The sequence below is a fragment of the Podarcis melisellensis genome (genome assembly GCF_964234715.1).
Source record: "Podarcis melisellensis genome assembly, chromosome: 9".
Classification (NCBI taxonomy): Eukaryota; Metazoa; Chordata; class Lepidosauria; order Squamata; family Lacertidae; genus Podarcis; species Podarcis melisellensis.
The window spans coordinates 39,475,176-39,534,171 of record NC_138541.1 but is presented as its reverse complement, the minus strand read 5'-3'; the positions used below and the strand labels follow the sequence as shown (position 1 = coordinate 39,534,171).

General features: G+C 41.2%; 1 protein-coding gene across 6 annotated transcripts; it reads right to left on the bottom strand.

The window, feature by feature from the left end:
• Window positions 1-1,118: 1,118 nt before the first annotated feature.
• On the bottom strand, window positions 1,119-57,911 carry TRIM2 (tripartite motif containing 2). Of its 6 annotated transcripts, none has more exons than XM_081926030.1 (12): window positions 57,615-57,911; window positions 28,772-28,953; window positions 26,465-26,702; window positions 23,258-23,409; window positions 22,222-22,402; window positions 20,687-21,410; window positions 19,189-19,292; window positions 18,743-18,910; window positions 17,868-18,036; window positions 16,260-16,330; window positions 13,227-13,367; window positions 1,119-5,568 (listed from the first exon to the last, which is right to left on the bottom strand). In XM_081926030.1, the coding sequence occupies exons 2-12, from the start codon at window positions 28,903-28,905 to the stop codon at window positions 5,416-5,418; spliced, it is 2,235 nt and encodes a 744-aa protein (XP_081782156.1). In that variant the 5' UTR covers window positions 28,906-28,953; window positions 57,615-57,911; the 3' UTR covers window positions 1,119-5,415. The 6 variants fall into 6 exon arrangements, with proteins under 6 accessions (XP_081782156.1, XP_081782159.1, XP_081782155.1 ...); XM_081926033.1 differs by lacking the exon at window positions 57,615-57,911 and adding an exon at window positions 57,004-57,290; XM_081926029.1 differs by lacking the exon at window positions 57,615-57,911 and adding an exon at window positions 46,629-46,784.
• Window positions 57,912-58,996: the final 1,085 nt, after the last annotated feature.

Here is a 58,996-nt window from a genome sequence, read left to right as displayed (position 1 = left end):
GGGTTTTTTTCCGTTGTTGATTTGCTCTTTATTTGTTAGTACGTTTTTAATGACCGCTGTTGGAACACAGTATCTTCCAAACTCGCAGAGTGAGTGAGTAAGTGAGTGAGTGAGTGAGTGAGTGAGTGAGTGAGTTAGTTAGTTAGTTAGTTAGCTAGCTAGTTAAATAAAGTTATCAATAAGCCCACAATATAGACATCTGAAACAAGGAACAAACGCTCAGCAAGATAAAACAGTAGCGCGTTTTCAGTCTGGAAAATAAAAGGACCACGCTTCAGCCGGCTTCCGGGACTCTAATCTAACCTCCCCCCCCCCCAAGTCTATGTTCCGCAGCACTTTTTTGCACGGGGGTTTCTCCCTGCTGCTTACTCTACATCTGACAAGAGCGAGAAAACCTATCTGCAGTATTCTGCTATGCCTCCAATGCAATCCCACATAAGTAGTATGTCTACCTGCAAAGATTATGAAACACAGTTAATTCACACGAGAACCTTTGAAAGGATGTGGTGCTTCTTTTATTTAAAGATATTTGTATACCACTTCACTGTAAATAAAACCTCTAAAGAGCCGCAAACGCAGCTTGCGTCACTACCACAAATCATGCAATAGGTTTTTCTGCATTTGGAGAATCGAAGGGGTCGTTTAGTCAGAATTAGCAATAGTGCTATCTACAGCATAAAAGTCTGTTTGTTTCCACTACATGCTTCCTGTACATTGGTAATAAAGAAAACTGGACTCTTACAGAATTTTCGCTACTTGGGCAAACAGGACACATAAAAACACTATCAGCTACTTACTGTACTATAGACCTCCAGTAGGTGCACTGGTAGCAGAGTTTCTCAGCCAGTTCACAGCTCCTGTTTCAAATTTCATGCTGAACATGTGGATATCAGGGCCTGAAGTCGGGATTTTAGCACACCCTCTATGCCTTGGGTGTACGTATGTGTGGAGATGACCTAATGTTCATTAGAATGCCTTCCCCTCTGCTTCTTTGTATATGTGTTATAAAATTATGTTCTTCAGTATACTGTATATTCTTCTGCCCTATTAACAAGAAGTGCTCAACAAAACAATACAAACAAATCAATACAACATTGTAAAAAAAAAAAAGAAACACACATTATTCATTTATTTTTATTTCTGGGGTTTGTGCATGATAAAAGATACACATTTGACTGAATTTTCCTATTGTTCCAACACAAGGTATTTTCTTTTCAGCTTTCTCTGTTAGATAAAGCATAAAAATACCATGGCATACACAAAGCTAAACCTACACACAAACACTCTTCAATGAACACCTTTCATCCTCAGCCTTAACTAGACATAGTTTATATTTCTTCTCAACAAGAGAGGGTGCATGGCTGTGGTGGGAAAGAAAGAAAAATGGACTTATGATACTTCAGCATCGTTTTCAGAGAGTGCAAGACTTTATAGCATTCTTTAAACAAACCATATGAAACTGGCTTACAAAGCTGGAATGTACAAAAAAGGCGTTCACTCCAAGGACTGGAAAGGTACAACATATTGAACAATTCAGTTTCTAGCACAGGGAGATTACAATACACGATGCACATTATGGAACATTCCCATGTCATAAAGCAAGAAAGCAAACCACCAGGGTTAAGGCTGTGTTGCTCACAAACATCCACTTAAGCGTGGTACATTCATCGGAAACTACCACCATTTTGGAATCATCCTATGCTAAATACAAGCATCTCCCATACATTCTCCAAACACAGACCTTGAAAATCATTGCTCACAGTTCATCTTCAACAGCATTTTCAATGGACATTAACATTTTGTTTCTTACTGTCATCCATTAAAAGAAAATTAAAAAATTCATTTCCTCACACAACAAGCATAACTTAATGGGCACTTGTTTTCATTATGGCAACACTAGATCCTTAGTCATCAAAGAAAAAAAATCAGCTGTAAAGTTGAAAGCCCTGTAATGTTTACGAAGGACAACAACAATAGACAATATTTTTCTTGCTACTTTGCTGAAACTTTAAATCAGTGTAAAAACTTTACTAGTATTTATCAGTTTTCCTTTTTTACAGTTTAAAAAATCATTCAATGTACAGTTTGCGAGTTTATTGAAAAATGAACTGACAACATTTTTAGGCTTATTTTTAGCAAGTGTTTACCTTAATAAACACATGTATTTGCACTGCTCGTGATGCATTTACTACTTATTACTCTACCTTTGGGCACCACTTGACAGAAGATGGACACTGCAAACATAAACCAGAATCACCAAAAAAACACCATGGGGCAACCTTTTACTACCAATCCATTTTAAGTCTGTAGTGCAGATGTGTCCTAGGGCTGTGGGTTTGGCAGTGTAAGTGGGGATGGGTCATGCCTTAGATCAGGGATTGGGAATGTGTGGCCTTTCATATCTTGCAATACAGATTCCATCATCTCTGATCACTGGCCCATGGGGCTGATCAAAGTTAAGAGTCCAACAATATCAGCAGAGCCACAGGTGCCTTATCCCTGCCTTTGTAAACTCTGTAATTCTGGCAAATGTTTGCCCAGCCCCCCAAAAATGACTTTAAAAAAAGAAGTTACATTTGTACAATGGTTATTTTTTCATTTCTTCCATCAGCTAACCAGGTAAAGGGCAACAATTGTGAACAACTGGAAATTGGTGAGCAAGAAACATTTTGATTATTGCTGGCTAATTTTCAAACGCCCATTTTGCCCCCTGCTCAGTTAACTGATGTTGCTAAGCTTTCAAAATATCATCTGGCAAAAACATGAAATTCAACAATGCTCCAGACTAGCACCAGTTTGTAAATAGTGTGCATCACCAACAGATTATAAATCTTAACAATTCATCAAGGAAGAACCAGGATCTTTTTTTAAAAAAGTTAGATATTGAGGGAAAGGCCACATTACCCTTAACATATGTTAGCTTTGTTGTAAAGGAAATAAGCAATAATTAAAATTTGAGTTGGTAGTACATACAACATTACTAAGGTATTATTTACTAGGATTAAGAAACAATTACTTTAGGAAAGCATTTGAAGGACAATGTCCGCATGCATGAAATGGTCTCCAAGTGTGAATTTATAACAATTTAAGTTTGGATGCTTCCCTAATACAATTCACTGGGAAGGGCTCCTACAAAAATTCCATTGAGATGTGAGCACAGATCTTCACTTGAAGTGAGAAGTTATCATGATGGGCAGTTGTGCTCCTAGATCCAGTTTAAGAAATTGCCAAACTAAGAACAGTAACATTCAAGTGAATATTTCCTTTTGTCACAAGAACATGTTTATAAAAGCATAAGCATCTAAAATTTTAAGCCAGATTGGTTTGACAATATGTCGTGAATTACGTCTATAGTAATAACATACTTAACAGTTTGTGAGTTCCTTTATATTAAAAGTTCAATAACAATTACGAGACAGCTTAAGGTTTTTTTGTTTTGTTTTTGCTTGCATGGCTTAATAAATACATATAAAATTGTAAATAGGATATCCCTTTTCACAAAGAATTTAAATAGATTTCAAGGTGGTTCAGTGTCTGAGACTAACAGCATGTAGTGTCTGTCTAATGCCTTTGCAGACACTCAAAAATATTAATCCAGGAACCATAAATTTAGATTCTTAACATTACTCATTTAAGATGTTTATTTTATAACAGTAAGTGAGAAGGAGTAAAAGCCTTTAAACAGTGTTTATCTATTCCTTAGTTTAAAACAACCAACTTTTTAGCTACTGTATTGTGGGGAAAAGTAGGTAATAATCTTCATGTTTGCAAGTCTTCTCATTGTACTCATTATTTAAATGTTTTAAGGCTCTATCCACCCCAAAAGTGCAGGCTGGCTGATATTAAGATTCCACCCTGACAGGTCAAACTAAAGATCAAGAAGAAAAACGTAAAATTTGGGATTCACGAACCACACCATCAGGAATCTTCTTGCATAAGGCCGGAGGCAATTCGTGACCCCACACTGCTGTCAAATGTATTTTTCTTCTCACTTGATGTAACAACGTAGGCAAACGTGTATTTGATGGAAATAACTTAAGCAAAAGGAGAAAACACATTGCAAGCACTGAGGTGAATCTGATAATTATAAGTTGCAAGACTTGTATGTGGGAAGGGGAAGAGAGGGAAATAGACCCTTTCAGAACATTCTCTCATACACAGGGTTATGCACATTCCTGTTTGTTATCACCTACATTTATGCTCCTTGTTCTTTTGTTCCCCACACTACATGCGCATATGATGGAGGAACTCATGAACAGTTTTTGAAATCCCTCTGTAGAACACTCTCGCACTCTCATAAGGATCTTCCAAGACTTGTTCAATTAATTCTGGTGCTCAGTCTTTCTGGAATTCAAACAAATGCACACCTGCTTTGGTAACCCTTGGTTTTACCCAAAATGAAAGAAACAAACAAAATAAACTGTCGACCACCAAACTCTCCTTTGGTTGCACAAGGCAGGCCCTCAGATGTGGTACATGTGTGGCTTATTATCCTATGTGAAAACGGGCAATTGGAACAAAGCAGATTGCTTTCATAAACCATAGCAAGAACCTGTCTGAAACACGGGTGTCAGGTGTGAAGCTAGCGAGGTTGACATAATGGCAATTAACTTCCTAATGAATCAGTACAGCGCTAATAGGAAACTGATTTTATGAAGTGCCAGCAGTAATCTATCCCTATTGGAATATATTCCCATAGCTTTTTAGAAGTTTCAGGTTTCTGGAAAAATCCCTACAACACACACTGAGCAGTAGGAAAATTGATAAACATGTACATCAATCCCACAGAGGGCAAGAAGTTTGCATTGATTTTTGTAGTGCTAGAAGTTAAGCTGTGTTAGGTCTGACAGGAAGGGCTAACCATATCTCTTTACTAAAAGAAACTACTCATTACAGTTACTAAGACTGAAGTATGTTACAAGTGTAATACTTACTAGCGCTATGCGATCTAGAAGACTCCCAGACTTCCTGCTGGGTTAAATAATGCTCTACAGTAACAATTTCCAAAAATGGAAGCTTTAAACAAGTGCTCCCATTCACATGTTAAATAAACGCTTTAGATCATGTTGCTTTTAAAATTATTTTCCCTCCTTCAGAACCTCACCCCCCCAGTCAATTACATGAATGCCTGATCTACAAGCTGCAGTTCACATGTCTAGTATCCCATTGTCTCTAAATTCGGTGGGGAGGGAAGAGGGTCTTATTTAATAATCCTTATAATCAGTTCAGTGCGTAACGTATGAGGTGCAAGTCCTATGTAAACAAGGTAGGTTTGGAAATTAAAAAAAAACAAAAACTGGAGACTCCTTCAGTATTAAAATTGAAATATTTAAGAAGTAGACATCCTACACACAAAAAAGATCTATGTTGGCCCTCAGAGGCTAGTAACTTCTTGAGCAGGAGCCGCCGCAGTTGTTACTGTAAGTATCGATAGACTTTGAAGCAGTGATTGCCAGAGTCTGCAACTACAACATGACCATCTGAAGTAAGGGCCAAACCTTGCGGACCATAAAGTGGATCGGCAGATGTGTTAATATAGGATAAAAAGGATCCACTCCCATCAAAAACCTGTGAAAAAGGCAAAGAGAGAATGTCAGCCAAAGACAGTGAACTGTGGATACCTAGAAGCTAATATGCATAAATGCAGGCAGCCACGCAGATTCACATGAAGTAAATAGAATTGTAGAAGGTGGCAAAGTCACCAGCTATGACCCTATCTGCTGAAAGTCTGCCATGGTCACACCCAGACTAGACTGACATAATTTAATCTGCCTGAGGTTGTAATTAGAGATAGTTCACAGCCACCCAGAGTGGCTGGGGAAACCCAGTCAGATGGGCAGGTATAACAACAACAACAACAACAACAACAACAACAACAACAACAACAACAACAGGAATGCAGCTGCAAGGATGCTTGCTGGGACCTAGGCTCAAAGCATAGACACACCAATACTTTCTAATCATTTTCAGGCTTAATTTAAAGCACTGGCATTGCTCTTTAAAGCTCTAAACATTTTGGGAACAGGTTACCTGAAGGGCTGTCTGCACCCATAGAAAACTCTCAGACCTGCCTTTAAGAGCCACCAGACTGGTGGGCATCAGAGAAAGAGCCTTTTCAACAGTGGCCCAAATAACCTTGGAATTCTCTCTTAGTATGCATGGCCCATCTTTATATAAATTTTTAAAAACTGTTTTTAAACAGTTAAACATTCTCTTAAAAGTGCCCTGGGTTGGGTACTAAATTGCTTGAAACAGCTGCTGTTGTTCTTAAGTTTTTCTGTAATTGGGTTTTATAGGTATATGAGAATTGGTTTATGGAGTAATTATCTTTTGTAAATTGCCTTAGGAGGGTTTTGTCCTGAAACGCAAAACATCCAAGTATTTTAAATTGAATCAAACTATTATCTATGCTCTGCCCTATCTAGTTATCTGCTACCAGGAAACACTTCTTGCTGTTGCTGTGTTTAGAGGCTTGGGGTTCTTAGAAATAAGAACCTGGACTCAGGTTATGCTTGTTAAGACTTAAGAGGTTTATTTTAGAATTCTTTCCTAACATACAGGCTGGCATTCCCCTTACGTTAAATCATTCTTTAATTCAGATCTTGTGTGTGAGTCCTTTTATTGGGTACAAGGGGAGATAAAGGGTAATCATGCATTCAGACAATGCTTTGGGGTTTCCACTCCTCCCAGAAGGATGTGTTTAGATCCTAACATGGGCACACCTTTAATCCTGACATATGCTTCTTACCAGCTGAAGAGCCACAAGTTTCCCTTCCCTTAACTACACAGCTACTCCATTACTCATTGATATTTTATCTCCTGAGCACAATAATCTCAGAGGAAGACTGAGTTGGAAAGTCAACGGGACTCTTACTTCATTTGTAAATATGCAAGAGACTGTGTTGTAGTTGAACATTTTGGTTTTTTTTTTTTTAATATAATTTTTATTAGGTTTATAATATACAAAATTCAAATTCCAAATACATGTTTCCATAAATCTAATGGACTCCCCCCATCTTCCGGACACTGCATTCTCTGTAAAACCAAAACCTCAGCAATTTGTTGACTTATTTTAAACATAATAATATATCTTCCATTTTATCGTGATATCTGGTCTCTAAACATTTCAATCCAAATCCATTAATTTTTAGTTTCAACACAATAAAATTATTTCATTACACCACTTCTGTCTTGTTGTGCCTTATTTACCAATTCAAAGATTTACCGATACTGAAGCTATAATTTCCTAGAGAGAAGCATTTTTTAACATTCATACAACTTATAATGCTTTTTCAAATAGTCCTTAAATTTTTCCCAAACTTCCTCCGTTTCTTCTTCTCCCGAGTCTCGAATTCTGCCAGTCATTTCAGCCAGTTCCATATAATCCATCAGCTGCGTCTGCCATTCTTCCAATGTGGGTAGATTTTGTGTCTTCCAGTGCTTTGCCATCAAGATCCTTGCTGCTGTAGTAGCGTACATAAAGAAAGTTCTATCTTTCTTAGCCACCCTCTGGTCTACCATGCCCAGGAGGAAGGCCTCCGGTTTCTTGGGTAAGGTGAGTCTAAGCACCTTTTTTAGTTCATTATGTATCATCTCCCAGAAGACCTTCACCTTCGGGCAGGTCCACCAGAGGTGTAGAAATGTCCCTTCCTCCTCTTTACATTTCCAACATTTATTGTCAGACAGGTGATATATCTTTGCAAGCTTGACTGGGGTCATGTACCACCGGTATGTCATTTTCATAATATTTTCCTTCAAGGCACTACATGCCGTGAATTTCATTCCGGTGTTCCATAACCTTTCCCAGTCTTCCAACATAATGTTGTGCCCCAAGTCCTGCGCCCACTTTATCATGGAGGATTTAACAATCTCATCCTGTGTATTCCATTTAAGCAGCAAGTTGTACATTCTCGAAATTAACTTAGATTTTGGCTCAAGCAACTCTGTCTCTAGTTTCGATTTTTCCTCCTGGAAACCCACTTTTTTGTCCGCTTTAAAAACTTCCTGGATTTGAGCATAATGCAACCAATCTCGCACCTTGTTTTTTAACTTTTCCATACTCTGCAACCTCCATTTATCTCCAATTTTTTCAATTATTTCCCAATATTTAGGCCAATGGGCCTCCATATTGAGTCTTTTACGTGCTTTGGCCTCCATCGGTGAGAGCCACCTCGGAGTTTTACTCTCCAATAAGTCTTTATATTTTGACCAGACCATAAAAATTGCCCTTCTGACAATATGGTTTTTGAACGATTTATGAACTTTAACCTTGTCGTACCACAAATATGCATGCCACCCAAAAGCATTATCAAATCCCTCCAGGTCGAGGACATCGGTGTTCTCCAACAAAATCCAATCCTTCAACCAGCAGAGGGCTGCAGATTCATAATATAACTTCAAGTCCGGCAGGGCAAACCCCCCTCTTTCTTTCGCATCTGTTAGTATTTTAAACTTTATTCGGGGCTTTTTGCCCTGCCAGACAAATTTAGATATATCCCTCTGCCATTTTCCAAAACATTCCACCTTATCCACGATCTGGAGGGCCTGAAACAAAAATAGCATTTTCGGCAAAACATTCATCTTTATAGCAGCTATTCTGCCCAACAAGGAAAGTTTCAGTCTTGACCATGTTTCCAAGTCTCTTTTGATCTCTGACCAACATTTCTCATAATTATCCTTAAACAAATTCAAATTTTTGGAGGTCAGGTGCACCCCTAAGTACTTTACTTTTTTAACCACATTTAGTTCTGTTTCTTTTCTGAACTCCTCTAATTCGGTAGTTGTCAAGTTTTTTGCTAAAACTTTAGTTTTTTGTTTATTCAGCTTGAATCCCGCCACCCGACCAAAGTCAGAAATTAATTCTAACGCTCTTTTAGTACTAGAGGCTGGCTCCTGTAATGTTAATACCAAGTCATCTGCAAAAGCTTTCAGTTTATATTGTTTCTCTCCGACCACAATTCCCTGTGTCAACCGGTCATTTCTAATCATGTTCAATAGCACCTCCAGGACTGAAATAAACAACAGAGGAGATAGAGGGCACCCCTGTCGTGTCCCTTTTTCAATTTTGAACTCCTCTGTCACCACGTTGTTTACTATCAATTTAGCTTTTTGTTCTGAATAAATTGCTTCTATTACATTTTCAAACCCCCGCCCTACTCCCATCCTTTCCAAATTTTTCTTCATAAACATCCAAGAAATGTTGTCAAAGGCTTTCTCCGCATCAATAAAGATCAACACCGCTCTTGTATTTGAGTTAGTCTGTAAAAATTCCAAAATGTCAATGATGTTTCTTGTGTTGTCAAATAAATGTCTGCCAGGGAGAAAGCCTGCTTGGTCCTTATGAATCACTTCATTTAATACTTTCTTAAACCTGCTTGCCAGAATGTCTGCAAAGATTTTGTAATCCACATTTAGGAGTGAGATAGGACGGTAGTTTTTAAGTTGAGTTTTTTCAGTTTCTGATTTTGGTATCAACGTGATGAAAGCTTCTTTCCACGTTTCCGGTGCCTTCCTCCCCTCCATAATCTGGTTACAAACTTCCAACAATGGTTGTATCAATGAATCCTTCAATGCCTTATAATATTTGGAAGTAAGTCCATCAGGTCCCGGAGACTTGCCCAGTTGGAGGTTCTGAATGGCGCATTCAATTTCTTGGATTGTAATATTACAGTTCAGAGTTGCTCTCATTTCCTGGGGTATTTTTTGTAATCCATTAGTTGTGACAAATTGGTCCACCTCCGAGCCTTTTTGTGGCCTTTGTGAATAAAGTTCTTTGAAATATCTCTGGAAACACTTTCTAATTTCCTCGGGTTTCTGAACCATTCTCCCTTCAATCTCTAGATTTGTAACTGTATTAAGTTTTTGTCTCTTTTTCAACTGCCAAGCCAACAACTTCCCGCACTTATTAGCAGATTCAAAGGATCTTTGTTTCATTTGTTTAATTTTCCATTCCACCTCTTGATTTATCAGTTTCGAATATTGTGCCTGGAAAAACTTCACTTCTCTCAATACTTCCTTTGATTTAGGCCTGGATCTCAGTTTTTTCTCTCCTTCTCTTATTTTCTCCAAAATCTTCTCCTTCTTTTCATTCCAGAGCCTTTTTTTAATCGTGTTCTGCTGTATTAGAAACCCTCTCATAACTGCTTTACTTGCGTCCCAGATTGTTCTTTTTTCCACATTTGTCTTTAAGTTTATTTCAAAATAGTCCTTTAAAACTTTTTGGGCCTTCTTAACAATCTCCTGATCTCTTAACAAAGCGTCGTTCATTCTCCATCTGAAAGATCCGGTTGTATTTAATCTCAATTCCATTCTCAAAGCGTTGTGGTCGGAGCAGGTTTTTGGGCAGATTTCCACTTTTCTGGTCTTAGGTGCCAGCCCTCTAGTTATCCATATTTGGTCGATTCGCGTCCATGTCATGTGGGCCTCAGAAAAGAAAGTTCCTTCCTTCCCTAGAGGGTTCTTGATCCTCCATATGTCAATCAAATCCAAATTGTCAGTCATTTCGAAAAAGGTTTTTGGTAGTCTGCCGTCTTTCGTTATATTAGCACTTTGCGACTTATCCATATTCACTGAGGCGACTCCGTTCATATCTCCCAACATGATAATGTTGTTGTAATCCAAATAGTCCAGCATAGTCTCATGCAGCTTCTTGAAAAATTCCGATTTTCCATCATTTGGGGCGTATATTCCTAGAATTAAAAACTTTTCTCCTTGTGTCTGAATTTCAATTGCCAAAATTCTACCCTGTTCATCTTTAAATACGAATTTCGGTGACAAGTTCTCCTTTGCATATATCACCACTCCTCTTTTCTTAACTTTGTCCGATGAGATAAATTCTTGGCCTAGCCTTTTGTTAATTAACACTTTTCTGTGGAGTCTTGTCACATGTGTTTCTTGCAGGCAAATAATGTCCAATTGTTCTTTTTTCAAAATATGAAATACTTTTCTCCGTTTTTCTGGAGAATTCCCGCCATTTATGTTCCAACTAAGAAGCTGTAGAGACATCCTGGTCTACTTCTTAAATATCACAGTTGGGTATCTAATTTGTCCTCCGTTCCCGAAGGCTGTGGTGCCGGTCCGCCTCCAGATGGTACGGGTCTTGGTGGTGATCCCGGTGGTGGAGGCCAAGAATCTACAGCTCTCTTTTGGAGGTCCTCCTCGTTGTCGTGTAGGAACTTCTGGTGGTCTTCTGGTGTTTTAATTCTTACCTTCTTTCCTTTATAGGTGAATGATAAACCTTGAGGAAATTCCCACCTGTAAGGGATTGCGTTGTACCTTAACAATTTAGCCAAGTCTGTATATGAAGCTCTAAGGTCCAACAGATATTTAGGAATGTCTCTATAAATTTCTGCCCTTTTGCCTTCAACTTCCAGAGATTTTTTAAAATGTTGGCCTAGTATCTTGTCTCTTTCCTCTCTTGTTCTCAAACAAACCAAACAGTCTCTGGACTTGTCTTTCTTAACCGATCTTCCCAATCTGAAGGCCGTCACAATTTTGAAGTCTTTATCTTCCTCAACCCCCCAAAATTTAGAAAACAACTGTGTCAAAAATTCCTCTAGGTTGCCCTGCTCCAGCTCTGGGACGGCCCTCAGCCTAAGATTACATTCCTTACTTTTCAGTTCCACCATTGACAGGTAGGCTTGCTGTTCTCCTACCTGTCTTTTCAGAGGTCTTACTTCCCCTTTGATCTCCTCCGCCTTTTTGCACGCTTGCTCAGCTTTTTGATTGGCTTCCGCAGCTAATTTGTAGTTCTCCGCCGTAGCTCCTTGCAATTTCTCAATAGCCTGAGTATGCTGGGAAACCTGATCTGTTAACTTACTGATAGTAGATGTAGCTCTGTCAATTTTAGATGACTGATCGTCCACCTTCTTATTCAAAAGTGCCAGTTGTTCCAAAATTTGTTTCAAGACTGGATCAGTTCCTCCAGTTGCCATATCTTCTGTTGCAGGCGTTTCAACTTCTTCCTCCTGCGCTGTCAGCACAGTTGGTACCGAGGATCTGCGTTGATGAGTCAACGTTGTTTGAACAAGCTGCCCAGCTCTCTTATCTTTTTTCTTTTCTTTAGCTTCCTCAGCCAAGGCTTCCTTAGCTTTAGATGCTCTTGTTTTCCCTGGGCCACTCATTCCCCAGCTGCCTCTGTTCAAGGTCAAATAGTCTTTCAATCCATGAGAAAGGCAAGTCCAGAATGTAAACAATTAAACCACAAAAAATCCCAATAAGGTACAGTTCCCAGACCTCTATGCCTCCACAAATCCACTAGGGGGGGTTTTCAAAGGAAAGAAAGTTTCTTTTCCACCATCAAAGTTCCTATTTCAACTTTTATAGTCCCCAAGTTCGAAAAGGAGGCTTTCAGATAGTTCTGTTTCAAAATAGTGCCACAAGGTAGCAGAAAGGTTCCAATATCAGTATTAAAGCGATAGTGTATCCATCAATGCAACAATTTGTACTTAGGAAAAAGTTTCAGCAGCCTGACAGTACTCCTTTGCAACACTGGCAGTCCGATGGCTCGGTTATCCCTTCAATTCCACGTCACTTCACAATAGGAGGAAGATTCCTTAGCGCAGTAAACCAAAAGATTTAATCCTTCAATCTTTTTGATTTCTAAAAGAACACAGTCTGTTAATGCCCCTTCATACTAATTTCAAAGTCTCTTTTGAGCGCTTCAGCCCACATCGGGTTCTTTGCTTTGCTCTGATTAGCAGGACCGGGAGACGGACTTCCTGTTACTCGCCTCCCGTTTTCAGCCGAATTAAATAAATTTGAGTCAATCTTTAGTGCCCCTTACTCACGGGTAAATTGCAGCCAATTCCGATGATTTTCAAGAAGAAAGGTCGACGCTCATCAGCAACAGCAGCGCGGCTTCACTTCCGCGAAAAGAGCGATGAACTCACAGCGCCGCTCCCCCTTTCACGTTCCGGAGCCTCTTACGAGGTCCCTTCCTCGTTTCTGGGGGGGCTTCTGGCACCCGCCGAGTCCCACGGCCGCAGGCTCGCTCTGCCTACGGTTTGTCTTAATGGGTCTCCGCTTTGCCGCAGCGGACGACCCTTTTTCGCGGAGCCCCTCTTCAAACAGTAAAGAGGACCGCCATTGCCGTTTTGCGCCGCCTCCGGAAGTCCTGTAGTTGAACATTTTGGAGATGGGATGCTTGGCCCCGAAGATGAGGAAACATCCCCATCCAAACAACATACATCATACTGAGCCAACTGACTTAAAAATCACTTGCTCACCTGTATTCGACTGTTTCCCCAGTCTGCTACAATAATATTTCCATTAGAATCTACAGCTACTCCTGTTGGAGCGTTGAACTGTCCATTCCCTTCTCCATTAGATCCAAATTTCAACATGAATTCACCTTCCTGGTTAAATACCTGAATAAATTTAAAAATAAATAAATCAAGACACAAATTATATAGTACTTGATGATGAAGGTTAAGAGCCTAAAGCCAAAACTAAACAGTTATCATCCTCAGACGTATAAATCAAAACTTAATGGAAGACAAACATTCCCTTTCTGAGGCAACAGGAAGAAACCAAGTCATAGATAAAAGTATAGTTAAACCAACCAAAAATGACAGTACTGTCTGCAAAAGAAAATTATAGCAAACTGTGCAAGAAGGAACCAGCAAGTTGTTGTTTTGTAAAGCCTAAAATATTAAAGCCATCCTAAGCTGCTGACACACAATGGCTTAGCTGAACAAACAAGGGTCTTAAGTCTACTGTTGCTGTGCTACTGGGAGCTAAGCCATGGTGGCTTCTGAACCCAGACTCATTGCTTATCTCTCCCAAACAAAGCATGTGTGGTAAGCCACAAACAAACCCTGGTTACAGTTCATGATTTGCTTGCAAGAAGAAATTATTCTCTCACACACAAAAATCATTTTTTGTTTTTCTGTAACAGGATCCTATTGCAAACACATATAGGATTCCACTGCACATCTCTGGATCAGGTCATATGTAGCAGAAAGCCATTGTTTAAGTATTGCAGGCAGAAGCTGGAATAAGCCATAGTGACTCAAGCTCACGCATTCTCCCCTCCCCTCCTTCTGTGTGGCTGGGAGAGTGGGTTTCCATCAGAATTGACTCTCACTTTCTCCTAATCTTATCATTGCAAGCAAACCAATAATGGTGATTCAATGAGGGTGGGGAGCACCCAGGTTGATTTAAGAAGCCAGCTTCAAAGGAGGCAGAGTTTATAGCTGGCTTGTTTTGAAACAGGCCAGAATTAGATATCAACCACTATCTTTGGTTTGCATACAATGGCAACCCAATTTAGGGAAAGTAAAGCTGCCAAAGTCGTCCTCCCAACTGCATATGAAGAGGGTGGGCATACAAGCCACTCATGCTCACTCCAACTCATGTCCATAGTGCTAAACCATGGTTAGCATTACACAGTCATTTGTGCAATGCAGTCCCTTCTTATTCTCCTCTTCCCAACAGCCCTCTGTATGCTCCCAACATCTGTTCTGGAGGGTTGGGGAGGTGCTGGGGGGCCTGGAGGGTGGGAAGAGAAACTAGAAGTCCCATCATGCAAACATTTTTTTTTCAGTTCCAAAAATTGAAAGTGTGTGATGCCCAGTACTACAGAATTAATGTCATGTATGCCCATTTTTAAACAAGAGCCCCAAATCCAATTTCCTAGTGCATCCTCCCTCCCACGTGGGGGTTTCCTTTCACTGTAATCAGTAACAGTCCCACGCATGGAGAGCTGAAGGGGGGTGAGGATTTGCTTTCCTAGCAATTTTAAATTAAACTGTTTCTGTTAGCTAATTGTTTTACACACACACACACACACACACACACACACACATAAGTATGCTTGAAAGCTTGGCTTCATGACAACTTGATAATACAATCCATGCTTTTCAATAAAATTATATTTGCATGCTTCCATTTCCTTGTATTTTGGGCATGATACATAGTAGACTGTCCTGTGTAAACGAAATGTGGCAACGTTTACGTAGGAGTTAGCAGAAGGTCAAGGCTATTTTCTAGTTATACTACAAATCAGTGTGTCGAAAATATTCCCTGAGCTGCAAGGCCACAACAATTACAGAGAAATGTTTGGAAAGTTGCCCTTGCCCATTCCAGTATTGCTGGGGAAGCTAGAAGGAAGTGGGGATGTTAGCTACAATCCTGGCCACAGTGTATTTTGAAAACTGTGTGTTGGGCCATACTTTTGGAACCAGGAGCTTAATCCAGATCGGCTTTGAGTTCCCTTCCATTTTATTAGCAGGATGGCAATGAAATGTCTTCCCCATTTTCAGTCAAGATTTCTAACATATTTTATTTCCTTGTTTGCCAGAGCCTGGCCATAGAACTGAAAACCTCTGTTGCCATTAGGAAATCCTGCATTGCTGAACCATTGCTGCTTCTCAGGGTATATGTTTATTAAAATAGGAGCCCCCCCCCTGCTGCTAAACAATGCCAACAATCCACTTAGGGTCTCCCCTGTGGTCTTACTTCCTTAATTGTAATCCAAAACCACAAGAACAGTTATTTCCTGCCTAATTCCAGAAGCCTATGAAAAACAGTCTCAATTCAAAATTGCCCATTTAGCTCCAACTTAAGAGTTATACTTTTCGGCTGTATGTAGATTGAAAGAAGCCCTATAGTAGCCCAAGCCACATTTCACTTGCCCACGTGGGACTGTGCCTTCCTGCTGCTCTTAGCTATGTTCTACACATTACTTTTATCACAGAACCCACTTGGAAAAGTCTCTGTATGGCTTCTGTAGGGTGTAGCAATGGTCACTGAGCGCAGGGTGAGCAGAAGGCAGACTGAGATCTATTCGTAGATCTCTGGGTGATTTGCAGTAGATGGATCAGGGTCCATCAAATTCCTCATTCCAGCTTTGTATAATGTAACTTCCTATGCAGTCAATGGCACATATGTCTTACTTCTATGTAGTAATTTTGCAATTATGTTAAGTGACCCAGAGTATCCTGAATACTTGTCACAAGAGTAACTTTCTCCAGGGGACAACTAGCATTTCAAAATGATGGTGTGAAAGGACTCCAAGAGCTCCTTTCTAGAGATCCAACTTCGTACTTCTTGAATCAATTTAAAAGAAGATACACCGTTTTATTTTAAAAGGGCAAAGCAAGAGACTTAATCCAAGTATTTCCCCACCTCTAAATGTAAACAATTATTTCTTGTTGGCTGATGCACAACACCTGTGAATTTAACTACATATTGGAGTAACGGCTTCAATGCATTGTCAATGGGATTTTACAATTTATGAAGAAGTAACAGCATCGTACCTTGACTGAGTGGTTGTGGAAATCGGTAATAATAATTTCATTATTGTGGTTGACGGCTGCAAAATGAGGCCCTGTGATAAGGGAAGGAAGGAAGTTCAATGCAGGAAGAAAGATAAATCATGACAAGAATATTTCAATCCATGTGAAGTAGCAGTTTGCATGCGGATTCTGATCAAAATGGTTGATGTGGACCAATGCGCTAGCAGCAAGCCTGATTGGAGGTGGCTCTGGAAAAGGCAGCACCAGGTGGTGCTTCAAGGTTCCATTTTGAACTCTACATGTTGCTTCATTCACTGTCACATGTTAATGGCTGAAGAAGAACATAATCAGCTATGAACTCAATACAATTATGAACTTGGGCACAGTACAAGTACTCTAGAGAACAATAAATAAAAAGGTTTCTATCTGGCCAGCTTCAAAACCAGTTTGACTGGTTTCCACCCACTAAATGTTTAGTACAACTTTCAAGTTGAACAATAGACTACTTAAAATTTTGTTTAACATTTGCAAGTGAGCATGCTTCTTGTTCTTGGTCATGCTGGCTGGGGCTGATGGGAACTGGGGTCCAGCCAGATGTGGAGATCATCACATTGACTCCCTCCGTCTTAAAACGTGACATGATCAGCAAGCCACAGGAGTCAGACCAGAGGAGTTTTGTTGTTCCTGAAAGACTGCCTCCCCTCACCCCAAAGGCCTAAGGAACAACTAGAGTGAAAATTACACCCACATTTCAGGGTTTTCACTGATTTTATATCTACTGCTTTCTGTATTTTTACTGCTGCTATGATAATTGCTTTTGTTGCTGATGTTTTTGATCTGTTTTATATTTGTTTTATGGTTCTCCTTTGCAGGCTATCTTGAAAATCCAGATTAATAAAATTGGGGGGGAGGGAATTACGGTTCTCAAGACCCCCCCCACATAGCTACAATTCCCAGCATCCTTAATAAACTGCAGTTCCCATTATTAGTTAAGCAAAATAATGTACTTTAAATGTATGGTATGCACTCAACCCATGTGTTTACTGAGCCCCTGTAGTACCTTTTTTTTAAAAGAAAAAGCAATTGTATGTCTCCTGTTTAGAAAAGCAAATACAACAGTCTCATGACAAACAAATTTATATACTATTTTTGTACTGTGTATTTTGGGTCTATGGACCACAATAAAGCTGTGTGTGTTTATTACTACATAAATGTTCATGTACTAGAGCAGTGGTGTCCAAACTTTTTTCAAAGAGGGCCAGATGAAGTAATAGGCTGTGAGGGCCAACCAAAGTTGAAAGTTCAAGGGTTTTTTGGGATTTCACCCCAGGAAATAGACTGCCACAGGGGCCAGATTAAACTGACCGATGGGCTGGATTAGGACTTTGGACATGCCTGGACTAGAGGGTTGCCATATTTCAAAATGTTGTTGAGCTTTTCTTGGCAAAGCTGTCAAAGTTTTGGCAATGTCCAAGAAATTATGGACGTGTGACAGCACTTAGGGACTACAATCTACTTATTGTGTCTTACTTACTGTGGTGAAGTTAGAGTGATGCTTTTTCAGCATGCTCAAATACACACACACACAATCTGGATAAAAGAAAATGCATATTAGATAGCAACTGATACCTGCAAACTGCTTATCTCCATTGCCTCGGCTTCCAAACCTGGTTACTATTTTTCCATTTGGTTGGAAGATAAACACACAACATGCTTTGTTGTCCACCACAATGATGTGCCCATTGCGATCCACAGAAACACCTTTTGGTCCCATGAGCTTTCCAGATCCAATTTTTGTCTACAGGAGCAAAGAAAGAGATTAAAGTTGCTTTAAACATACACTCATTTGGACTGCTGTAATGTTCTCTGGGTTTTTAGCGTTGCCAATATTCATACTTGGGAGAAGATTCTGTAGTAAATTAGTGCAAGAGATTGGTAGTAATGACTTCCATTGTGATCTATATAAGGAGTGGGGATCCTCATGCCTCTCTGCTTGGCCCTCTGAAATCCCCTCAGGCCACAACACTCAATATCCCTGCTTTTGCACCCTGTTTTTTTGCCTGGCTAAAACACAACCGTGAACTCTGTTAATGACTCTTGTGGGCCTGGATGGAAGCAGAGAGGGGTGTGAGAGTGTTGTAGAAAGTGTCCTAGTGTACAAAGGTAAAAATGTATATTTGTTACATTATCCCTTTTTGTTTCTGGCACTCTGAAGGTTGCTCAGAACGGAACGAGATTCCCACCCTGTATGATTTTAAGTCAATACCAGAGCAAATGTTTAGAGTCTTCCCCCCACCCCACCCCACCCTTCCCTCCATCTCAGAACAAACAAAATAATTTCATCTGCATGAATTTGTCCATCCTTTCCCTCATCACCAACAGTTAGTTTTTCAATCAAGAAATACAGAACCAATTCCCCAAGCCTTCAGAAAAACAATTGGTTTACCAAACTATTAATTTTAAAATGGCAATGAGTTTCCTTGTATTTTTCTATTTGTACTTACCTTAAATTTTCCATCAGAGGAGAATATGCTAACCCACTTATTGTCATAGTCGGCAATAATGATGTCACCACAAGGATGGACAGCCACTCCCGTAGGCCGCTGCAACTGACCAGGGGACCTTCCCCGGATACCAAAACGACTCTTGAACTGGCCATCAGTGGAAAATATCTGTAATTTTCAAAAACAGTTTTTTCACATAAGGTGTATCCATGTATACACATCCATGAGATTAAAGGTGGGGTGCAGAATTAAATAAATGAATTTTTAACTGGAAAATGGCATTTGAGTCATTGTGTGAACTTAACGCAGAAGTAATTACGAATCCTTCACTATCAAGATCTTATAATCTTGACACTTCCGAGAATATGTTTCTTTTCTACATTTGATCAATACTGTGTCTTTCCAAAACAATCCATTATGGGTAAAGAGAAGAAAAACAAGCATACCTGCACACACTGATTATTGCTGTCCGCTATTAATATTTTTCCATTTGTAGATGCAGCTACTCCCTGAAGATTTGTAAACTCCCCTTTGTTTCTCCCTTTGGTACCTAAAAGGAGATGTACATATAAAAACAATTAGGAAAGAAGTCAAGTACATGGCTGCAAAAACTCATTTCAACTCTCTAGGTCCAATCAGCAGTTTCATCATTAGGAGTCTAGTTGTATTCAGTGGCGTAGTGTGGGGGGTGCAGGGGGGGCTGGCCACACCGGGCGCAACATCTGGGAGTTAGGGTTAGGGGGCGCAAATCCACGGGTTAGGGGGCACAAATTACTTGCCTTGCCCCTGGTGCTGACAACCCACGCTACGCCACTGATTGTATTGCATGGAAAGGGGCTTCCCAATGGTTGGGGTAGAGAAAATAAACCATTATCATGAATATACAATATAAGGACCAACAGATGAAGATCCACAGTCTCCAGAACAGGGGTGTCTGAGACTCTGGGGGAGCTGGGTGTGTTGCTCCCTCCTTTCTCCCCCACTATGGGCAGGGACTTCTGTGTGCATGAATGTCCAAGAGGGAATTCCAGCTGCCTTTCAAGATAATAAGGTTTTGGAATACGCCTTTAAGGGATGAGATAAACAAGCAGTCCCGTGACAGAAATACTGTTTTTGAATTATGAACTCCATAAGCAATATAAATGGGATGATTCCCCCACCCATTCTCAGAAGTGCATACAGCAATGACTAAATACAATACTTTTGGCACAGAAAATTAGAGGGAGAGCCATCTAGTTAGAAAAGTCCAACTACAGTATGACTAAGGCTCACTTACAACAAGCTTAACGATATTATGTGTATTTTAACCAATCAAATAGAGTGAGATTACGATTTTGGGGGAATGTGAAGAGTGTGTGTATGAACGTAACAATGCTTAGCTTACTTTTTGTTGCTATTTTTTAATCTTGTTAATATTGTTTTACAGATTACAAAAGCCATACTGATTTGTTAATTATATGAATTTTGCTGTAATTTTGCTGTTCAGCTTCTTTTTTAGTTGATGTTTTGTGAGTAGCGTTTTGTAGATTGCATCTGTTTTATTGATGATTTGTTAATTATTTTATATGATTCACACTGTATCTGTGGTGTGCTATTATGTTTTATCGTGTTGTTGTCATTTATTGTTTGTAGGCCACTATGCATATCTATGCCACTTTTCATTCAAATGAATATCCATTGATCAACCAACACCTCTGAGCTAGATAATGTCCTAGGGTGGGGATGGGAAACCAAGGACCCTCCAAAGGTTGCTGGACTACAGCTTCAATCATTTGGTCATGCTGGTTGCAGCTGATAGGAACCGGAGTCCAACAATTGCTTGAGCACCACAGGTTCTTCTCTCCTACTTAGTGTTGACACTTATCCTAAAACAATAGTTTCATGCACTCTGTTCGCAGCTGGACCTTGCAATCCAAATAATTTAGAAGGCAAAGCACCCCATACCTACTCTGAAGATCAGGTCATCTTCAATGGGGTTCTCTTTCCTTTTGCCAGTGCTATACATGCTAGCTGGTCTTTTCACAGCTTTCTGCTTCACATGTCCACTGCCAGGAGACTTCACACGCCTCTTAACTCCTTCGGTGGTAGGGGACACATCGGCCGACCTGATTACCTTGAGTTTGAACGGGCTGCCCCTGATATGCTGATCATAGAGTCTCAAGGAAAGGGTAAAGTCCCCTTCTTTCTGGACAGTATACAAAAATTCGTAAGTGCCATTTTTATTGTCAAGTATTTCTCCGTCCGCCACACTCCCATCAGGCGTGCTGAGCTCAGCCGTGAGGTAAGCATTCCCGGATTTACAGAGCTCACCATCCTTGTCCTTGGTAGTGATGGTGACCGACATAGGCTGTCCTATCACCGTCTGCTTCAGTCCTTCACCCGTGGCCACTGTTTCAGAAGCGACAGCATTTGTGGTTAAAATAGTACCAAGATTATGAATGGACTTCTTCAGCCCATCTGTTTCCACTATGAAGTCCAGTTGATCATTCTCACGAGGCTGCAGTGGGAAGTCGCGGACAGCCAGCTCGTTCAGCTTATCACTCATCTGCTTCTTAACAAGCAAGACTTCTGTCTCGGTTCCATGGTTGAGTGCTTGGGCTGTAAAGTTGCTACAACTCTTTATGTTTTCCTGTCCTTCCAATAGGCTATCAAGCTGAGTTTGCAGGACCTGGATAGACAGAATGCTGTGGTTATATAGATTTGAGTTTTAAACCAAGTAGCCCCAAAAATAAATGAATGAATTCCCATCTATCGTGGGAAATGTAGAGGTATGACCTTGAACGGAATAATGTTGCAGAAAATTTGTTGGACTCTATTAAAACAAAACAAAACACCTGAATAGCATTGATTAAATAAGTGCTAAGTTCTCTTGGATGATTTTTTTTTTTAAAGCTTCCAGTTTGGAGAGCTTTTGTTCATGACATTATTTTGACATAAAACTAAACTGTTGTTCTTTTTTTGTATTACATGAACAAGCCTTGGGCCAAACTGAAGACAGATAAACTTTTTCATATGAGGATATATGGAAAACACCCAGAACACTGTATTTCCTCCACTCCCCAAGATAGGGACACTTAGCTTTTATAAGATTTTTACAACTATTTGACTAATAATATCCAGAAAAGAAAAGTAAAAAATGAAAATACAACCAATAACTATGAAACAATGATGCAATATAAAGTTGTTGTTGCCATAGTTTTTGTTTTTTTAATTTAAAAAATCGTAACAATTAAAAATATATCTCTGACTCAAGTGTTACATATCACTTCTGCATTTTTGTAAGGGAATTTTGTTGGATAAAATGAATTTGTTCAAGGATGTGCTGAATTAATTGTGTTCCCAATTAACCTTACATGGCAAACATGCCATTTCCTAGCCTCTCTCTCAGCTAAAGATTAGATTTCAGACATTGTTTTTCCCAGTAGCATCACCCCACAATGAATGAAATAAAATATGACTGAAAAGAACAAGGGTCTTACTTTATGTTTAAGGCCATAATTCACTTCCAATTCCATGAGCAACACACTCTTGCGGACATTTAAAGTCTTCTGGAGTTCATCAAAAGTGGAATGAATTTCATCTACGATGCTGGTCTTTTGGTTGGTCAGCTGATGTATAATTTCAGATAGGAAATGAAGTGCTGTATCTATCTCTGGAAGCCTGTTGGAAGTTAAATCACAAGTGCTGTTTGAAATAGAATTACCATAGTTTTTCCTTGTGACATCATGCAACAAGATTTTTATTATTGGTGATTACAATGGGATAAAGATACAAATCAGATTTCAAGTGTTTCTTAGAAGAATTCTGTTACAGAGACTTTATAGCACAAGGAAAAGGATGGGGAAAGAGGCAAGAGAAAGCAAGCTCAGGCACCCCTTTTGAAATTCTTTATATAACATAGTTACAATGGTACCTCAGGTAACATACGCTTCAGGTTACAGACTCCACTAACCCAGAAATAGTGCTTCAGGTTAAGAACAGAAATCGTGCTTCTGCAGCACGGAGGCAGCAGGAGGCCCCATTAGCTAAAGTGGTGCTTCAGGTTAAGAACAGTTTCAGGTTAAGAACGGATCTCCGGAACGAATTAAGTACTTAACCCGAGGTACCACTGTATATAGTTCTCTCTACAGTGGTACCTCGGTTTTTGAACGTAATCCGTTCTGGAAGACAGTTCGACTTCCAAAACATTTGAAAACCGAAGGCGGTCTGCAAATTTAATTGAGAAAATTGAGAAACACTCAGTGGAAGCCATTTGATTTCTGAGGCGCATTCGGAAATGGATGCATTTACTTCTCGGTTTTCGGCAGTCGAAAACCAAAATGTTCAACTTTTGAGACGTTCAAAAACCGAGGTACCACTGTATTCTGCCTTGGAAAGCAGAGGCCCCCGGGAAGAACCCCTCCCTTGGAGATCTCGGAGCAGAGAGAGCAGGTGACAATGTCTGGGGTGTGAGGTCGGGGCTACTCCTACCACACTGTGTGTTAAAGCATGCACATTGCAGAAAAGGTTCCATACCTTTTGTTGACAGCATCTAGCTGTGCTTGAAGCGAAGCCTTGTGTTGTTCTACTACATCTTTGAGAGGTACCGTGGGGTGCTCTGCATGCTCGCCTTCTGTACATTCCCGGCACATGGCTGTCTCACAAGACTGGCAGTAAAATTCCATCAGCTGATTACAGAGAGGGAGAGTGTGACTATCAGCAGAATACCAGTTTTTCCAAATAGAGACACACCATTTTGAATACTGAACCTGTCTACTCAGATACAAGCCCTATTGAATTCCCAGGTAAGCAGGGCAAGGATTAAGGCCTTAGCCCCACAGACTTCCATGGGCTTGCTTTTGAACAAATGCGCATTGGATTGTTCTGCTAATGCCCTGTGCTGGGAAAAAGTTCTGCTACAAATCCTGCAAGCAAAAAAAGTCAACAGAATGGGATTTATGTGATAAATAGCCATGTGAGCTGATGACTGGAGTTCAAACCTACTGCACCATCAAACAAAACATTTGCTTGTGATTAAAATGTTATAAAGCAGTGATTATGTTTAATGCCATGGATTTATAGCTGTGGTTTGTATGAACCATTATGTTGAATTTTCCCTACTTTTAAGAATCACAAATAAATACATACACAATTTAGGGTACTTTAAATTCCAAAAGGTACACTCACGGCTGTCATGTTCTTTCTCATGGCTGTCATTTTCTCACTATTTGGTTTCAGATAAAACTGTCATGCCTTGTGCTTTAGCCGTATTAAGTTACTTCACAAATGCCTAAGGCATTAGTGATGCACTCTGAATTACAAAACAGAATGGCATCAGGTTTGCATATAATGAGGGCCATATTTTTGGCAGCCAAAAGCTTAACAGAGAGTGATCATTGCTGCTTAGGGCTGGCATTTAAAAGTTTACCAGAGGGAGAGAGCATCAGTTATTTTTCAAACTAAGCAAGAGAACATTAAAAGGAATTATATAAAAAGGACTCGGTGAGGCCAAGAAGCTCTTGCAGATCCACAGTAATAGAAGCTTTTCATCTAACAAAGGATAAAACATTTTCACTTTCTTATTTCTAGTCTGCAACCTACAAAAGAAAAAGGACTGAAGAAGTTTCCACAATCTGTTTAAGGTTGTTTTGAATGGCACTACTCTTACTTAGTGGAGTCTGATACTTCAGAAAGATAAAGATATTTTGCACGTGCTCCCAAGATGGTTTGGATACTTCTTCAAGAAAGAAAGAAAGAAAGAAAGAAAGAAAGAAAGAAAGAAAGAAAGAAAGAAAGAAGGCAAGCTCCATGCAATGAAGAACTGTCTCATTGAAGGAAAGTCTGGAACTTATTGCCTAAAACTAAGATGTCATGGTCACAACAAGAATATATAGTTTGTAAGGAGTGGACCTTACTGATCATAAATCTCCTGATTTGCAGATGAAAACCAGGTACATATGCTACCAACCTACCTACAAAAAAGGTGTACTTTTGTCTTGTAATACTGCATCTGTTTTTTTAAGTCATATTAATTTATTTAATCAGTTCATAAATTTCATACACCATTTAATTGTAAAAAGCGGTTTACAGAAAGATTAAAAAAATAAAATGAAGAAAAATCACAATCCTGCTTTGAGTGATACATTAACAGAAGGAGGATTTTAGGTACAAAGGAGAACAGTGATCATAATTAGAGGAGGGGAAGAGGAGAGAGCAGGGGAACATGGTGCTCTCCAGATTTCTGGCCTACAGTTCCCATCTTCCTTGACTGTAGGCCATGTTGGCTGAGGCCGATGGAAGCTGGAGGCCAATGACATCAGGAGGGCCATAAGTGTATAGCACCGTGTGTTACATCCAGGAGTCATGCTGCCAAACACTTGATTGCATTTCAATTTTACAAAAAGCTTCCTAATCAAGTGCAGCAATGCTTGCAATGCCACTCACATTATATTGGCACACTTTGAATGCAAGATAGTGCTTAGTGATGCAACAACAAAGATGCCAACCCACCAGTTCAAGTGGAATAATGACATAATTCTGCCCATATGCTCCATTTATTCCCTAGGACCCTTTTTAGCATATGTGCCCTATGCAGTTTTTTCATCTTTCAGTGCCACTGATTACCATAACCGGAAAACAATTGTGCCAGGTGGTGTAAAGCTGAATCTAATAATATTTCTCTTGAATGGTTTTTGTCCACATGCAGGCTATGACCTGCTATCAGAAAGGAATACTCCCAAACCTTGTACCTAGGCCAGATTAGCTAAGAACTTTCTGGGAAAGGGATTGTTTCCCTTCTGTTCAAGGGCAGACCTGGGGAATATTTTACAATATGAGCCCAAAATTGGCACCCCCAAATGGATCTTCTCGGTTATGGAGCTTATCAATTTTTCATGTCCTGTACTGGTGAACAGCCCACACCACCCTAAATCTGTTTTGTTTGCTCTGCTACTCTGGAAATATTTGCTCTGCAGAAACCTCCTGCAGTTCATTTTCTCCCTAATTTACCTGTTATGATCTGGATTGCCTAGGTCAGCCTTCCACAGCAAAGTGCTTTCCAGATGCTTCTTAGGGTCCCACCTCCACCCACCCTGATGACTGGCAATGCTGGCTGATGGGGAGTTGCAGTTCAACAACATCTGAAGTGTACCAGGTTGGTAAAGATTGAAAATACACTGATGATAGGAAGGGACTCACAACAGTGGTGGTAACGGAGAAGGAAATGGAGTTTCAACTCAATGAATACTTGATTTCATTTATGGGTGAAAAGAAGAGCAAAAGTAGCAATACACCTTCTGAATTATAGACAGCTGCTTTCACTTAAAACTAAAATGGATGTACAAAATACAGCTTAAATGAATTATAGAACATTAACATCTCATCTTGATAGCCAGAAAGCACATTTACTAACCACCATGATCAATATCATGACATGTCAATGCAGTGCCCTACAAAACAAAAAGATAACCAAAACTATCAATATTGGGCTGACTGAGAGTTAATTTGATGTCACACACAAATTCATCCCAATTCACTCTCTCTAGTACAGTATCCAATGAAAGCATTCAATCGATTGAATAAAATTTATCAAGCAAACGATTTATGTTGACATTGCAGAAATTAATAAATCATTTGCAAGTCCAATAGTCCCCAACTTTCATTTCAGGGGGAGCCATTGAAAACTGCCATTTCCCTGCCAAATAAATTGATGAAGCCATATTTATAGGCGCCTAATCCACTTACATTTCCTTCATGATTGGGGCAGGAGAGTGGCTTCCCTGCAGCAACAGCTGTGACAGTCTCCAAGATGGAAGACTCCTCAATGCTATTGTCTGGAGTTCGCTGCAGGACATCCATCAGGTTGGTGATGAAGAAGTTGTTCTGAAGAGCAGAAACCCCTTTCTCTGGCAAGATGGACGTTTGGCGGCACACTGGGCAAGAAAGCGTTAAGCTGTGGGCTGGAATGTAATTCTGTAGGCACCTAATGAGGATGGTAAAAAGATAAGCCAGTATCAAAAGCAAAAAGTAAACTGTGTTGTTTGCGATTTCCTAGTAGGAGAATAAAAGAGTAATCATGAACACAGCTTTACTTTTTCACATTTTGCAACTCATATCAAGAGGGAAGAACACTCTGACAGCCTTCCCAACATGTTGCCCTCCAGAAGTTACTGGATCCCAACTCCCATCAGCCCCAGCCAGATTGGCCAATGGATGGGAGTTGTAGTACAGCAACATCTGGACAGCCACAGATGGGGGGGTGAGTGCTAGAGGGTTCTACCTAAATAAAAAGGCAATGATGTAGTGAAATGACTGGAGACAGTCTAAACCAGAGAAAAGGCGGGAAGGCATTAGTGCAAGAAGAGACTGCTGCACTATCAAAACAGCAACTTTTTCCAGAGAGCAGATTTTGGTATGACAGAAGCTTTGTTTCTTGCGGTGTATCCACTCAATCTTATTAGGACACTGTCATCTGTGGCTTATATATATACACCACCTAAATCTGCACAATCTGAGAACAGAGATAAGTGTGCAGAAAACAAACAATGCATTTTAAACACTCCTTTAAAAAACATGAATGATTATGACTCCTGTAGACAGCCTTAGCTTCTGCTCACAGGAATTACTTCCTGACCCTACAGTCTTGCGCTGTGAAGTGTGCTCTTCTCCACAACCATTATAGGTTACGAGAGCATCTTTTCATCTCCTTGTTCTCACTCTCTGCTCCAAAGCTTAGGGGGGAAACACTGCAAAGTATCACTTGCCATTTTCATCTTACATTAATAAAAGCAACAACAGCATTATGGCTATTCAAATTGTTTTCCAGGCTCCACGTCACAGAGGTTGATGAACCATTCTGGAGGGTTATTCTTACAGTCACCTTAGCTTTTGTGAGGGAAAAGCCCAGCCTTTACTGACTTCTAAGTGCTGCAGCCCATGGTAAGGCAATTATGTGCATCTGTCACCACAGGCTGTTTTAAGCCCAGGTTTGGCTTTGGGCCCATCACTCTGAGCATTTGCACTAGCGTGCCAAAAGATGAATCCAGACAAAAATCAGCCGATGACGGCAAATGCATATGACTACCTTTCAGGCTGAAGCAGATTCTAATGTAATATACCAAGAAAACCTGAGCTCTTTCTAAAATGTATAGAAAGATAAGGGTCATTAGCAGCGCTGCATTCGAAACATTTAAAAAGAACAAAGCAAATGCTTATGGAACATGGTAGACTAAGCAGTTTAACAAAATGAAAACAGACAAACCATGAAAAGCCAAAAGCAGAAATGGTGGAAATGTCGTTTCCACTTTCAGACAGTGCTGCAGCATTTTTTAAAATGATAAGGCTTCTCTGCTTCTTTTCCTGGAAAGGAAATGCAACGTAGGGAAAAATGCCACCGGTTCAAGTCCTGCATATCTTCTAGCTGAAACCTGGTGCCCTCCATATGTTGTTGGATTACATTTTCCATCAACCCCAGACAGCAAGACCATGCCAGCTGGGACTGATAGGAGTTGTAGGCCAACTCCTGAATCATCTAATCTCTGGCACTTTATGTTCAGATATTGCATCCTTCAGTTCTGAACCTTTTTCACTTGGAACCAAGCTCTACTCATGCTGAAGAAATCTACTTTTAAGCTAAATGGGCTAAGTTTCATTGCCTAAATTCAGATCAAATATCCCAGTAAGAAATTATTGCTACCACCCTTTTATGTATAATTGTATTGCTGACATGGAAGGCCATATCTTAAAAATAAAAACAGGCTGAACATTCACAATAAAGACAGAATTGTTTACCAAAAGAGCACAGATTACTTTTGCAGTACAGTAGTATCTGAATCCTGTCTTTCTTCTTATAAATCAAAATGAGCCCAGGGGCATTTTACCTTCTTACTCATTAAGTTTTATATTTCAGGAGAACTTGTTGACTGGATTGAGGGGTTCATTGAATTAACAGTGTAACCCTAGACATCTGGGAACAGATCACTGTGGCAATCCAGACAGACAAGCCAGCTGTAATGCACTTTTGGCTGGGGGAAACAGAAATCATCCTCTTACCTCTCACAGAAAGTGTGCAGACAGGGGAGTACTTTGGGATTCTTGTAACGGTCCAGGCATATGCTGCAGATCAGAAATTGTTTGTCAATCTGACGCACCACAGGACTTGGGATGTTGGCGCCTTCACTGGCCATCCTAGACCACTGACATGTGGGTCCTGTTCTCTTTTGCCCTGCACGCTGCTGAAAGGTTCAAGCAAACAACAGCATTTTAGAAGCCGTGGGGAATTGACTTCCTGTTAACAATGGGTCCCAGTGGGTTTCATCCCGATTCAAGATTTATAAGAAGGCAGTGCGTAGTGCTTGGAAATGCTACACTAGAAATACTTGCTTTAAAAGCATCTGGGCAAATTGCCAAGGCAAAAAACTACTACAATGCATTAGCTTCTAAAATTCATTCTTTATATTTATATCCTGTTCCCACTATCTTCCCATCCAAGAACTGACGAGGCTAAAACCTGGCCATACTTTTGTGATATCGAGTATAAGAAAAAGGGTGCCCTAACCAACTGAACAAGCTTTCAGATCGGATGGGTGTACATTTCTAATGCTATAGAATGAGCATAGCTCACTGGTGGAGCACATGAGTTGCATAGAGTAGGTTGGATTTCTGCCATCACCACTTGAAAAAATCTGGTAACATGTGGTGCAAAATACACCTCTCTGTTTTTGACCTTCCCATATTTCTAAGACACTCTCACCAATATAATATTGCATACATCATCACCTACAGCTGTACACCAGTGGTTGGCCATGCTGTTAGACCTCATAGCCTGCAGTTAATAGGAAGAACATAGGTAGTCAGACCATCTATATCAGTGCAGTCTAAATCTGAAGTAAGAAACTATTTTCATGCTGAAAATCACATTTCTGCCGCTGTAGAATGTATTTGAGGGCCACATTCCATTAGCAGGAAGGTAAGACTCAGTCACACAGAGTTGAAACACAGATCTCTTTCTCACATAGCTTTTGCCCATGGAAACAAAGGCATATATTTGACTAAGTAACTCCACTCATATGCTATCTTTCATTTCTCCCATAAACCCTTCTTTTAGACAAAGCTAGTTAAAAAATAAAGGCAAAAGCTTTCCAACAGCCTTTACTGCACAAAAGCAAACAGGACTCAGTAAGAAGAAAGCAGAAGAAAGAACCAGCAGAAGAAAGCAACATCATCTTTGCACATATGAACTGTAAGTTGTTCGTTGGATTTATAGAAAGCCTCAAACTTCAAAATGCAATTGCATCTCAAAAATTGCATGCCTGCAATTGCAAAGCATCAACTGCAAACCACATAAATATTTCATTTCCATTCCACAGCAAGTGCAATTAAGCAAAATAGGCATAATACATTCAGAACCTAACAAGACACATAATGCTTTTCAACAAAGACAACATAAATTCCCTATACCAGCTAGTGGTTAGCATGTTGAACTAGGAATGGAGAGAGAGATGGGTTCAAACCTCTACTCAGCCATCAAGCTGACCGGGTGGCTAACCTCTTGATGTTGTTGGACTCTCAAGTCCCATCAGACCCAGCCAGCATGGCCAATAATCAGGGATGATGGGAGTTGTAGTTCAAGAGCAGATGGAGGGTCACAGGTTAGCAAGGGGAAACCACAAATGCCACTCTGAGCTATTGGAAGAGCAAGATAGAAATGAAATAAATACTTTTTTGCCTGTGCAGAGAAGCCAACACCTTTTACTATTTCCTTCTACCTACGGTAAGTCACATTCAGGTTTTGTTTTAGCTGCAGTTGAAAAACTTGAGTAGGGAAATGAATGGATGCACATGCACCAGCCACACCCCCAAAATCCCCATTGACTCAGCTTTTGACCTTTCCACAATCAGCTTCACCATACAGCGTAGGTTTTCATGCACATCCAACTGAATTACTTAGGAGCCTCCCTCCAGGGAACCCTGAGAACACAGAGCTACCGATTAGAAGGATGCTTTTAAGCACACGCACCCAAACATGCCCAGAATCCTCTTTCAGACTTGAATGGATTTGACTGGGTGGAGACGTTCAAACTGTTCAAGCCTAGTGACTAGGGTGTTTGTTAATGTCTTGTTCTTATTACACAAAGAGGATATTATATTAGGCCTCCTACTATACTGCTGTTGGGGTCTGCGAATGTTCTGATACCCAAGGTCCCAGTCCAGATAAGATTTATACATACTTAGTCATGTATGTAAAAGAAGAAGGAAGGTAAAAGACAAAAGAGTTACAAGTGTTGCTTTGTTCTCTGGGCAAGGAACTCTAAAATGTTCCCACATCCCCACTTAAATTTCTATTGGATAGCCCCCTCCTAAGCATGTTTAACAAATAATAATAATAAGTTCAACCTGGTTAATGGTGTTTATTCCCAAGTAAATAGGTGTAAGAATACAGAAAGTGAGTTGTTAATAGCTACACAATGGCTGCATCCTCCAAACAGGGTGTGTGAGAGAAGCCATGAGCTCAAACACTCCTTCCTGCCCTGACACATGTGGCTTAATAGGCAACTTCCAGGTCTAATCAAACCATAGTTGTGCATCTTATCAACACTACAAAAATATGGTTTGAGCAAGCTCTGGTTTGGAGGATCACCTGAATGCAGTGAGTGAGACCATGGAATGCACAAACTAGAACCCATGTCTCCTTGTCCCAAGAAGTCTTTCTACTGTCTATAACAGATTGGTTCTGTTTGCTGAAACTCATCTTAATGAACTTCATATGATAAAGCAGGTAAGTTTTATGTTCAGAACACAATTTATTTTTCCAGATATTACACAGATTCACCTGAAAAGCACATACTGTATATAATGTAGTATGTTGCAGAGGTGGAATAGATTTGGTTTGAAAGGGCTCTGTAACAAGGAAGGTTTATAAACTGTGCTAAAAATTTAGTGCAAAGCTATAAAAAGACAAGCTGTTATCTTTAAGTTGGGAAGCAAGTTCTTTTCATCCATTTTTAAGACAGGCAGAAGGGGTGACACGTGCACTCTCTGGATGAACAAACCTACAAAAATTCTCACCACTGACTAAATAAATGCCTCCAGAGAAAACCAAAAAACCAAATCCAGAGTTCAAGCTTTAAATACCTAGCAGCCTTTGATGAGAGATCAATGCTTGCATCAAGCAGCCTCTCAGAAAAATGACATCATCATCATTCCTTCTTGCAGGTTTCTAATTATAAAAGATGTACAAAGCAGTGCCCAATTTCTAATCAAAATTGTCTTTAAGAAACACTGCATATGTGTGTGCACATACTGCAAGAACACTAATATTAAGTGTATATCAAGAGAGAAAGGAGGGAAGAAAGAAATCAGTAGTGTGTGTGCAGCCACACCCATCTGAAACAAAACTCCTAATAAAATAAACCATTTTGAGCTTTAAAAATAAATATTTTACAGAGTTTTAATAAACATACTTATCTCAGAATTATGGCTTTACACAATGAAAGTATAAAGAAGATTGAGGGCAGCCTGTTCAAGAGGTATAGGATTTTCAAATAAAGGCAGTGCTCCACCCAACCAGAGCTGTGATTAGACTCTGAAAGATCAGACTGAATCGCCTACGACTTATCAATGGTGAGCACAACCCAGAGGGTCTAAGCCATGCATTATGAATGAATAGGTTTCCCGTAGCAACGTTTGCAATGGAACTCGCAAGCTCCAGAACTGCAGGCAAGGGTGGGACTCCTGCTATATAAATGCTGCTGAAAAGACAGGATAAGCGATAGGTAGAATTACTCAAGCACAGCACGGCAAACCCAAACCAGAGAGACAAGGCTATAAAAACAGTCTGTTTCCTCTCAGAATCAATTATATATTCAAATGATTATTATTATTAATCATCATCATCATCATGAAGTAAGACTATCTTGTACATATGCACACGCCCCTCCACATTTTTGCTTTCTCACATTGTTTTTAAAATCATCTTGCTCACATATGGTTTAAATAACTTTTCTAGCCTTAAAGCATGCATCATCATCATCATCATTATGTAAAGCAAGGAGCTGCAATGGGGGATGGGAGCAAAAAGGCATAACGTTACTAGCCACCAGGCACAATACTGAACAAACAAATGCTCGAGACGTACCCATCTTCACGAAAAGGAGCTTAAACCAATGCACTGCCAAGTGAAAAAAGGGAAAAGCCTTTCCAGGATGGAGTTGTGTCCTGCAGACGTCCAAACGAGCCAACCATAATTACAGTGATGTATCACATCTGAAAGCCTCACGTGTGAAACTCTTAGAGAATTCCTGTTAGCCGTTACTAGAGACGCAGCGTTATTTTCTTGCTTAAGCTAACAATGCTCCACCACTCCATGGAGAATCCTGGAAGTAATAAAAGGAGGCCCAGCCAAGCAGTCATTAATTTCCCTCCCCCCACTCTCCGGGTCACTGACAAAGTGGGAGACCCCCCCCCACACCCCCCAGAAAGGATTCCAGCCAATCAATCTTTATTTAGTACATCTTTCTCACTCAACCCGTAGCTGAAAGACTGCAGCAAACCGTGCAAGGGATTGTGGGATAGGGATGCAGCATAGAGCAGCAATGAGATTCGCCGGGTGGATTTTTTTCTTCTTCCTCTTTTCTAGCCAGCAATCAGCTGTTTCAGGGCTCAGATGCTGGATATAGTCCATATGGAATGCTATTACAGGATTAGCAGGCAGGGAAAGCTACATTCTGGTTCAGCAGCAAAAACCACACGTAAGTATTTTTCTCTCAACACTGAAGTATAGATCGAGTACTGATGCTCTGATTCAACACACATTTATTTGGAAGGAAGTGTGGTTGGTTTTTAATGGGATGTAATCAATGAAAATGAGAGAGGGAGAAATCTCTAATCGGCCTCTCCCTGCTGCTTATATTTTTATGTCATGACCCCCATGTTTAATGTGATAATCCTTTTGTATCTTCTTAATGTGTAATGTGCAGAATGAGATGAGGTCACCAATCTGCCCCAAAGTGTACTAAGTTTTTAAGTACCAGAACCATCCCCTGAAATCACCTAATATTTCTCAACTCAGAGGCAGCAAATAAGACTTGAGTCTATTCAACTTCATCATAAAGTTGTTGTTGCTATTATTATTATTATTATTATTATTATTATTATTATATGCACAGGTTGCCTCGTCTCAGCATCCCAAATTTAAGTTCAAGAATGCAGTGGGATTTTCATTTCCTCCCCTGCTTTTGTGCATCTCAGATTTGCTTCCCCAGTTTCTAGCCTGTGGGTCTAATGAGGCGTGGCACAGGTCCGAATTTGTCCCATGAGGCAGTTTTCCTGAAACCTGTGGCACTAGGTGGTTAGGAGATGGCTACAAAGTTGGGAGATTAAAATGAGTTCCCAATTGTTCTCTTGCAAGCTGCACACACTGACAGCAAGTTCCAATGGGACCTCCCTAATGCATGGGTAGGCAAACTAAGGTCCGGGGGCTGGATCCAGCCCAATCACCTTCTAAATCCAGCCCATGGACAGTCCGGGAATCAGTGTGTTTTTCACATGAGTAGAATGTGTCCTTGGTTCAAGCTTGGTTTCTTGGAGGCCTTTTGAAACCAGTCACTATATTTGCCTTTCAAGTGTAAGCATTTTGTTACTAAATAATTAAAATTTGGTCCTTAAATACATAGAATCTCAATCTCTCTCTCTCTCTCTCTCTCTCTCTCTCACACACACACACACACACACACACACACAATATTAATCTTGGCTGGGCCACACATTCTTTCATTTATTTAGCAGGCACAATTACAATTATTCACACTATATTAGTGACTATGTTCTATCTCCAAAGAAAAAAGAAATGAAACCACACACCCCACAACCACCAATACATATACAGTGGTACCTCAGGCTACATACGCTTCAGGTTACATACGCTTCAGGTTACATACTCTGCTAACCCAGAAATAGTACCTCAGGTTAAGAACTTTGCTTCAGGATGAGAACAGAAATCATGCTCTGGCGGCGCGGCAGCAGCAGGAGGCCCCATTAGCTAAAGTGGTGCTTCAGGTTAAGAACAGTTTCAGGTTAAATACGGACCTCCGGAACGAATTAAGTACTTAACCCAAGGTACCACTGTACACTGATTGTTTAGGCATGCTTTTATCAAGCTTAGGGATTTGCCTTCCTGCAGGAGGACTCTGCTGGAATACTGAACGTGCTTTGCATCCCACACAACTAGAAGGGATTCCCGAAGCATATGGCTAGTGAGAGCTAATCCCATTTAGGGTTACACCATCAACTTGGGTGATGAGCTGGGTGCACAGATCAGGAAAGAAAGTTGCTATGTAAGGATTGAAGAGACCATTCACAATAACGGTTTCTATTCCTAAAGCTGGGGGAGAGGAAGAGGGATATTCAAAAATCTCCCTCCTGCCCTATTCCTTCCAGCAATATTCAGCAATCTTCCTAGCTCTGTGAATTATTTGTGGACATACCAAACAGTGAAGCATCCCGCGAGGCAGAAAATCATTGCATAAAGTTTGAAACACCAGATTTTGGCATGGTAGCAAGACTCGCGTGGCCTTCTGAAAATGCTTGTTTTATAAAGCATTTTGAGTTGCCTAATGACATATGCTATGACCCAAAATACCCAGGATGCTAGGTAATGCAGTCTCTTGATAGTACTGATAGTTCAAAGAACAGTTCCTTGAGTAGCATACTACCAAGTAGAAAATAAGGGTTGAGAAAACTCTTCTTTTTCTTTGGCAGTCACTCGTAGCTGAGCAAGATTGTCTTCCATAAACATGGTTTTAACAATGAGTCCGTAAGTGACTGTGGAGGCCAATTCTGGATCCACATGTCCTTCCGCAGTGGGGACATTGGTTTCCAGGCGGGAGTTGATCACGGTGTGGATTTGACAAGCCTGCCTTCCTCTTAGCATGTTTCTCCCTTGCGCTCTGAGTTCAAGTGTCTTCAAAGCCCATGACACCTTTGGTAAAGGCTGTTCTCCAACTGGAGCACTCACAGGCAATCTTAATTTGGACCCATGTCAAAGACCAAATAATATTAAGTACATGTTACATTAGTGCTCTGGAACTTTCAAAAACAGCAAGGCACAATGAACTAGTTAAGGCAACCCAGATTCCAACGTTACGGCAAAAGGCCAACAGCAGTCATTAAAAATAGGACTCTTCCACTCCACTCCACATGAATGAGAGCCAACCCACCTCCCAGATGAAAACTGATACCATTAGCAAACAAGCAGCCCGAAGCTACACTACATGTCACATTTCTAAGGGTAGGCACACACTTTCTGTTTTTATTTACTGGGTCTGTAAACTACTTCAGAGGCTAGGTCAGCAAGCAAGGTAATAGCAACAACTGTTTAGTTTCTCAGTAAAGCAAAATCTAACTAGTTCTCTCTATACATATCTTATGTATGGATATAAAATAACTAGAATAGGTAGTTATGCCAATTATAGAGGCTCCAATTCAGAGTCCAAAGTGAGATGATGAAGAAGAAATAAACCAGGAGGTAATTATATCTGCATCTTAAAAAGCAGAGACATCACCTTGCCAACAAAGGTCCGTATAGTTAAAGCCATGGTTTTCCCAGTACTGATGTATGAAAGTGAGAGCTAGACCATAAAGAAGGCTGATTGCCGAAGAATTGATTCTTTTGAATAATGGTGCTGGAGGAGACTCTTGAGAGTCCCATGGACTGCAAGAAGATCAAACCTCTCCATTCTTAAGGAAATCAGCCCTGAGTGCTCACTGGAAGGACAGATCCTGAAGCTGAGGCTCCAATACTTTGGCCACCTCATGAGAAGAGAAGACTCCCTGGAAAAGACCCTGATGTTGGGAAAGATGGAGGGCACAAGGAGAAGGGGATGACAGAGGACGAGATGGTTGGACAGTGTTCTCAAAGCTACAAACATGAGTCTGATTCGACTGCGGGAGGCAGTCGAAGACAGGAGTGCTTGGCGTGCTCTGGTCCATGGGGTCACGAAGAGTCGGACACGACTAAACGACTAAACGACTAAACAACAACAAATTATATATATATTATGCTCTGTCATTGTGATACATGATAGTATAACACTGACAAACAATGGCATTCATTCGTGGAACAGGAGACTATTTTAATAGCAGAAAGGACGCACAGGATAATTTGTCTACATCTGGTATATTGCTCACAAACCATCACCACTATGAAGCTGACAGGCAGGATGATGCAGCAGGAAATTCAAAGTGAATCCCATGCTGCAGGTTGGAATTAAAAGGTGACTCCTGAAAAGGCAGATGATTACTTGACATTCAAGTAGCTTCCAACTCTACAACTCTCCAATTTGTTTTCCTGTCATGGAAAACCAGGGCAGACTATGAGCCTTTTGTCATCTGATGCCTCCCATGACATTAGAGTGTCAAAGAAAGCATCATGCCTGCTTGTTTATAAACTCACCCAAGTAATAAAACCAGCAGCTGAGACAGGAAGTTCTAGATACATCCTGCATATTTTGCATGTCCTGAGATTAGCCCTCGTCTTAATTTAGCTATGCTTAAAGACACTGCAATAGATACACAAAAATACAGTGCTCACTCACCCAGTGTAACAATTCCTAACACAATGCCAAGTACTATTCAGAAGGCTTTGGCACTTTTATTCGCTTTAGATGGCTTAGCATTAGAGTCTGAGGATTCCAGGCTCAAATTAAGACATTTGCTTTTTATTTGCCTTCACATCCACTGGGTTATTCATCATAACTACCTAGGACTCTGAATCTAACAAGTTTGGTTTACTTATACTACGTTAAGTTCCTGAAAGACAAAATAGGCTTAATCTCTGTATTTATGCCACCATATTGCTTGATTTTTCATAAAGTTTGTTGTTGCAAAAATGTAAACCTGGCCAATAATTTTGTGAATGCTGTATTGTTCTTGTCTCAGTTATTATGCCAGCTCTTCCAATCACATTTGAAAGCATTTCACTAGTAAGTGAAATGGAGATGAATTGGGCTAAAAAGGAGATAATGTGGGGAAATCTCAGTTTTAATAGTGCAACACTAACCTAGTACAGTGGTACCTCAAGTTAAGAACTTAATTCGTTCCAGAGGTCCGTTCTTAACCTGAAACAGTTCTTAACCTGAGGCGTGCTTTCGCTAATGGGGCCTCCTGCAGCTGCTGTGCCGCTGGCATGCAATTTCTGTTCTTATCCTGGGGCAAAGTTCTTAACCTGGAGCAACCACTTTCTGGTTAGTGGAGTTTGTAACCCAAAGCGTCTGTAACCTGAGGGACCACTGTACTGAAAAGGACTAGTAAGTTTAACACAACTTGCAGCAATTGGGAATAGTGTGACTCACTTCTGAGCAGGCATGCAAAGTATAGCATAGTCAGGCCCAGTTCACACACATTACTTGGTGTGCAGACAGCTGCAATGTCACTATTCCCAATCACACAAGGTGGCTGAACAGGATTACAATTTTTGTCTCTACCAAAGCAAAGTAATCTCTACTCCCCACTTGCCTTTCCCAGCCAAGCAACAAGAGGAATATACCAACATGGATGCAGTGCCATAGCTACCCGGGGGATGGGGACTAGTGGGGTTCTTTGCCTCAGTGAATCCTCCAGAGGGGTGCCATTGAGGCTCCCAGCCAGTATGTGTGTATGCAAATGTGTGTGCCAAACTGGGTGAAATAAAGCCTAGTTTTGCCCCAGATGGACAGCACTGCTTGAAGGCATGCTAATCTCATGGCCATTGCATTTTGCCTTGCCATAAAACCCCCCGTTTTCCTTCAATCTTTGGAGCTGGGAAGGTTGTGGGGATCACCACACAACTGCCATTGCAGCTTCCACCTACTTCTGCACCTTCAATAATAATAATAATAATAATAATTTATTATTTATACCCCGCCAATCTGGCTGGGCCCCCCCACTTCAAAGTTGGAGGGGAGAGCTGCAGATTTACCGAAACCTGACCATTAGACTTGACCATGGTCCATGACCAGCGTGGCACCCCCCCCCGGCAGGTGGCGCTCACATCCCCGGCGGGCAGTTTTATGCAATCAGTGGTCGGATTTTGGATTTCTGCGATCGGTGGGTGTCGCTGGCACACCCAGCAGGCAGTGCTTGTATCCCCAGCTGGCAGCACTGACACGGTTTTATGTGATCGTTGTACACTCCCTAAAAAAAAAGGTCAACAACTTTTGGGGCATCCTCCCTAAAAAAAAGCTCAAAAATTGCAATGTGGGGGGGAGGACACACAAAAAAATTCACACTGGGTACCACCTGACCTTGCTACATGGCTGGGAGAAGCAGCCATGATACAGCAGCTGACATGCAGCTGAAAACAGTATCTGGACTAGGCCTGACTACCTATTAAATGTGCATAAACAGACCTTCCTGAAACCATCCAACCCCACCCCATGTTTCATTATCTTCTAGTAACTTGGGCTTTCAGTGTGTGCACTGAAAGTAAGAAACCAAAAGTGATTTCCAAAGTTGTGTAAACAGGAGAAGCAGACTGTGATAAAATAGAACAGGGCAGACTGTGATAAGCATATCCACCTCCTAGTTTGGGTCCCAAGGATGGGTAATTATTTGGCATGATAAAAGGAAGCATTCCTGTGATAAGTGATTGCATAGCAATGCACCACAGTAGTTTCACACATTTTTTATAGCAAGCAATAATGACACTGGTCATAACAATCGCTTAGCCTTTATATCTGGCCGGATAAGACAGCTCCACCCCCCACTCAAATGAGCCTAGTTTTCTAAAGGCCTAGTCTTTGTAAGTTGCTTATAAGGTTACATTTTGGCTAAACAAAAAAATTGCACAGTTGTTGTTTTTTTAAAAAACCCTCACAGGTCCCTAGAACATTACAAATTATATTAACTGTTAACTGTGAATATCAGAAACTTGGGGTTTCTCACTCACTGACTTCACCTGATTCAAGTATTGTCAACGTTCAATGAATGCCAACAGTTTCCAGTTGCCACCTGCAATAATATTACTGCTTGTACAATAAGGTTAACGCAAGCAATTAATTTACAGATTTCATTAAGGCTATGTAATGTGCTCACAGATATTTTTTTTTAAAAAAAACCTCTGATCCAAACACATGAGAACACCAAAACCTTCTTTCCCCCACCTCTTTCTGTATGCCTATAATCCTATTATGTGCTTATCATTTGAGATCCAAACACCTAGCCTAAGTAACAAGGTGTTATTGAATAACTGTACAAAGACAAAAGCAGATCAAACACCTTTAAATGAAGTCACTACTTCCACACTCCGCAGACATGGAATCATTTCCTAACATTTAAAATGCAATAAACTTTAAAAAAAAAAATCTTGCACTTCCAGTTTGCTGACTTACCTTATCTGTTGAACATCTTCTTTCCACCAAAAGAAATAGAAGGGGGGTTACCACGCTTGGGTTTGGTTTAAAGACACGCACAACAGGAAACAACAAATGATGAACAAACTTAGAAAAAGTTGTTTAAAAGCAATTATGTTTTTTTCTCCTGGAAAATTTGACTACATTCCTCTTTTAATAAAGACACTTTTCCACATTTCACAAGCAAGAAGCCTGGCATTGAGCCAGGATTTTTTAAAATAAAAAAAATCAGGAAGTATTTGTTTTCTTTCTCATGGCTCTTCCAGCTTACAGAGCATCCCACAATCTCTTCCGACAGCCAGACAACTCCTGACATACAGAACTGGGCAAAAGTCCTTTTTCCTTTTTGTAGCTGTCAAGCTGGTATTCTGTACTCTCAAGATGCAATGACTGAAATTCTAAAATAGATGTTCTGCAGGCAGCAAGCTATCAAAATGCCAGCTGTTGACCTCACACACGGCCAACACCCTCTCCTCCCAAAACAAACTTGGGGGGAGGGGCACTGTGCTCCTTCCCCCCTCCCTCCCTCTCCCTCCCTCCCTCCCTCTCCCTCCCTCCCTCATCTTTCACACTCGTGCATCAACACAGCAGAATTGCTGTTAAGAACACACTTCTGTTGAGATTTCTAACACTTCAACTGAAGCTTCGTAATGAAAATTAATACAAGGAATTGTAGTAAAACTTAACCAGTAAAAAAAACCCCACCCAGTAAGAACTTCCTTCCAAATACCATTGCTCCACTATTCCATGGTGGGCTATACGGAATGTAACGACATTATCTCAAAATTCTACAGATTAAAAGGCTGCCACCATTTTCGATGTGCACCAGTGATGTAGTGAAAATGGAAAAGGAGAAAAAGCAAACAATATGGTTAAAACTTATTTTCTGAAGAGTTCTTCTAGGGGTAGAATTTATTGCGTTAAACAGCCAGATCGTTCACACACCAGTTATTCGTGAACTATCAGGAACACAAAGACACATTCTATCCGGTTGTCAGTAGAAGTTTAAGAACATGTCCGTTTCAAACCTGCATTTCTTTAAAAAGAAAACGACATTGTTTCAAAAAGACGACTGCATGTTTAGCTGACTGCCAGGGAAATATATCTTAGAATTTCAGCAGTGCACCTTGAAAGCAGCATTAGATCTCACCAGTGGCAATGAATATATTCCTACAACCAGACCCAATACAGATCCACAGCCTGTCTCCAGTTTTGTATCAGTATGCAAGTCTCTATGCCTGGCAAACCACGCTTGGGGAGGGGCGGGAGGGAATTGAAAGAACAAATGAAATTCATGCCGAGAGGGATCAAGTGCATGGCCTACACACCATGTTTCAAACTGGTCAAAATGCCAGGATGACAGAAGCTTACTCAGAAAGCTAAATCCCGCACACCCTCCAGCCCGGCTCCAGCTGACCTGATTCATAGTCTGATGTAATCACAGAGGAGAGAGTGAAGCTTGCAAACACCACATCCCCCTAGCTGCAGATCATACAATTCACTGCAATGACACCAGCTGACCCAGGTGGGGCGTTAGGACTGTCACAGGCAGCCCTGTCACAATATTATTCCTTCCAGCTGGCCTGGCACATGCAGACCCAACATAATTGTGCAGAATTTTGACACAGTTCAGTCAGTTTCTACGTGGAGATTTGCATGCAGATGTGCAGAAAGCGACCAAATAAGACGCACACAGACACTGAAAGTGAAGCATGCCCACTTTCAAGCCAGACAGGGGCTTCGTGCAGATCTTTGTGCTGCCATCTGCTAGTCCAAACCGCAGATCACGGACTGGCAGAATAAACACAGGTGGCCCGGCTCAAATCAGCAACTGTAGCTCAAAGCCCATCAGATTAGTTTGCATTCCAACCCCTCCCGATTTAACTCTACAGCACCAAATTAGCGCATTATCTGTCATCTGAGTGCAGTAGTGAAACTGGAAGCAAACAATGGCTTTGCAATCTCACTTTATTCCTTGCACACACCCTCAGCGCAGTTCTGAGTGAGCCCAGGATTAGCTTTTCCTAACTTTATATACTCAAACCACGAGCCATAAGAGTTATCCTTGTTATTTGCCATGCTTTCTTATTTTTCATCTGAAGAGCCCAATTCACACATGCACATAAATAGCACCCCATCACACCATTACTCTTACAGCACCATCCACTAGACATTTACTCAAAAGTAAGCCATTTAGTTCTGTGAGTCTTCCACCTAAGAACCTGGGTACAGAATTGCAGCTTCATTGTCTGAACACAGGAAGTGCTTTCATTGAAAAGTACTGTCTTCAAGATATTATGAGGCAATATGGAAGCCCTCCAAGATGATGTCTGATTTATGAGAGTCTTATCACACATCATCAGTTGATAGTCAACGAAGACTGGGTAGGCACGTTCTTAACTATGTGCCCAGACATAATCAAGTTTTTAAAAATTATTTGTAAGCTATACTCTTTTATGCCTTGAACACTATTCTAAATATAGCTCACACAACTGCAGATTATTCTAGTGAAAGAAAATCTCTCTTGCCAATCCTAAATATCACCAAGGAGCAGAGAAAAGGACAGGAGAAGATATAAAGAGGGTAAGGATAAAGGCATTCCTCCCTGGGCTGCCAACTCATCCTTGACAGGGTTGCGATAATTTAGAAGCCGGGTTATAGGTCGTTCACATTTATAAGACTGTCCAGAGTTCTGTTTGGATACCTGGAAGATGTCAAACTACAGATGTTGGGTTAGATCAGAGGATCACTCTTAGTACCTCCTATTCTAAGGAATGAAGTGTGTGTGTGTGTGTGTGTGTGTGTGTGTGTGGTTATATGAGCCACTAGCAGTTTCTGATTACAGTATGTACACAAAAGCTTGCTGAAAGCAGCCATGACTTCAATAAAAGGATATAAAGGAAATGGGCTTGCTTTTCTGACCTCCATCTGGGCATGATGCAACAGCTTCGGTTGCTAATGTGGGAAGGATTTTCATCCCAACTCATCATCATCATCATTTTATTAGTATGCCGCCTTTCCATAGTTAAAACCACACATGTCTCCACAGGCCAAAAGGATTGTAATCAAGTTAAAAGTGAAAGCAGCATTAAGGGGCAAATACACTTGCCTGACTTACTCCTGACAGACACCGCAGAGAACATCTTTAAGAAAAGTACTTTCCACCCAGCACACCCTCACACTGACACTGGGAACCCAGAAAAGTAGACAACACTTTGGTGACAGTGCTGCAGAGGTGACACAGAATTGAGGGAATGGAAAAGTTGACATTTTCCTTCAAAGCTTCAGGACTAGGTGCCCTTCAGATACTTTGGACCCCAACACCCGTCAGCCTCTGCCCCTGTGGCCAAAAGTCAGCAAAGATGGGAACTGTTGTCCAAAACATCTAGAAGGCATCACATTGCCTATCCCTGCTTCAGGACCTTCTATCAGATTAGCAGAGAGAGAGAGGTGTGCTTTAGGCAAATTTCCCAGGTGATATGTAGACCCATTTTTGCATTTCCCACATGTACTAAATTGTGATGGTAAAAGTAAAGGGACCCGTGACCATTAGGTCCAGTTGTGGCCGACTCTGGGGTTGCGGCACTCATCTCGCTTTATTGGCCAAGGGAGCCAGCTTCCGGGTCATGTGGCCAGCATGACTAAGCCGCTTCTGGCAAACCAGAGTGGCGCACAGAAACGCCGTTTACCTTCCCACCGGAGTGGTACCTATTTATCTACTTGCACTTTGATGTGCTTTCGAACTGCTAGGTTGGCAGGAGCAGGGACTGAGCAACGGGAGCTCACCCCGTCGCGGGGATTCGAACAGCCGACCTTCTGATCGGCAAGTCCTAGGCTGTGTGGTTTAACCCACAGTGCCACCCGCGTCCCACTAAATTATGATAGCCACTTTCTATTAACAATGTTGACATTCCAGGCTAAAAGATACTAAAAAAAGATGTTCATTTATTTAAGAACAGAAAAGTGTACAGGTTTATTTGCTGGTGTGCTAACAAATAGGATTGCTGCCAATGAATTTTGAAATGATCCTTATCAGATTCTCTTTCCCTAGGTCTGTCTCCATTCTTGTCAGTATAAATGTTTAAATACATGTTGTAGTAGCTGCCGCAGTTACAGATGGCAGAGACAGAGAACGCTCCGGTTCAACTGGCAAAGACGGCAGGACTAGATTAGGGTCAGAAACATGTGGCTCTACAGCTGTTGTTGGACCCCAGCTCCCATCAGCCTACGGTGGTCAAGCATAATGAGAATTGAGTCCAGCAACATCTGGAGGGCTGCAGAATGCCCATTCTTGCTCCAGAGGGAAAGCAACCTGGGAAATATATGTAACTTATGGTAATATGTTTTTTGGAGGAAAAATATTGTAACATGTATTAAATATTCCAACAGCTACTCCAAAATATTCCAACAAATATTGGACTAATATTACCATATGCAAGTAAGTTACACCCAGAGGCTTCTTTTGGGAGATATCTCAAAACATAAGCAAAAGTTATTATACTGGTACCTCGGGTTAAGTACTTAATTTGTTCTGGAGGTCTGTTCTTAACCTGAAACTGTTCTTAACCTGAAGCACCACTTTAGCTAATGGGGCCTCCCGCTGCTGCCGCAACACTGGAGCACAATTTCTGTTCTCATCCTGAAGCAAAGTTCTTAACCGGAGGTACTATTTCTGGGTTAGCGGAGTCTGTAACATGAAGCATCTGTAACCTGAAGTTTATGTAATCCGAGGTACCACTGTAGTGTGTTTTCAAAAGGACTTTCTCTTTCTAAGCAACATCTGACATATTAAAGGTAAAGGTAAAGGTACCCCTGCCCGTACGGGCCAGTCTTGCCAGACTCTGGGGTTGTGCGCCCATCTCACTCAAGAGGCCAGGGGCCAGCGCTGTCCGAAGACACTTCCGTGTCACGTGGCCAGGGTGACATCGCTGCTCTGGTGAGCCAGAGCTGCACACGGAAACGCCGTTTACCTTCCCGCTAGAAAGCGGTCCCTATTTATCTACTTGCACCCGAGGGTGCTTTCGAACTGCTAGGTTGGCAGGCGCTGGGACCGAGCAGCGGGAGCGCACCCCGCCACGGGGATTCGAACCGCCGACCTTTCGATCGGCAAGCCCTAGGCGCTGAGGCTTTAACCCACAGCGCCACCCGCGTCCCCCAATCTGACATATTAGATACTACATAAAATATTATGAAATTGAAATGCAAGGATGCTTAAAAAGATTTCTCTGGAGAGCTCTTCCATTTCTTTTCCTAGCAAGACTACTGTTATTCTAACACCTTCGGTGGCTGATGGAAATTCAACAGGTGATGTTTCACTCATCACTTGGAAAGCTGCAGCTATTAAATGTTAGCCTGTAAAGCAGCTGTTAAAAGCGCAGGGAACTGCCAGAACAAGAAGAGTCTGCTTTCTTGGTGGCTTCACCTGATATTTTGCATGTCTGATCGCTTTATGATGTTTGGGTAGTTCTTTTAACCAAAGCAAACTCCCTCAGGAAATTTACTCCTTATTAGAAGAGACTGTTGGGAGGAATTTTGCAATTAAATGAAAGGCAAGGCAAGATATCAGTTGTTGAAGTTATAAAAGTTAATTACATCCCTTGCAGCCTAGGAGACGTAGTTTACCTGCTATCTCTTTATCTTCTCTATTTAGAAAACGGGGTCTTTATGATTCAGGAATTGAGTGACACTGTGCTAAAATCAGCTCCCACAACTGATACTGGTGGTAATACAGTATAGTGAAGTTTACCATTCCAGCATTGGGTTTTGAGGATCCTCTTTAGAAGTACTTCATGCCTACACAATAACTTATTTAAAGTTTTTGATTAATTTTACCATTTTATCTAGAGGCTAAAATTTGTTCCATAACTTGTCCATGGAGGCTGGGGTGTTTAATTCGTTCTTCCATTCTGTGAGCCTGAAAATGCTTCAGCTGATTAGGCAGACCAGTTATTCAGACACCGCAGAGCACAACCTATTTATTCCTAGAAATACATCTTGGAGAACCAACAGCACTTTTCTGAAGCATGGTGTTCTACCCTACAGCATGCCTCTTTCTAAAAAACATTGTTTTCAAAGAAGGGTGTTCAATATCCCCCCCTCCCGCCTCACATCTTGTCTACTTTCGGATGAATTTCTGCAGCTTAATATATGTTTTAATAAGAAGCACTTAGTGGAGAATCAAGTCATAGTCATGCTTCTTAAAAAAAAGTCTTAAAAGATCTTCTTCAACAAGTTTGTCTGGTTAACCTTATCCCGCAAGTTGTTCCATCTGTTTCTATTCCTCTCCAGGATGATCTCACTCTCATTTGAGGTATGAATAGAGGAGTCCTCAGAAGCATGTCGTTGAATACAAAGTAGCTGCTGTTCATTCAAAAGATTCAACCTCCCTTCCCAAATACACACGCACACACAATACTTTTTTGAATCATAAACACAAGAACTGTACTAAATAAGGATTTTCTGTAATCCTAGGATATATATATATATTTTCCCCTAAAAGGTGGGACAGTTAGGAGCTTACTTACAGGCGTTCCATTATGTCCTTCCAGGCACTGAAATGCAGCTTCTTTCGAAGAGAGGAGCCTGCTCCCTGCAGCATTCAGACAATTGGTCCCATTATAACCACCAGGAGGCTGAGTTAAAGGGTGGCCTTGCAAAAACATAAACAGCTTGTCAGCACAACCAAAGAGGCGGGGACCCGTGCTATCAGGGGACAGTGCCAGCCAATGATGAGCCTCTTCGGTATCTGTTTGGTTAAGATATTGTGTTTCATTCTTAAAGAGGAGAGTGGGGCAGTGAGAAAAGCTGACAAGGAAAAACTAACTGTGCTGGGAGTGCTCACAGCTGAACAGGGCAGCGGGGGGAGGAGGAATGCTTAGACCAGGGGAAAATATGTATCAATAAGGCACTCCAGGAAAAAGCACATGTTTGCTGCGTGTGCTGAAAGCTCACAAGCCACCACATATTGTTTAGTTTGGTCCTGCTTTTATGTTAAATAAACACACGCACACACACACACACACAGAGCAAAATTTTGGATAAATTTATCTTGCACTAAAAGCAGCATGATATAGGACCACCAAGACGATCTTGGGTTCATTTCTCTACAAAAGTCATAACCTTTCAGCTTGTCATTATTTCTCAGCCTGTTGTTGTTTAGTCGTGTCGGACTCTTTGTGACTCCATGGACCAGAGCACGCCAGGCACACCAGCTTAGCCTAACTCAAAGGGCTGTTGTGGGAATAAAAAGGGGGTGAAAATGGACCCTTAATCTCAGGGTTGTGGGTTTGAGCTCCACTTTGGGTGACTGATTTCTGCACTGCAGGGGGTTAGACTAGATGTGGCCCCTTCCGACTCTACTGTTCTGTGATTCTATAAAAAGGTAAAGGTAAAGGACCCCTGGACAGTTAAGTCCAGTCAAAGGCAACTATGAGGTGGCAGCACTCATCTCGCTTTCAGGCCGAGGGAGCTGGTGTTTGTACACAGACAGCTTTCCGAGTCATGTGGCCAGCATGACTAAACCACTTCTGGCACAACAGAACACTGTGAAGGAAACCAGAGCGCACAGAAACGTTGTTTACCTTCCCACCACAGCGGTACCTACTCATCTACTCGCACTGGTGTGCTTTTGAACTGCTAAGTTGGCAGGAGCTGAGACAGAGCAATGGGAGCTCACTCCGTCGTAAGGATTCAAACCACCAACCTTCTGATAGGCAAGCCCAAGAGGTTCAGTGGTTTAGACCACAGTGCCACCCGCGTCTGTGATTCTATACCAGGCTGAGGTCCTTGTGAAAAGGGGTGAAAATAAGTGTCTTAAATACATGGTGAGTGCGGAGGGCAACAAGGAGAGAACTAGCCTTGAAATCTGTATAGGGGCCTTCTACACAGCTGCTTTCAGTGAAGTGAATAAGAATGAACTGTGATCCAGGGGGCTGAAGGTTCAGATTTCATGTCATATCACAAATTCACAAGGTGGCCTTAAGCTATATGGAAGTCATATTCCTGACCTGCCTCTCAGGACTGTTGTAGTATGCATGTGAAGCAATTTGAACACTGAAGTGATGCATATTATTTTAATGGACATGATCCTAATAATATTTTCCTGGTCAGAATGCCTTAAGGAAGCAAGTATGCCATCTTGAATTCTGGCAAGGATCCCTATACCACAAGGCAAGCGGAAACTTCAGCAGCTACTGTTTTCCTTGGCATGTGGTTCCTGTATTTTTGCAGAACATTTTAAATAATGCCAATTCTATACCATTTACAAAGGACACAGCATACATTTGATCATAAAAGCCACAACAATCCATAGAGTTGTCCATGCATGTAACTTCAAGGGCCATTAAGAGCCAATATTTTGCTGTAGATACTGTTTACCATGAAGAGAGTCATATTTCTTTGTGATAAAACTGCTAAGGATATAACAGATGCTGTTACGCTGAAATATTTTGTCCAATCAAGTTTTTAGATCATCAAAATGAGTATTCTTTAATTTCCAGATTCTCCACATGCTGTCCTCTAGTCTTTCTGTTCATACAGAACTATGCATCTTCAATACTAGTCTGCTACAGAACAGCAGCAGCAGCAGGAGGAGGAGGATTGTAGGAATCTGGACCCCTTTGCCAGGATTGAGTGGATACTTGGTCAGTTGCCCAGTCGCTAGCATCAGGTCTGCTACTACATTAATACTGCATATCATGGTTTAACCTGAAGCTTTACTGCAATGCAAACTAGTAAACTACAGTATTGCCTTTGACTTATAAGGTATCAAGAAGATGATGGCATTAGTCTAAGTGAAAGTACAGTGGTACCTCGGGTTACAAACGCTTCAGGTTACAGACTCCGCTAACCCAGAAATAGTACCTCAGGTTAAGAACTTTGCTTCAGGATGAAAACAGAAATCGCGCAGTGGCAGCGCAGCGGCAGCAGCAGGAGGCCCCATTCGCTAAAGTAGTGTTTCAGGTTAAGAACAGTTTCAGGTTAAGAACGGACCTCCGGAACGAATTAAGTTCTTAACCTGAGATACCACTGTATTATTCAATGGCAGAAACATGGGTGTGGGAATATCTATGGCTGTGCTGGGGGGCGGGGGGGCGGGGGAGGCCATATGGTCCCCGGTTGGGAAGCACTGCTTAGACTGCACACTTACTCATGCAGGTAAGTCACATTGAACATAATGGTAGTACCTACTTCCAAGAAAGTTCAGTGTCACTATGCAGGAAATGCAACAATCATTCTTAAACTACCATGTAGCACAGGGGTCAACAGCGTTTTTTGAGGCTAGGCCGGTCCAGTGCCCGGCAGACCTCTCGGTAGGCGAGAGCATGTGCACCGGTGTGTGCCCGTGTGTGCACTCAAGCTATTTTCAGTGCTCTTCCATGAGGAGCGCCCGTACGCATGTGCACACGCTATTTCCAGCACACTTCCAGGACAGAGGAGCGCCCGTGCACACACGCTATTTCTGGGGCTCTTCCAACCTGGAAGTCGATCCCTGCGGTGAGGGGGGGAAAGCATGGAATCCCCACGCCAATCCACAGAATGGCTGTGGGCCAGTTCCAGGAAGCTCATGGGCCGGAATTGGCCCATGGGCCTTAGGCTGCCGACCTCTGATGTAGCACCACAGAAATCTTGGACAGAGGATGAACAATGAAAATACAATACTGCTATATGGAACAATTGTTTGGAAAAGGTGGCCTTCAGATCTAACAAACAATAATTGGGTCAAAATCCTATGAAAGATCTTGTTCCGAATCTTAAAGGGGTTTTGCTTCCAGCCCTGGTGCTGTCATGTTATTAACAAAGATCACTAGTAATACAAGCTCTGGGGGACTCACAAACAAAATCCATTTCTTCATCCAGAATGTCAATACTAAAATTTAAAAGAAGCTTTCCCTTTTCCTAGGTTAACTTTCTCATACTTATATGCACTTCTCATAATCCTGAAACATGCCTATCAAATTATAAATCAAAACTATTATCAATGGTCAGCCAAACACCACCAATTATTAAGGGAGAAGGGAACAGATCTTTCATATGTTTAATTTAGAAACATGTTCCTTTGAAGTGTTTATTATTAAAGCAGTGAGCTGTTTAAGCAGCGGCTACCAGTTCAGAGCTTAACTGGGAAAGAAGAGGTGCACAGATATTTGCATTTGGCAAATATTTTCCATTATTATAAAATTGCATCAGTAATGTGGGTTTTCTGGGAAATTCTCCAGTGCAAATTGGAGTAATTTGCAGAGAGTAATTTGCATTAGGAAAAAAAATAGAGTTTTTTTTGATGCCCTAGAGAGTGATCTTATCTTGCATGCTTATTTTACTTGTAGTTAATAAAGATAAAAACTTTGGAACTGTCAAGCTTGCCTAACACTGTATATGTAACATGCATCTATTCACTGTTGCCAATAAAGATATGAAGTGGGATATTTTCTGTGGAAAATACATATCAGTGGTGGGTGGGCAGAGGAAAAAGGCAGTGGAGCAACAAACATAAAATTTGTACAGCAGGTGAGTTTCTACATCTGCCCCTTTCTATCCTTCATCCAAACAATCAGGAGAAACTATCAGATTTCAAGGTTGCATTCCAGTCATGCAAAAATGGGGCGTGGACCCATTAAAGGGTGTTTTGTCTGGTGAGTGTTTTGAGGACCTGACAGAGAAGTCTGGAGGGCCACATTTGGTCCCTGGGTCTGAGGTTCTACATCTCTGAGCTAGCAAGGTAAAAACCAGAGTTTCTGAAAGTGATTTGGTGCAATCAGTTGGTGGCACTCAAACATTTCAGTAGCTGCTCTATAGCTGGGCTGTATCGTTTGTGTACATCAGATGTCCTTTCATCACTCAACCCAGTTCCCATAAATTCCCAGTGCTGATAGGAGCCCGATGCTGTAGGCAGGCTTCTAATTCAACAGGTTTAACTACATAAGCAATTCAAGTTTCCCTGTATACTATACTGCAAATGTGCTACATCTTATCTCCAAGACTCAAACTTTTGTCAGATTTTATGTCTGTCCCCCCACCCCTGCTCCCTACAGAAAGGCTGTTATGCCCAACACAGAGGAAGCTATTATTATGCATTTCATTCTGTCTGCTGGTGGCTGTTCTGCTTGATTATAATTGCTAAATTGATTGAAAACAAATAGTGTCCATGGAAAAGACTGGACACACCAAGTGTGGGAAAAGAGAGACTCCACTGTGTATCATTGCTTGGCGTGTCTAAGGACCAGCAATTGTTAACCACAACAATAAAACCTTTCAGCAAATATTTTGCAAAATGTCATCTGGAGTTTCTGGTACCATCCACGTGCCGTTTGTGCTCTTTATCAATTTCTCCTCAGCTGAGATTTTATTACTGCAGTGTTTGTTTGGTGGAAGCAGGCAAGCCAACAACACCAGAATGTGTTTGCATATATGCTTTGCACACACGGTAACAAAAATGGAAAACACGCTTCAAATGCTCCCTTGAAAACGCAAATAAACTGAAATAACTAAGGGCGGTTTGAAAAATCATGCTTGGGTTTTTCCCCATTTTACATCCCACCTTTCTTTTGAAGAGATAAAGATAGTGCACATAGCTCTCCCTCCCTCACCATATTATCCTCACAAAAATACTGTGAGGTAGGTCAGTCTGAAATATGGTGACCCAATGAGCTTCATGGTTGAATGGGGATTTGAACCCTGGTCTCTCCCAGGAGGTCAAACTTTAGACGTTGCAAAGGTTTAAACTCTCCTTCCTATCCAAATCAGGTCCCTCTCCATGGCTTTAGGAAAACCAGGATGATCTAAGCAGGAATGTCCCACATAAAAATCTAGTTTGATGACTTGCACACCTGAATTACAGAGGGTTTTTGGAGGCAAACAGAATGGATATCTGCTTGCCAAGCCAAGAACAAATCATGACTTGCTGAACTTCAGAAGGAAAAAACTACAATCTCAGATTCAGACAAAAAACCAAACAAACCAAGTCTTCAAGGTTTGTGCTGGGCCAGAGTTGACGGGAGAAGTTATCAAAGCAGGAATGATCAGACAGTGTATTCCACGTACGCCCAAATTTTTGTTAGGTAAAATTATAATGCAAAACTCTTGCAATTTTCTGCCTTGCAAATAACACAGAAATTAGTGCTAAACTCCAGGTAGATTCTGCCAGTTTCTCAGAAGTGGCATTTGTGTTATGTGAAAGAGCATGTTAAACGTGGAAATTATCACGTAAAGAAACATTGTGAAAAAGGAATAAAGTGCTGTTTGAACGAAGCCATCATCAACTCCAATAGCAGACTTGAATGGCAGTGCAATTTGCACAATATACCGAGAGAACAAAAGATACCGTACTTAGGTAAAACACCACAAGAATAGCTGTACTTGGTCAAAAGAGGGGGGGAAATGTTTAATTTTATTTGAAACATTGCCTCAATGCAGTTTCTTTCTGTTCACATTTTCAGGGAGAACACAGTTGACATGATGAATTAGAGCAGGCATGTCCAACAGGTAGATTGTGATCTACCGGTAGATCACTGGACGACTGTGGTAGATCATTCCTCCTTCCTAAAAAAAGTTCAACAACTGTGACCTGAACCCTGAAAACAGGGATAGATCACTGCCAGTTTTTAACTCTGAGTAGATCGCAGTCTCTTGGGAGTTAGCCACCCCTGAATTAGAGGCAATTATTTATTTTCCTCCATGCCCAAAATGTCAAGGTCAGCACTAAATGGAACTACCACCAGCATCTCTGTAATTACGCTGTAAATAATTGCTTCTTTTCTCATCAATACTTATTGATTCCTAAGTACTGTGTTTCATGGCTGATAAAGCCCATGTAGTGGTGTTCACAGCTGGCCTTACACAAGGAAGCTATGTTACATGCCTTACCCTGCTGCTTTAAAATGGCCTTTTGATCATCTTGACTTTTATTAATAGACTTTAAAGCATATTTTTTTAAATCTATCTTCAAACCGCAACAGCGGTTATTTACTAAATGGCATTGCCCATCTCAGCAAATAAATAGAATGAGCTAGAAAGTGTAAGATGGCAAATTCTGCTTTAGAAGAAACCATTTTCTGTACCCAAAGGCAGAAAATTTGCTTGCAGTTCTAGAATATGTTACAGAAGGAATCTGTCCATGTGAATCCATATTGGGCATTGTTTCATTTAAGTCCTTAACCAGTTTTAAGCATCACTGGTTAGCTTTTGCTTACTAATTACCTAGTGCCTGGACAGTAACTGATTACTAATTTAAATTTTATCTGTAGGCTAAAGAACTGTCTGAAATCCATGGCCACCTAGGGCTTTCCAGTTTTCACAATTCATTCTGACATAGCATTTTTCATTCCTACTTCTCAGTATAATCTTCTGTGATATATAACTGTTTGGGGTTTTTTTGTTTGTTTGTTTCAAGCTGGTTCAATTGCAGAGGAACAGATACTCCCAGCCCTTTTGCATTGGTAAACAGACCACCACTACTGTGATATTAAAAAACAACAACCAGACCATAGCTCAGTCAGTAGAGCATCTTTGGGTCATGAATTCGAGTGGGTGAAATATTCCTGAATTGCAGGGGGTTGGACTAGATGACCCAAATGGTCCCTTCCAATTCAACAATTCTATGAATCTATGCGCATAATGGAACATACCAAGGAGTGTAGTGAAAGTGCAGCAAACAATCAGATTTTGGGTATCATGAAAGTGCAACAAAGTATTATTTAATTTATTACTGTACTGACTGCCAGGGTGGGACAGGGAGGTGCTTGTGGGATATGCTGTCTCAGGTAAACGTAGGATGAACATTGGTTCAATGAGCCACAGTATTCTCAAGACTGACTGGTAGCAGGTGGGTCAGAGAGAGGGTTTTATCCCGTGCAAAATGTTCCCAGTTCAATTTCTGGTTTTTCCAGGTAGAGATGGAAAAGACTCACACTTGAACCCCTGGAGAATCACTGCCAGTCAGTGTTGACAATACTGACCTAGCTATACCAAACGTCCAACTCAGTAGATGATCACTTCCTGTGTTCCCAACACTGTGTTCCCTTGGACACTGTTGCACACCTTGACTGGAGGGGGCCTGTTTCCTCTCCTGTTTCCTCTCCCCCCCATGTTTTTGGCCAACTCTGAGCTTAACTGATTGATTCAGACGTCATTGTCCAAAAGCTAACAGCTCAACACATGAGACAAAAAGCAAAGCCCTGTCTCAGAGAAGCATTTTAAAAACAGGACCTTTCATGCATTCAACAAAAAATAAATAAAACAGAATCACAGTCCAGATTTTGTAGCACTTTTCACTAAGCTTTTGCCAGGGATGGGCAACCCAGGACCATATCCAGAAGTGAATGGGTGTTTGGATGCCACATACTTGTGGATATCCCCAATACTGGTGACGAGTGCTGCCATCACCTCTCTCTCTCTCTCTCTCTCTCTCTCTCTCTCTCTCACACACACACACACACACACACACACAACCTTCCCACCCACACCCACCTTTCCCCATTTGGCAGGATTGGAAGCAAAAGCCTCCCACAACATTTCTGGTGTTCAAAAGATGGCTGATTAGCAGCATGAGAACAGCTATCCTGTCCCCTGATGATGGCTTATCACAGCTGGGCAAAGGTGGGATGTGGGTGGGGCTCTCCAGACTACAAAGAGCAAGTGAGGAGCGAAGGACCCTATTAGGGTCAATTTGCAGCCAGGACTCTGAGCCTGACATTTGCTTAAATGGAATTAGTGAACTAACAACAGATTGCATCTGGACATGCACAAAGTGCCATTTTTACATATTTAAGTAACCAAAGGAAGTCAGTGAGCTACGCAAAATATGGACCAGATTTTCTTAAGAGAGAACATTGCTTCCATGCAGATTTCCTTTATTTTTGGCTCTTAACCACTAGATGTTAGATACAATATGAAGCATTGTTGAAAAGGCAGCAGAAACCATCACGTATTTGGAATCTTAAATGTCTCAACTTTTAGCCATTTTTCAAAACCACCCCATGCCACAACATTAAAGTCAAATTCATTATGGCTTAATGATAATCCTTTTGATTTAAAAAATGTCGTTATATTTCTAAATGCAAGACTTTAATCCAGCCTGATCCTGGATTAGACATTTTCCACCAGGCACCTTTCCCAGCTGGGAAATCTCCTTCCTTCACCACGCACACATGGTGCCCAATAGCATCATATTCCATTTTATTTTATTTTTTTGTGATGGACATTGCCCTTGAAACCACTTGTCTCAGCAGTTGGTTTGTTAACAAAGCACCCTGGGGGAAGCTGAAACCCGTCAGTTGTCACCAAATAAAATCATTTTCACAGATAGTGAAACAGGGTGTGGCTATTTCAGGAAAAAGGAGAAAGCAGAGCATTTCCAAACTGCATTTAGCTTGTTGGGATGCCAAGCTATATTTTTATACAGAACACAGCTTTCCAGGTTACACAGAAACAAATGCACAGCATTCCAATTTCACTGCAGTAAAACAGGGGATGCATGTGTGCTTTTGCCTGGAACAGCAGAACAGGCTCAATTTCAGTGATACAGAACATTGAATCCATCCTCTCCTTTTCCATGCAGTTTCTCTTCTCCATTTCTGTACTTGTAATAAACCTGGTTGCCAAGACATTAGGATTCAGTAAACTATAGTTAGTGCTAAGCAGTCCAACCCATGGTTTTAAGTGTGTTCGCAAACCATGGTTTGGAAGTTAACAGTAACCACAGTTGCCTATACAGTAATTGTCTATTTCTGAGGTTACATAAAACTATGATTGTTACAACTTGGAAAAAGGAGATGGGAAGGTAGCATGCAAACCATTTCCCAAGCTTCCAAGCCACTTAAAGGAACACCCAAATTGAGACATAAGCAGCCTTTTAGTCTCTTCACGCTTCCCTCCTATAACAAGCATGTGAAAGAATTGCAGTAATAAAATTGCTACATAGATAGAAATGGGATACCGTGACTGAATCTCTAGTAAATAACACATCCTGGAAATAAACAAACGAGACATGACAACTCAGACAGACTGGAAACGGCAGGCATTTCACATGCAATTATCTGATTTGAGTATGCATAATACCAGTTGCACCTTTTTTTTCTTATGCAAGTTTTATTTATAGCAGAATGAGAGTTGGCAAATTGTACTCCAAAAGCCCACATTTCTGCAGTCTTATATATTAAAAGGAAAAAGTGAGATAACTTGATTAGGTATGAAATGAATATTTTAAAGAATGGGAAAAGAATGTTTGTCAGAAAAAAATCTAAACCTTCAGCATTGAGAAAACCCTGAAGCTTAAAAATTTTCAGTATTTTATGCTTCAAAGGCAATAAAAGATCATCTTTCTACATTACAAAAGGCTATTTTTTTTAAAAAAAAAAGAAGAAGAAGAAAGGTGTTGCTCAGCATTTTGCTGGTATTGCTGTTTTCCTTTCTAGCAGGTTTAACACACCCTGCTCCAGCTATTCCAAACAGATACCTGCAAAATTTCTCAGCTACAGGTTTGGGTTTATTTCTAAAAAATTAACCAGGGATGCCAGAGTAACAAAAAAACAAACCTTTGTTTTGAGGAATAAGTAGTTCCTTACATCTCTCTAGATGAAACACTTTAAAGCAAGCATGGTAAAAAAAATAAATGCTTGAGATTCTGATTTTACCTCTCACAGAAAACCTGCAGTCACTAGCAGCTGCAAAACAGGACTTCCCTAGCCACCAATCTTTCTCTCCCTACTTCCTTTAACCATTCAATGTAAAGTCACTTCATTCCTACAAAGAAACATTCCTGCCCGATTTGGTCTTTGGCTTTCATCTTGTTGCTCTTTCAACTAGAACACTGCAGTAAAAACAAAACCCAACCCCCCCCCCCGAAACCCCTACCCTTAATTGGCAACCTGAAAGCAGCAAACAAGCCAAGCCAAGAATACTTACATTTGCAATTGTTTGCGAATACTTGTGCAGTGATCCACCGATTAGTAATTACAAAGAAGAGAAAGAGCCTTTTGAACCGTCTCTCAAGCCCAGGAGCAGCGAAAAACAGAGGCTGCTCTCTGAAAGCCACTCATTCTCTTACATGCTCTGCGTGCACAACCCAGCTGCCAGATTTAATAACCATGTCAGGCTGTTTTCCCCATAAAGAGGAAAAGAGGTGACAGCAGAAGATGAAACAGGCTGCATGTTAATCCGCAGTTATGCCAGCACTAAGACTTCCATGAATGCCACAGTATAACCCTCCCCGCCTCCTTCTTAACTATAGCTATAAAACGGTGCTATGCTTTTTTTAATGAAAGGGTTATCATAGTCATATCTCTTGGAATCGTTATTTCACACCCTGTTATTTTAAGACACATTAACACCCTGCATTCACCAGGGCCAAAAAACACACACAAATGCACCTCGTATTTCTTAGCCCATTAATTTAAATGGAACTAGGATCGCTGAGCAAAAGAATAATCCGGAGAACGGTCTTCCCCTCACCCCCTTCCTCTGTTTTCCAGCTCTTTAAGGAAAAGGAAGTAAAAAGAAAAAGAGTTTTCATTTACCAGTGAAATGTTCCCATGCAAAGTGACTCTGCAAAGGCTGGACCTGAAAGGCTGAAGTGCCCGGATTCAGTGTCCGCGGGGTGAGTGGCATTTCCAAATCAGGACCACCTCCATATAGGCCCAAGGTCTTGTGATCAAGAGATGTGCATTACAGGATGCAGGGGGCGGGAAAGCTCCCCACCCAAGATCCTTGCAAGGGAGAGAGGTGAGGGAGGAAGGAGGAGGAGGAGGGAGGAAGCGCACCGTTGCATCTGCTACAGCGCCTGTATGCTGCAGAGGTCACGTGATCCTTCTCATTCCTCTTCCCTTCCCTCCGAGGCACCTGTCTCAGCAGGGAGCAGTTTCTGTGGAAACTGCAGACAGCTAGGTTTCCCCTCAGAGAAACTGTTGCCATGGAAACCTTACATAATGTATATGGCCCAGATTATGAGTGGCCTCCAAAATGGATGTGACATTTACATCCGAATAGTATTTTAAAAACACACACAGAGAGAGAAAGAGAGAAAAAACTGACCTTGCTCTGGCAGACTGGCTGAATAAATTTAATTTCGGTCTTTAAACACTGGCAGAAATCCACATTGGAAGAGATTTTCAAAATGACACTATCAGTATAATGAGCCTGCCTGATACTTTGCTCAGAATGAGGGTTTAGGAGCAATACTTGCCAGTCAGATTTTATTAATGAAGGAATTTTTTTCCCCATCCACCCCCCCCCCTTGCTTCTATAAAGGAAATCAATTTCATTCTCTGGTTACATATTCCATTGCAAAACCATTCATAAACGCTGGGAGCTTTACACCCAAGTGTTGTATTACTGTCCGCACAGCTACTTTGCGAGATGCCTTCTCCCCTTAACAAATTCTGAAAGTTAATAACTACTCCACCCCACTGGCTGATGGGACCTGTAGTCCAAAAGGCATCAGGTTGGCGGGGTGGGATGGGGAGAATGCCTTGAAAAGCATATTGTTGAGAAACAGTTCAGAAAATGACAACCGTAAAGATCAAGGGGATGGAGCAATTCCCATATGAGTAAAGGCTACATTTGGGGCTTCGTATATTTTTGGGAGAGCCACTGGGGGCTACCTCTGCCTTAGCTCAGGGGTAAAGCACCTGACTTGGATACAGAAGGTACAAGGTTCAATCCCCAGCATCTCCAGATAGCACTTGGAGAGACCCCTGCCATGAAACCCTGAGGAGCTGCTGCCAGCCAGTATGGACAATATTGTGCTAGATGGACCCAATGGTCTGATTCAGTCAGCATAAGGCAGCTCCCTATGTTAAGCTCACCTGTCCGTGGGCCCTGGCTGGGTTTATGTGATTGCAACGGCAGCACTCTAGTCTGAGCAGTGCTAGGTGGCTTTGTCTAGCCACCCTTTGAATTT

What these genes read in the sequence shown, in the direction of transcription:
- TRIM2 (XM_081926029.1), bottom strand. Translation starts at nt 46,766, where the DNA reads ATGTTTTTGCAAGGCCACCCTTTAACTCAGCCTCCTGGTGGTTATAAT. An exon ending in GCAATAATCAGTGTGTGCAG is followed by an intron (nt 18,911 to 19,188) that starts GTATGCTTGTTT and finishes TGAAAATTACAG; the next exon opens with ATATTTTCCACTGATGGCCA. An exon ending in GGGGAAACAGTCGAATACAG is followed by an intron (nt 5,569 to 13,226) that starts GTGAGCAAGTGA and finishes CCTTTTTCACAG; the next exon opens with GTTTTTGATGGGAGTGGATC.